The sequence below is a fragment of the Helianthus annuus genome, chromosome 14 (assembly GCF_002127325.2).
Source record: "Helianthus annuus cultivar XRQ/B chromosome 14, HanXRQr2.0-SUNRISE, whole genome shotgun sequence".
In the NCBI taxonomy this organism is placed as follows: domain Eukaryota; kingdom Viridiplantae; phylum Streptophyta; class Magnoliopsida; order Asterales; family Asteraceae; genus Helianthus; species Helianthus annuus.
The window spans coordinates 79,237,015-79,309,103 of record NC_035446.2 but is presented as its reverse complement, the minus strand read 5'-3'; the positions used below and the strand labels follow the sequence as shown (position 1 = coordinate 79,309,103).

At 36.0% G+C, this 72,089-nt stretch overlaps 2 protein-coding genes and 2 long non-coding RNA genes across 55 annotated transcripts; 2 read left to right on the top strand and 2 right to left on the bottom strand.

Annotated features, from left to right (window-relative positions):
• The first annotated feature begins 10,360 nt into the window (after nt 1-10,360).
• LOC110880578 (non-specific lipid-transfer protein-like protein At2g13820) lies at nt 10,361-12,281 on the top strand. The gene is made up of 3 exons (XM_022129074.2): nt 10,361-10,699; nt 11,852-11,949; nt 12,031-12,281. The coding sequence occupies exons 1-3, from the start codon at nt 10,375-10,377 to the stop codon at nt 12,049-12,051; spliced, it is 444 nt and encodes a 147-aa protein (XP_021984766.1). The 5' UTR covers nt 10,361-10,374; the 3' UTR covers nt 12,052-12,281.
• A 21,436-nt stretch (nt 12,282-33,717) lies between these two features.
• LOC110883810 lies at nt 33,718-39,500 on the bottom strand. 12 transcript variants are annotated; one of them, XR_002560676.2, is made up of 9 exons: nt 39,308-39,497; nt 38,373-38,518; nt 38,050-38,228; nt 37,901-37,955; nt 37,601-37,743; nt 37,109-37,204; nt 36,405-36,521; nt 34,213-34,465; nt 33,718-34,036 (listed from the first exon to the last, which is right to left on the bottom strand). It is a non-coding gene; the product is annotated as an uncharacterized LOC110883810 (long non-coding RNA). The 12 variants fall into 12 exon arrangements; XR_002560675.2 differs by lacking the exon at nt 33,718-34,036 and having other exon boundaries at nt 34,088-34,465; nt 36,614-37,204; nt 39,308-39,500; XR_004878839.1 differs by lacking the exon at nt 33,718-34,036 and having other exon boundaries at nt 34,088-34,465; nt 37,109-37,218; nt 39,308-39,498.
• A 9,731-nt stretch (nt 39,501-49,231) lies between these two features.
• Nucleotides 49,232-60,228, bottom strand: LOC110883812. 41 transcript variants are annotated; one of them, XR_004878817.1, is made up of 18 exons: nt 60,019-60,225; nt 59,902-59,939; nt 59,693-59,812; nt 57,610-58,512; nt 57,363-57,516; nt 57,179-57,274; nt 55,413-57,015; nt 55,071-55,166; nt 54,235-54,423; nt 53,111-53,828; nt 52,959-53,022; nt 51,968-52,144; nt 51,148-51,333; nt 50,902-50,984; nt 50,772-50,807; nt 50,572-50,684; nt 49,813-49,912; nt 49,232-49,680 (listed from the first exon to the last, which is right to left on the bottom strand). It is a non-coding gene; the product is annotated as an uncharacterized LOC110883812 (long non-coding RNA). The 41 variants fall into 41 exon arrangements; XR_004878825.1 differs by having other exon boundaries at nt 55,851-57,015; nt 60,019-60,224; XR_004878826.1 differs by having other exon boundaries at nt 56,894-57,015; nt 60,019-60,221.
• A 361-nt stretch (nt 60,229-60,589) lies between these two features.
• On the top strand, nt 60,590-61,426 carry LOC110883811 (22.0 kDa class IV heat shock protein). Its single transcript, XM_022131458.2, has one exon. The coding sequence runs from the start codon at nt 60,684-60,686 to the stop codon at nt 61,236-61,238; it is 555 nt and encodes a 184-aa protein (XP_021987150.1). The 5' UTR covers nt 60,590-60,683; the 3' UTR covers nt 61,239-61,426.
• The last annotated feature ends 10,663 nt before the right edge of the window (nt 61,427-72,089 follow it).

The window sequence follows — 72,089 nt, the reverse complement described above, 5'->3', positions numbered from 1 at the left end:
ATGGAGAAAAAAGCTTTTTGTCGAAAATCGAGAAACCAACTCCTCCAGAAGCGCAAGTTGATTTCATGCAGTATGTAAAAGAAAAGCCACATGGAAAGATACTCAGCTGGATGTTCGTGAAGGATATTCAATGTATAGCCATCAAGCGCGAACACGGCATCCAGTATTTCAATTCGTTGCTGAGTATCACATCTCTGCCATTCTATAACGCTGCTGCCTTAACGAAGTTGAAACTGATCAATCGCTCAAACTATGCTGGAGCAACTTTGTTCGAAAAGAGATTGAGGTTCAATCGTCGAAACGGGTGGAAAGATGAACTATACAAACTGCAGTTTCCGGTCTATCAACAGATCAAGTATACATTAGATCCAGAGACCAACACGGGTCGATACAAGCTAATCTATCAGCCGCCAAAAGTCATGGATAAAATTCCGCTGATGCCGATGAAACAAAATTTCTTGGAGAATATGCGGATATGGTGTTACGATTCGGATACGCATGAAGCGGTGATTGTATTTAAAGATCAGGAAAACTTCCGCATGCTAGATCCGATGTGGATTGTCAACATGTCTGCGACCGACATCAACAAATTGTTTCGGCATGATATCTTCTATGAAGACAAGTACGCTCAACAAGCTTTATTGTTCCAACGCGTCGTTTGTTTCTGCTTTTATTGTGGTATTCATGCCGTAAGCACCTGGTCCGCAAAACACTGAAGATTGAAGACTCAAAGAGCAAAGACCAAGCAACAGACAAGGGGGAGTTTGTTAGTGCATTTTTATGCCTGTAACTTGTCTTGTTTCGTTGTATGTTAAACGGTCTTTTGTTATCGAGTCTGTATGTTCCGTAATGTCTACCTAGTCGGATATCCTCCTATCCTACTTGGTATGACGTCTGTCTCTATTGTATGTTTAACATAATGCAAGTGTGCATTGATGTTGTGTCTTTACTTGTTATCATACTCACACTGTAAAACACTTGGAATATATTCTGCCTTGTTTGTGATTGACGAAGGTTAACCTTCGTCATGAACATACATGGCGAACTTTCAAGGTTCGTCAAGATAATGTGTGGGGAAGTTTAACCTTCGCCACTCATACCTTCGTCACATGAAGGTTCGTCTAAGAGGGCAGCATATATAACAAAGTTGTTTATCAGTTAGGGTATGAGAGCATAAAGAGAAACTGAGAGTTTATCGTCAAGCATTGTGTGTATGTGTTTGAAGTTTGTTCTCATCCTTTTAATACAAGTGAATCTTTGATTATCTGTTTGTGTTACTTGCTTTACGTTTGTTTGGTTTGCCCTTTACGGGGATTCCGTACCCGTGATAGTGTTTGTGATAAACAAGGATAGGTTACGTATTGGATCCTCCGGGAAAAACGGACCTACAAAAAATAATAACATACAAATTTTAACAAAAATCGGGCATGACCCGTTCGTAACGTAAGCAATTTCCTGCTTTTAAAAAAAATCACCATTCAAACTAAATTCTACATTTAGAACTAAATTCTACGACACGTTTCCAAAAGACATAAAAGTTGTAACCATTACATCATAATAAAAACATCCATTAACCAAAAGATACTATCACCCTTTAAAGAACTTGACGAGCGGAAGCAATTAAATGGCGCGATGTGTGTTCGTTCCCCCGGTTCAAGATTTTGCTCCAAAGGACTATTTACCTACAACATTCTTTTCAAGTCAACTAAATATGCAAAACAATAATCTAACATATTCAATCTTTTATTTCAACAATTATCATTCTCTTGTTTTTAATCATACATACTTTTCCATCTAACGGGTCTTTATGATCAAACCAAGTTCATAGACTAAGACTTGATCCAAGACCCGTCTAACTTTCTAACCTTCTCCATTAATTCGACCCGTTCACACGGTTCGACTACATGACTTTCCAACATACATTCCATTAGTACGACCCATTCATAACAAGTCTTTACATAAACCATTACGACATCATACTTTCCAAACATTTTGACCAACTTGAAGCGGGTCATTACACATCCATTACTATTGCATTTCCTATCCATTTTCCAATATTCAACATATCACAATTCTACCATGAACAATCATACAACGCTACACTAGGATTCATTTACCCAAACTAACATTCATAAATCTACATAAAGGGAGAATTAAGTTCATATGAACTTACCGTGATCTTGCGTTGCTTGTGACTTCAAATCTCGTGCTTTCTTCTTTCTTCGTGCCTATATGTCATAACTTCACACTTTTAGCTTTCGTATGCTTTGCATCACATATGCATTTTACTTATTCATCATGGCATTAAACGACTAAACATACATTCATTTTCATTTTCATTTCATAACATCATTTTATCAAGAATTCATGTCAAAACACAATGAAATCATTCTTAGGCATTTCATCGAACATATGGCGTGCATACTAACTACAAAGCATAAAGTACAAGTACCTAAAGCATATTCACCCAAGGATTAACCTACACTTTCACAATCAATATCATAACCATATACTTATGTTTTATATCAAATTTCTCATCTAAATGCCTTCTATAACATAGATTTAACATCCATATTACACAATTCATTCCATAAACTTTTCTTAACTCTATTTTTCCTACAACTACAAGTGGGTTTTACTCCAAGCTATCAATACAATCAAAATAGCACATAATACAACCTCTATGTGTTCATATCATCTAGCATTTATATTTGATTTCATACAAAATCATGAATTTCTCATAACCTACTTCATCATACTTCACAAAAACATGAAATTAGACTTACTTGATATCAAATATAGTTAGGAGACCTAAATTCCTAACTCATGCACCAAGAATTCAGCCCTAAAGCCTCTTGATTTTGATGATTTCTTTGTTAGGTTTTGAGGAGAAGAGTTTTCTCTTGGTCTCCCCCTCTCTCGATCGCACTCAGCCAGAACCAAACACTGGCCATTTTTTTATCAAACTCCATTCCACATTTACACATTTAGCCCCTTGTCTTTTAAAGTGTGTTCAAATTGTTATTTCCCATACTAACTTGCTCACTTTTCTTTTGGTTAAATGTTTTATTTTCACATTTTCATTTCCACCCCTTCATTCTTGTATAACATGCCACTTTCCTCATATCTACATACTAACCTAATTAACTTTCACGCATACATAAAATTTTAGATTTACTAAAATTTATAAAATTTTAAAAATGGTAAAAATCTATATTTACCATTTCTTTTCGTCAAAACATAGCGACTATAACATTATATTATGACATACGAAATTTGGGGTGTTATAGATTAACAATTGCAAGAATGTAATTAAAGGTTTAAACAAGGTAGAGAAAACAAGGCTCACACCCGATTCGGTAATTGCAATCCTAGGGTTCTTACACGTTTTAAATTTTATTCACTTGAATATGTTATTAACGGATTTCTATCAATGCATATCACGGACCACAATGCACTTCGTTACTTTGGACAAGTAAAACCTTTGGATGACAAGGCATAATTGCACAAACTTGTTTCGCAAAGTCAAATTTCATAACTCATTCGACAATTCACAAATATAGTTCAAATGCAAGACAATTATCAATCAATTCAAATACAATTCAAGTTATCACAAAATCAAACTAATAACATTGTTCAAACCCTAGACTTACAATAACCTACACGGGGGGTGAAACCTCCAAGAAATTAGCCGCTCATGGTGAACGAGACTTGATCAACGGATGCTTGAGACTTGAATTGGGTCATCTTGAAGCTTGAATATGGAGGAATTGGTGGTTAGGGTTTTGGGTAAGATGGTGATGATGGATGAATTGAAAGATGAATGTAATGGTGATGAACTAGGGTTCTAATTCCATTGATTCGGATGATGTGTGTAATGGATATGGATTGGTAGTGATGAGATGATGATTTAGGCTCCAAAGATGAGATTCAAAACCAAAACTCAAGTGTAACTCCCGTAATTATGACCCGATCCTTTTACAACTCGTTCCCAACAACCAATTTAGCAAATTCGCGTTTTGAGAAACCGAGGCCCGTCGCCGACGGCCTAAGACCCTATCGGCGACGCCCTCCCAAAGCTGCAAGTCTTCTCTGACGCGTTAAGTTGCTGGATACAAGGATTCCGGCCAACGGGACTTTCCACAGGGCGTCGCCGACGGCCTCCCCAATTCCCATTCTCCAATTTTCACATCTTGCACTCCCGTTTGATCCGAAATGCGTCCAGGTTGTCCGTTTTTCATCCCGGGGACCCGTAAAGCTCCCGAAAAGCTCCTTAAACTCCATCAAACATGCAAAACACATTTTTAATTAAAAGTAGGCTATTCAGAATTAAAACTTATGTAAAAACATTAAGTTACACGATTACGAACACCGGTTTTCAATCACGTATCATGTAATGAGTTTTCCAAATAAATGACTATGACTGTAATAGTGAAGTTAAAGGCTATCCGTTGCAATCCGCTACAAACATAAAGGACGAAAATCGTAATTTACCCTTTAAATAAAGAAAACACATTTATATATTAATTAAGAATTAAGAAGCAACTTGGTTGCTCTCATTATTCATGGTAGCCAACAATAGTGTGTAACGTGCTAGTCTCCATTTTTTTTTATTTTCTTTTAAGTCTTTTGTATTTTACTTTACACCCTTAACTTTGCTAATATACATGGTTCGTCCATATACTTTAATAAAGTTTTCTTCTTATTAGTTAACTTTGGTAGTGTACATGTTTAGTTCCCCTACTTTAGCTTTGGTAATAAACATGTTTAATCCATCTACTTTTGTTCCTTTAACATTTCACCTTTTAGGGATTTCTTTGCTCACGTGACAAACCAAACCGACTTATGCCGCAACACACTTCTCACTATACATTCTACCCACCAACAGGTTGCCACATAGCAACCTCCATTTTTTTCCTTTCATACTCTTTTGTGTTTTTTCGCTTACACCCATAACTTTGCTATACATGTTTAGTCCTTCTATTTTAACTTTCCTAATATACATGTGTAGTCCATTGACTTTAATATAACATTTTTCTTACTAGCTAACTTTGCTTATATATATGTTTAGGCCCTCTGCATTAACTTTGGTAATATACATATTTAGTCCTTCTACTTTTAATTCCTTTTAGTATTTTGACTTTTAGTGTTTTTTCTTGCTAACATGACGAACCAACCCGACTCCCGGCGCAACGTACAGGGTAAAATTACTAGTTTTCATTAACTTAAAAAATACATAACTAAAATAAAAACTACACAATTAAAGTTAAGATTCTAAGCATGGTTCCCAATCATGGATGGCTACGCAGAATTTATCATGCTGAAATGTGATTAATTGTCCAAGTCGCATACCGCCTTCGGTACTCACAATGGGTTAGCGCAATCCCTTGCTCCTTTGTTATGTCGCCACAACCATCTGTCACCTCGTTGTAGACTTGGTTAAATCTACGAGCCTTGACATTGATATCCAAAACTTGGAGTGAATTACATGTAACCTTCGATCGGTTTCACCCAAATGTTGACAGAATTATTCAAAATCAGTGGTCCCGAATGACATGGTTGTGCGCCGTTGCGTGTCCTTAGTGACACTCACCCAAGCCGTAGCCAAGACAAATGTCCTCTTCTTCAGTCCAAAAGAAACAATTTGGAAAGTTGTAGAGATTATAAAATCTTAGAGAGAGTAGATATATAGAAGAGAACAAAGGGTAGCGAGAGTTTTCCTAATTGGCATAACCATCTCAATATCTTCTTGATCGTCAAGTACAACAGAGCCTGAACGGACTAAACAAACTCGTTACACTCTACACATTTGATTAGGGATGTTCATCGGTTTGGTTTATGGTTTATTTGGTTCGGGTTATTCGGTTTTCAGAATTTTATACCTCAAACCAAAACCAAACCAAATTAGGAATATGCAAACCGAACCAAACCAAACCAAATTCAATTCGGTTTGGTTTCGGTTAGGAATCAAATAAACCAAATTTAACCAAATTGTACCAAAGTACTTTTTTCCTAAATAATATTTATGTTAGTGTTCTAGCTTCCGAACATCAAATCAACAACCAATTTGAACATAACAATATATAAATAAAAGACATAGGAAAATAAAACAGACATATCTATAAAATAGTCGTACACACAACGACAAAGTTCAAACTTTAAAACATAGATCATAGAAACTAAATAGTCAACAAGTCTATTGGCACAAAATATAAATAATCTTCAAACCACGGGGATACATACTTAGATATTAGACTTAGTATTTTGGGCTAATAAATTGTATATAGTTTATTAAAGAGAAAATTACCATTTTAGCCAAGAAAAAATTCAACTTACCATTTCAGCCAAGTCATGAGTCTTTGGAAAGACCATCTCTATTCCCAATGCGGCAGATGCCTCTTTTTCTTGCTTTTTTCTGTCAGCCAATCATCCATCGACACGTGTAACAGTAATGATTAGTTCCAGAGTTACTCAGCCAGACTCATCCAAAGCCTCTAACTAGAGGCAAGCCGGATGGCTTGCGTCTGGCTCAAGAGGTAACACATTATTTTATGCGTTTTTTCCAGACCCGTCGGATGAGTTTGTAACGCAACAAAAAGTCAGTTTCCGAGACGCATCAATTGAGTCGGCCGACGCAAGGCAGGCGTTTGGGTCAGAGCAATCACATCAGTCACATCACAGTCGCTGTCAAAACTTTTGTGGAGGATCTTGAGTGATTTGCGACGCTTGCCATGCGTCGCAAACGCATCAGTTTTGCTGTCACAAATAATGATCTTGAATGCAAGTTAATTTTTTTGCCGACGCTATCCATCCGTCGCTAACGAATGCAAGTTAAATTTTTTTTTTTAAGTATGCCGGTTCGCTATCCATCCGTCGCAAACGCATCAGTTTTGCTGTCACAAATAATTATCTTAAAGTTTTACTAACTTTACTTTGAACGGTCACCTTGATAATAAACGTTGATAATAAACGTTGATAATAAACGTTTATTGTAACGTTGTAAGCGTTAAAAAAATACAAACGTTCGGCGAAATAAAACAAAACAACATTAAAAAGTACTTAGATTTATAGTTAAACAACATTAACAAGATTGTCTCTACAGTAAAAGTACTATTGTTTTTATTTTGGCAAAAGTTTTATATAAATCGCCATATTAATGATAAAAAACTTTTACTGTAGAGACAATCTTGTTAATGTTGTTTAACTATAAATCTAAGTACTTTTTAATGTTGTTTTGTTTTATTTCGCCGAACGTTTGTATTTTTTTAACGCTTACAACGTTACAATAAACGTTTATTATCAACGTTTATTATCAACGTTTATTATCAAGGTGACCGTTCAAAGTAAAGTTAGTAAAACTTTAAGATAATTATTTGTGACAGCAAAACTGATGCGTTTGCGACGGATGGATAGCGAACCGGCATACTTAAAAAAAAAAAATTTAACTTGCATTCGTTAGCGACGGATGGATAGCGTCGGCAAAAAAATTAACTTGCATTCAAGATCATTATTTGTGACAGCAAAACTGATGCGTTTGCGACGCATGGCAAGCGTCGCAAATCACTCAAGATCCTCCACAAAAGTTTTGACAGCGACTGTGATGTGACTGATGTGATTGCTCTGACCCAAACGCCTGCCTTGCGTCGGCCGACTCAATTGATGCGTCTCGGAAACTGACTTTTTGTTGCGTTACAAACTCATCCGACGGGTCTGGAAAAAACGCATAAAATAATGTGTTACCTCTTGAGCCAGACGCAAGCCATCCGGCTTGCCTCTAGTTAGAGGCTTTGGATGAGTCTGGCTGAGTAACTCTGGAACTAATCATTACTGTTACACGTGTCGATGGATGATTGGCTGACAGAAAAAGCAAGAAAAAGAGGCATCTGCCGCATTGGGAATAGAGATGGTCTTTCCAAAGACTCATGACTTGGCTGAAATGGTAAGTTGACTTTTTTCTTGGCCAAAATGGTAATTTTCTCTTTATTAAACAATGTTATTTTTATTTAATAATTAAAAAATTAACGGTTTATTCAGTTATCCAAATAAACCGAATAAACCAAATTAAAAAAATGTGGATCAAAAAACCGAACCAAAAACCATATTCATAATTCGGTTTCGGTTAGAAACCAAACCAATAACCGAACCATTTTTTTTTTCTGAACACCCCTACACTTGACTACCATAGTTCTACTTAATACACCTACACTTATTTAATCATATTATTTAATCTTACCATATGCATGCAGGTGTATGTATCTCATTGTGTATAGTTGATGCTTTGCTTGTGATCAGTTTTTTTATGTACAACGTTTGCTACTTGCTTACACACACACACATCCATAGTCAAAAGTGTTCTAGGCGCGCTACTTGAATTTTTTAGCCAATGGAAGGAAAATTTTAACGTTTGGTTGTGAGATATAAGACTTAACCTGACCTGACCTAAAATTTTTATCAATTGATTGTGAGAAATTTTAACCACCGGAAAAGATGAACCCATTAAAAAAAACTTGGGTCTGCCACTCCTAGTTATGCCCTCAAACCTAACATTTCCTACCACTTTCATTTCCATGCCTTGTTATTAATATTGATGGCATTCTTCTGTTTGTGGTTTGTGATCATGTTAACGTGATCATTCTGGAATCATTTGTTGTTTGTGATCATATTAATGTTGATTGTATTCTTTCGTACAAGACGAGAATCAGAGAAGCTTTATTTCATTTCTTCAATGTATTGTAACCTTTTATGCTTTCATTTACCTGTATCAGATCAAACCGAACAAAATTGTTTTTTTCATAAATATATAGCTTTGTGAAAACTATTCAAGATGGTTTTCTTAGCAATACGGGTAGTATCACTACTAAACACATGAGTATATTGATGATTATTTGCCATTAATTACCCATTGAATGATTTTGACGGAATCCGTTAATTTTTTTTAAAAAGGTTTGTAACCGTCTAAATTTTGTCGGTTTTGTTGGGAACTTATTGCTGATGGAATATCCGCCCGGATATAATTTATAATAAAATTTACTAGTCCGGTTTTTTCAGGCATTTGTCGGTATGGGGCTGATTAGCGTTATCTGTAAATAACGTATACATGTAGGCAATCTGTCTTTAGATTACCCACAACCAAATTTATGACAAATTCTCATTGGTAACTCATTTCCCCATGGTTTTATGATCTTCCGTTGGTGATACTCATTTGTTTAGCATATGATCATGTGTTTTAACCATTAGTTAGAACACAATACATACCAAAATAAATTTAACCCTTCAGTGGGTTCTTTTTTGTTTTATCTTTCCGGCTTAGGGGAGGGGGGTGGTCACTAGTGACCATTTTTCCATCACTCACAATATCCAATTATGTTCCGCCATGTCAGCAACCATTTTTCCATCACTCACAACCTTTTTTAGTGGGGGTGGTCATCACTCACCACCACACCCAACAATTTCCCCCAACCAACAAATACCCTCACAAAATAAATCATCACGCGTTGAAAAGATAACGAAAACCGGATTTCGTGATACAATAACGCGTTAATGTTTATGGCGGCGGTGGGAATTGTTATTGTATAACGCGTTATCAAAATTCATCACGATAAATAACAGGACCGGCCCGTGTGGCCTTAGGGTTAGCATGCCTTAATATCTCATCTCTTTCTTAACAAAGTCTTTGATATTAGGTGACCTATCTAGTTGTAATAGTTTAGATAAAAAGCATTATTAAATGTCCTCTTTTAGCAAAATTTTCCTACCAGCGCCGCAACAGTACTCATTAGAATGATCTATGCAAACCGTTGAATATCTTCATGCACAACTTATAGGACATGACCTTTTAAGTTTTGGACAATTTTATTTTTATTATAATGTAGCACATATTAATTAATATATTATTTGAAATATAGTATATCGAAGTGTTCGGCTATTTCTACATATACAACGTGGATCTCACTTGCAGATAAAAATGTTATTAGGTAGATATATGTATTAGAGATCGATCAATGATACATAATAACTTATGATGTTTCCTTAATACATGTAAAAATCCGTATAGCAAGATTTGTACAACATGCTAGCATCGTCTATTATATGTCCGAATCGATATAATCAAATATATCTCACGATTATCAGTTATAAATGCTAGATAGGTTATTCTTTTATAGTTATGACATAAATGGACAGTTGGTAATTTATATATTATACAGCCTGATATGAAAGTACGTAATTATCTAGAAGACAGATAAAACCAAAAGGTCAAATTGTAGGCTACAATACTAATTTATTACCACCACAAATCAAATTGACAACGTTTGTGCCCTATAAATATGTTCATGTAGTTAAGAAAGTAAGTACACCATCCTGAGTTATATTGAAATGGCTAGTGGTAACATGAGCCATCTTGGGTTAGCATTTGTCCTGCTAACCCTGTGTTGGGGCGGGTCTATGGCTCAGTCAGGGTGTACCAGTGTTCTAATTGGAATGGCTCCGTGCCTAAACTATGTTACCGGAAGTTCCAAAACGCCATCGTCTTCCTGTTGTTCATCATTGGCTAATGTTGTTAAATCGCAGCCACAGTGCCTTTGCACTGCCCTCGATGGTAGCACGTTGGCTTCGCTTGGAATCAATATTAACAAAAGCACTGCATTAGGCCTTCCACGCGCTTGTAACGTGAAGACTCCACCTGTTAGTCGATGCAACGGTATAAATTTCAATACTCATATCAATATTAATTCATCAGTTTATAATATTTGCTACTATTATTTATTAGATGTGCCACAACGGTTAGTTTATGTGTATTTGAATCGTTTTCATTCAAACTGGTGGGACTGGATTTCAAATTTATATATCTGTTTTTATCCTTAAAATATATAATTACGTTAATTATCTATTTACTTACTTAATAATAGTTAATCTAATCTAATATCGTAAATCTATAAAAAAAAGTAAAGTTTTTAATATTTTATTTTAAGGTTAATAATATACTTTTATGTTTAATTCTTAGTTTTTTTTAAAATTACTTATAACACCATCCAATTTAAACTGGCCGGTCCAACTAGTGAACCAGTAGGGCTGTAAACGAACCGAACGTTCAGCAAACAGTTCGTGAACCGTTTGGCGGAAAGTTCGTTTATGTTCGTTCGATTAGCTTAACGAACGAACACGAACAAAAATTTTCGTTCGGTTAGCTTAGCGAAAGAACACGAACACAAGTCTCGTTCGTTCGACTGCGTTTGTGAACGTTCAGTAATATGTTCTTTTACGTTCGTTTGATTATATTAAAATAATAATAAATAATTAACCTTTTATATATTGAAAACTTGAAACTCTATTTTTTTCTAAGTTAGCTAAAATTCGGACATTTTAAGACATTTTTAGGAATGATAATGTTTAAGTTAGTTAAACTTGATTTATCGTTTGGTGGTGTAGTAGACTTCTTGTAGATTTCTTGTGTTTTGATTTATCATTTGATGTTTGTATTTAACTATTTATATCCAATGTTTTTATTTTTTATTTTCAAATTAAATGTTCGTTTGCGCTCGTTTTTATTTGCTTACATTCGTTTATGTTCGAGACCAATGTTCACGAACTGTTCGTGAACAACTGAATTTCCTTGATGAACGAACACGAACATAAACTTATGTTTGGTATGCATTTGTGAAAAGTTCGTGAACATGTTAATTTCCTTGACGAACGAACACGAACATGGCCTTGTTCGTGTTTGTTCGGTTCGTTTACAACCCTATGAACCAGTAAGACGGTCGATTTAACAACCGGTCACATTATTCAAACATTGGTCGTTTTATGTTCCCTCTCCCTTTAATTCTTACTTGTATATTTTCAATCGTTTAAGCTGGAAATAATGCACCTACGATGGCTCCAGCGGAATCACCAGCGAATTTAGATGATACATCCTCAAATGGACCTGCTCCAGCTAGCATATCTGTGCCGGTATGTATCATATATAGCATGAGTAACAAAATGGTAAAAACCCTAAATATTTGTCATAACTTCTTATTGTTGTATTAATAGGATCCAAACAAGTTGCCATAAATGATGAAACTTCTGATGATGCTGGTGGCAACAAAGGAGTGTTACGTCCTTCTATCGAGTGCTCTAGCTGTGATGGCTATGTTACCTCTACCAACTTTCAAGTAACTTATTATTACTATGTCAATAATAAATTGTGTGTTTGCAATTACTTGTTATTTAATGTTTTGATTTCATGTTTTCTAAAAATAATGTATTGTTGTGCCGAGTGTTGTAATCGCTTGTTATGTTTAAAATGCTTACTTTTTTGTTTAATTCTCTATAGCAATATACTCTTAGGTAGTCTTCGTTACATTCCAATTCAAATTCTATTTCCGATTCCAGTTTTATCACATTTCACGAAACGAACACTATCTTAGAATTGTTGAGACCAAATTGCATTTTACCTCTTTTAAGTTTCAGCAAAATTTTAAGCATTGTCCTTTAATTAACGAAATTACAGTGAATATTGTCCTTTATGTTCTAAATTTCCTTACAGAGTGTATGCTTTCTTCTTAAAAAGATTACAAAAATAAAGGACATCCGCTGTAAAGAAACTAAAACATAATAGGACACCGCTTGTAAGGAAATTAGAATATAAGGGACATCCGCTATAATTTCGTTAGTAAAAGAACAACGCCTGGAATTTTGCTAAAACTTAAAAGACGTAAATGCAATTTACCCTCAAAATTTTGTTAGAACCCATTGTAACTATAATGTCTAATCGAACAAAAGAATGCTAATAAGATTCATAGCCATCGATCTCTAATGGATGATAAGTGAAAAATACGCAATAAAATAATTAAAAGTGTCGTAAACCCATAAGACAATATGAACCGAACACCATCAGTTATCAAAAAGTATGTTAAAAGAAATTCGCCGTTCAAAAATTTTTATCAAAAGGTATGCATACCTTAGAAAGATGAACTCATTAATGAGAGGTTGAGGATCCTGAATGATCTTACTGGGACGAAATAACTTTCAAATTTTATTTGAACAACAAGCAACAGAACCATTCATACACCTCAAGAAACCGTCACACAACAAGAAGCTGAGATGACATCATTATAATCAAGAAATCAAGCAAAACATACATCAAGCAAACATAATCGGACTAAAAAATACTGCAAAAATCTTACTCCAAAACATAGAAACTTCTCCACTCATTCCAAGTTAACCCTTGTATCCTTGATTCTTAATTTCCTCTACTGTCTTATTCGGGTCCTTTGAGACATTGTTGAACACATTATTATTTCTATTATTCCATAAGTTCCAGGTAGTTGAGAGGTAGAAGGCGTGGATTACCTTTCTTTTCTTTCGTGGCCAATGGCCAATGATGACTGTCGTAAGGTGTAGGTCCCTGTTTCAGGATCCAATCCGTGATTTTCATGTTCATGTTCAAAGATGGAAGAGATAAGAGAGGATAAAGATAACAAACTTTGTATTAATCCGGTGGTAAACATTACAAGTCGGCCCGATTACATGATAACCGAACTAATACCAAAGAAGTATACATCCAGGGAGAAATCAAGTGGTGATTTCTCCCGGTGAGGACTCAAACCTCCATTCACTCTCTAGCACACACTTGTGCTCTCACTCTTATGTTTTACAAGACAAGGTGTTGGTATTTATACCAAACACAGGTTGCACAGTCGAAGGATAACACTGACTGGTCGATAGATCATCTGTCGACCATCCAGCTTTCGAAAGATACACACATGCCTCGAAGGATACCATATCCTTCGAGGTCCATCTTCAACCTTCGATGGATATCTTTCGAGCTCATCGAAGGATATCAACAATCCTTCGATGCCCTATCCTTCGACACCAACATAAGCAACCATAACTTGTCTAGCAAACACACACGGTCAACCGAATAACCCTCTCGTTTGACCACTTCAAACGAGCGGGTCTATACACGTTCGATAGACCGTTTCACTAACTATTACAAATTCAGCGTAAAATAATAACTAATCTATTCGACAAGCATCGGACACAAAATCTGCATCAACAAATTCCCCCTTGTCCGTTGCTGTCGAATGCTGAACATGCAACTGCAATCGATCTTCAGTCAAGTATTCATCTTCTCTGTGTTAACCAATTCCCCCTTGACCGATGATCCAGGTAAGTAGTATCTTGATGCTCCTTGTATAATGTTTCCCCCTTAAAGTACGCGTATCCGTGTTGAGTGTTGTGCAATTTCCTCAAGAGGCTCAATTGACCGATCTTCCGCTGATCTTCCAATACTCCAACCGGCATTTGATAAGGGTTCCATTCTTTAAAAGCTGCATCAAGTCTTGATCTTCAAGCATACTACATTGATAGAGATTTCTGGTGAACTGTCTTCTGTAAACCGTCTTTGTGAAATCGACCAAGTAATGCACTTTAATCTTCAGCATCAACACTCAGGAAAGTCAGCTTGACCAAGTGTATCCCTTGCAAGCTCAACCAAACGGCACGCTTAGTTGAACTACATCCAGATCTCATTGTCTCGCCTTTGTGAAGTCGACCACGTAATGCACTACGAATCTTCAGCATCAGTACTCAGGAAGTCAGCTTGACCAAGTACATCGTTTGCAAACTCAACGAATTGAGTTACCCCCAGATCCCTGTAAAATCCCAAAGAAACATCAAACCCAAAACCGAATCCTGCAGGTCTTCAGCCTTGAACTATCAACTTCCATAAAGATTCCCCCAGGTCTTCAGTAAACAGCGCTTTGAAACAACTGTCGACTTTAGATACCTGTATGTTTCCGTGCAAAACCCTTCACGCTAGCTGGAGAATTAATTAAAATCCTCAAATATGTGTCTGTGCAAAACATTCCACGCAGAACCGTATGTATCACCAGAAAATCACAAACTCTACCACCTGTGATTGCGTTTAGAAATTTACCGAAGAAATTCAACAAATGAAAATTTTTATCCCCCCATTTCTTTGGTAAAATCTCTAAACCTTAACAGATTCTTTCCACTTCAAAGAAACTGTCGTCAAATGTTCACCAATTCCCTCCACTGAGCGGAACTGTCATCAATCTTCATTGAATGTTCTCGGTTCCGAAAATTCACGAACATGACTTTCTTCTTTGCATAATCTAGTTGAATAAGAACGTCCCCTGGTACCCCGTAGGATCTGAATTGTATCCCTCCAAAGAATTTGTGAACTCGTTAGGACCGGTATTGACATTCTAGGTTCATTCATTCGTTACCAAATGCGAGAATATGACAATAAACAAAAAGATTTCTTCGTTGCATATTCTAGTTGATAAAGAAATTTCGCCTAGTACCCCGTAGGATCCGACTTGTATCCCTCCAAAGACTTTGTGAACTCGTTAGGATCGGTATAGACGTTCCAGGTTCATACGTTCGTCTTCAAATGCGAGAATATGACAATAAACAAAATCCTTTCGAACATTTCCGAATAACCGGTAACAATTATAAATACTGATGTGCGGAAGCGAACATACCGTGTTGTTTTTGGCCCATAATAGTCGCGTTACCATTTTTGACATTTGCATCGGTAACCGTGACTACCCCACAATTTTCAAACATCAAGCTTTCATCATCTTCTGTTTTCATCGTTCCGAATCATTCCGCGCGTTCCCAAAATCCATACAAATTTTGACCTTGATATTAGGAGCGCGATTCAGATCAACTCCGCAAAAACCCGACCCCACTTCACAAACTTGATAAAAGCCCAAAACCCATTCATTTGATTTATATACAGCCCAACAAAAAATAATTTCACAAATCGTTGCAATTTGTGAGAATTTATTTCAATCAGATGGGCTCTAAAAATAAATCAAAAGTTTGAAACCATTTGGGCTTGTTATCTTAGCCCATGAAAGAAAATATATTATCATTGTAAGCCCTCAGCCGACAACAACAACATTCTGGTCTTGTCCTTCTCCAAAGTCAAAAAGCATTCACCAACTCAAATAAAAAAAAAACATGTGAGTTCTTTTAATTTAAGTAGGCTCAATGGTCAACAACCCTCATATTGAAAACATCACAGCCGACAACCATCATGACATGTCTGTCCCCCTTTTTTTTTTATTATTATTTTTTTTTTTTAATCAACAACAGTAGCAGCAGCCATGATTCTTTCTCTCTCTCTTCGAAAGTCAACAACCCTAAATTAAGATCATCACCGCCCATGTGACCAATAAAGTTTGTTGTTTATTGTTTGGGTTTACTGCCCAAGGCACCGCCCCAAAAGGCCAATAACGTTTGTTGTTTATTGTTTGGGTTTACTGCCCAAGGCACCGCCCATGTGACCAATAAATCATGTCGAGATTTTCTAGCAGCTGCATTGCCTTCTCCTCTAGCAACTAAGGCATCCCACAATGCTTTCGTGGTCTTGCAATATGAGAACTGATGGTAGATGTCTTTGTTGAGTGCTTGAGTAAGTGTGGCAAAGGCCTTTTTCTCCAATTCATAAGCCTTCTTGTCATTTTCAAGCATATTTGCATAACCTTCTGAAGTTGACGCAGCAGTCTCAAGATTAGTATTGAACGCATTGATGAAACACGTCCAAAGATCAGTGCTTTGTCCCTGAACATATGTGTGAAAACGGTTTTTCCATGATGGAAAATCGTTCATATGGTTCAACTTAGGTGGACGATTGTTGCTGCCAGTTTCACTTTCACTAATCAGAAGGTTCTGAAGACTTTGACTTTGATTGGATACCAAAGCCCATTGACTTGGACTGATTGATGGCTGTGGTACCATACTTTTTGCCCAATCTGCAGCAGTCACTAACTCTTGATTGTTTCGTGAGTCCAAACTCCAATCCCATGGACTTGTACAGCTCATTTTGATCAAATAGAAATACCAAACCTACACACCACAAACTGTTAAGTGTAAAACAGATAAGGATTGAAAGGTCCAACCTGTTCGAAAGATCAATACTTGTTCGAATGATCAACAGGGTTCGAAAGATCCTTGTTGAGTTTCGAACAAAACTTCGAAGGATGACTTCGAAAGATTGATTTATACGAAGGATCCTTATCTTTCGAAAGATAATTTCGAAAGATTCTCCTTATGTTTCGAACACAGGTCTCGAAAGATGACACTTGTTCGAAGAATCAACAGTGTTCGAAGGATCACTGTTGATGGCTCGAACAATAACCTCGAAAGATAACCTTGAAAGATTCACCCAACACGAAGGATCCTTATCTTTCGTAATGAACAGTGACTCGAAGGATGTATCTATCGAAAAGATTCCTTGACTCGAAGGATAACACACTGACTTCGAAGGATGTTCGAAGGATGGTTATCTTTCGAATCTCCTTGATCGAAGGATGATCCTTCGAGCTCGAAAGTTATCTTTCGACGTCTGACACACTGCCGAAAGTACTGATGGGTTGGTGAGAAAAGTGACAGGTTGGTGTACCAACTTTCGGCAGAAGGATGTTCTGCCACCAACTTTTCACCAAACAATTTGACTTTCAAAAAGTTTACCCAAAATGGCAACCTTATCCCCAAGAGCAGTCACCGGAGACAAACCGGAAGAATGGCCGGAGAAATCAAAGTTTCACAAAACAAATTTTATGATTACCCAAACCGACCCTGAACACTCCCGAAGGTTTAGAAACCGTTTTTCAGTTTAAACAAGCAAGAAAACCACCAAAAACGGGTGCTAAACCAAGTGTTCAAACACACCAAGAACTTGAACAAACCGGTTTTAAACAAGGCAAAGAGCGAGGCTCTGATACCACTTGTAGGTCCCTTTTTCTCGGAGGATCGAGAACAACCTAAACCTTGTTATACTAACCCACTAGCGAGTGCGGAATCCAAGCTAGTAGGCAAACCGGGATGAAGCAAGAACAAACACAAGAACACACAAAGTTCACCGATTAACACCACTGTATTAATACGTATGAAGGTTACGGTTACAAGCACAATGTTTACAAAACCAAAGATGTAAACTCTCAAGTGTGTGTGTGTGTGTTTCCAGCAGAATGCTCTCAAGCTCTCTATCTCTTGTCTGTGTGCTCTCTGTCTAACACTAACACACTGCATGGGTATTTATACCCATACATAGCAGATCTGGTCGAAGGACTCGATAGATGGTCCGAAGGATCATCTATCGATGACAGGGAGCTCGAACGATCAGCATGGACATCGAAGGATCATCCTTCGATGTCTAATGGTTGAACCATGGTCGAACCATATCTTTCGAGCACCTCGAAGGATCAGTTGTATCCTTCGAGGCTATCCTTCGATCCAGACAACATCATGTTGTCCAAGTCAAACTAGGAGGATAGTTGACTTGGTCAACTTACAGACTGACTTAGGACATCGTTTTCATACAGACCGAACACAGACAAAGTACAGACACAAGTGCACCAACAAACTCCCCCTTGGCTGTAGCTTTGTCTTTATCTTCTATAGTTGCAGACTCGTCTTGAATTTCGACGGTCTTTGGTCTTCGAGTTACCAATACTCTGATGTCCTTTCAAGTCTTCAATGTCGGAGGATCTTCAAAGTCTTCACGTCTTGAAAGCAGAGAGTGTATCAACAAACTACCCGTATCATGTAGGAAGTGTGTTGACAAACTCCCCCTTAACATAAGCTCCCCCTTGAGTTATGCTCGTGAAATACCTTAACTTTATGAAGTGAGATCCTGGTGGTGTTGATGATGGCCAGCGGCAACTCGATCATCTTCATCTTTTGAGCGCCTTCTCGTCGTGTCTTCATTCCAAAGCTAGTCATCGACCATGTTCTCCTAGCCTTTAGAATCTGCACATGCAAGAAATCTAAACGCGTAATGAGAACAACTGCTTGGAACATAGTATAAGCAAATGACACACGAATGACCATGTCACAATCAAACACCGTCCGACAGTTTGAAAGTTTAATAAATTTGTCAATTTAAGTCTTTAACTTTCAAAACCATGCAAATTTCGACCGTTTATGAAGATTTAGTCAGTTCGGTTTTCAGTCAGGTTTCAGGTAACGAAGACTCGAGCTCCAACATCGTACGATCGAAAATAAAGTAGAAATAAAATCTTTTTGGCTTTTATAAAGTTTATATTAAAACACACCTAAAATCTTTTTGGTATTTTTGAAAGTAAAAGACAACAATTTAAAATCCTTTGAGTGTTATCAAACGACATCACCGCTAATGTCGTGCTGATATGCACCAAACGACGAAACTGTTTTAAAAGAAAATAATACAAGTTAAGCAGTAAATAAATAAATATATACAAACATTCTTTTTGCGAGTTTCGAGGGTAAGAGAATCATATCAGTGTACGGTCATGCCAAAACACTCTTGTTGTTCAGTTAGTTAACATTAAGATGAGCATCCTATAACAATTATCGGTATTGTTGTCCACTTAAGCTCAACTTATCAGATGTAATCATGGCGAGGGGATACGTTAAGGTATGATTTATACTTACCGACCGGTGTTCATCCACATCACGACACATTCCCGTATCAAGGCATGCACGAGAGTTCATCTTACCGGTGAGTATACCGATTATCATCTGTTTGACCGTATAAATTGTGAGATACTCACTTATTTTGAATTGAAAACAAGTCCTTTGTGATATAATCACTTATTGATGAGGAACTTGATTTTCGTATGCATGAGGGCACAGGTGCAAGTCCGTGAACAGGTCAGTACTTCCGTACAGCAGAGAGACGAACTTGACACCCGGATAAATGTGATATTTTATCACTTATTTGATTTGGACATGTGATTGTTTATCACTTATTGAGGACGAATGCAGTATGTAAATTGTACACGTATGTATAGTATCATGGAAGATCTAGACTTGCGTCCCCGTTATTTTTCGGTAAAAGATACAACCATGATACCCAGATGATAAGCAGCATAAAGACCGAATATCTCAGAACCTCGGCAATCTCTCAAACGAAATTTCGGTACTAAGACCATATGCCAATGAATGGTTCCCACCTGGTCTTCAGTCGATTAAGATTTATATCACCCTGCACGCTTTAAAATGATTGTGAGCCTGCCGATACATCTTATATAGAGCTGCTTATCGTTTTTCATTTAAGGTTTAAAGAGGTTAGGATAGACCACTGACGTACTATCATTTTCTCTTTTGCTCGCCAGGAAACTCATTTTTGATTTTCTATTGTTTTTGTGTTTTTTGAAATTTTTCGATGTTTTTGGATTTTCAGATTTTTGGATTTACTCCCCCTAAAATCAATAAACGAAGATAAATTTAAAACACACAAAGATATTTACAAAAATGATTTTCCGATGTTGGTTTACTCTTGCTTGACCTTAATGCCGTTTACCAATAATAAAAAGTCAAATCTAGATTTGTCAAAAGCTTTGGTAAATAAGTCGGCACGTTGGTCATCGGTGTGGACCTTAACAACATCGATTAGCCTTTTCTCAAAGCAATCACGTATGAAGTGATATTTGATTTCGATGTGTTTGGTCTTTGAATGCTGCACAGGATTTCTAGTGATATCTAAAGCAGCAGAATTATCAACGTATATAGGAGTAGTTAGGAATTCAAAACCGTAGTCCCGCAATTGTTGCTGGATCCAAAGAACTTGTGAGCAACAACTTGAGGCAGCAATGTATTCAGCTTCGCATGTTGATGTAGCTACACACGTCTGCTTCTTGCACTGCCATGTGACTAGGCGATTTCCTAAAAACTGACATCCAGCCGTTGTGGATTTCCCGTCGATTTTACATCCGCCAAAATCAGAATCACTGAATGCGACCAAGTCAAAGTTATTATCCCTAGGATACCACAGACCGGTGTCGGGGTAAGCCTTCAAATAACGAAAAATCCTTTTGACAGCTGCAAGATGTGAGGCCTTCGGGTTAACTTGATATCTGGCAAGCAGGCACGTTGGGTACATTATATCTGGCCTTGATGCTGTGAGGTACATAAGGGATCCGATCATCGCGCGATAGTATGAAGGACTAACAGGTTCACCCTTCAAGTCAGGAGTTATTCCGTGATTAGTCGGCAGTGGGGTACCAATGGGCGTTGCATCGGACATCTGGAACCGGCTCAAGATGTCTCCAACATATTTAGTCTGATGGATAAATATCCCAGACTCCGTTTGTTGCACTTGAAGGCCCAAAAAGAAATTCATTTCCCCCATAGCACTCATCTCGAACTTATCCTGCATGATGCGCTCGAAATTCCTACACAAAACATCATTAGTAGAACCAAAAATAATATCATCAACATATACCTGAACCAGAAGAAGATCTCCATCTTGTTCTTTGATGAAGAGAGTACAATCGATAAGACCTCTTCGAAAACCGTTCTCCAGCAGATATGTAGATAAGGTTGCATACCAAGCTCGTGGCGCTTGATGAAGACCATAGAGAGCTTTGTTGAGCAACCAAACCCTATCAGGATGGACAGGATCTTCAAAACCTGGAGGCTGTTCGACATATACCTCTTCTTCAACCACACCATGTAAAAATGCACTTTTGACGTCCATCTGGTAAACCTTGAATCCTTTGAATGAGGCATAAGCCAGAAAGATCCGAATAGCTTCCAGACGTGCAACTGGTGCATAGACTTCGTTGTAGTCGATCCCTTCTATCTGACGAAAACCTTGAACGACTAAACGAGCTTTGTTTCGAATAACCACTCCACGGTCGTCTTTCTTGCATTTGAAGACCCATCGAGTGCCAATCTTCTTGTAGTTCTCAGGCTTTTCAACAAGCTTCCAAACACCAAGCTTGTGAAATTGCTGTAATTCTTCTTGCATGGCTTCAACCCAAGCACTGTCTTTCAATGCTTCTTTCCACGACTTTGGTTCTTCTTGTGACACGTAACACGCGAAGGACCAGTCATTTTGTTGACCAGATTCTCTTATAGCTGAATACAAACTAGCATTCCGGTTGTTTCTCAGCTGATTACGCGTCTGCACACCGCGATGGACATCTCCTATGATATTCTGCTGGGGATGGGTATCGTGAATCCTCATTTCAGGATTATCCGGTACACGAGCATTGATACCCAAATTGTTCAGATTAAGATCAACAACCAACTCCACACCAGGAATGTGAGTAGAGGTGGATGCATTTCCTTCAGCAGTATCTACATTCTGCGTATGAGGTGTATCTACAGAAGCACCTTGAACAGGAGCAGCTGGAGCTGAAGATCCTTCAGCTGCATCATGATATTCATCATCTTCAGAAGAGTCATTATAATCAGCAGCATCTTCATAAACCTCATTTTGAACCATATTGTTGACAGACGTAGAAGCTTGAGGGTCAACAACAATAGGTCTAACCAATGGCGAGACAGTAGCGTTGTCACTTTCCAACAACATCCGAGCCGCTGCTGATTCTTCATCAAAGGTTGGCAGATTGAAGGAGTCAAATAGTCCATCATAATCGAACATCCACGGATCACCCGGAGCCCTAACAGGACTCGTGTACCTTTGAACCCTAACTTCGCTCCATAGCTCAATCTTTTTAGTAGCTAGATTCCAAACACGAAAATTCGGAGTAGCATATCCAAGGAAGAAACCCTCGATAGCTTTTGCACCAAACTTTCCATCCGGCTCAATCATAGTACAAGGAGCACCAAACGGTTCAAGGTAAGAAAGATCCGGTTTCCTTCTCTGAAGGAGTTCGAAACAAGTCTTGCCATGTCTCTTTACTGTAAGAACTCTGTTCAACGTGTAGCAAGCAGCCGATACAGCCTCTCCCCAGAATTGAATAGGGAGTTCCGACTCTACTAACATTGTTCTTGCAGTTTCAATAATAGTCCGATTCTTCCTCTCAGCGACACCATTTTGTTGTGGAGTATAACGAGAACTGTACTCATGAAGAATGCCTTTAGAAGTACAAAACTCATCCATAACTTGATTCTTGAATTCGGTTCCATTGTCGCTTCGGATCCTTTTTACTTTCAACGTATAGAGATTTTCCAACATTGTAAGAAGATCCTTGAGGATGCCAGGAGTTTCACTCTTGTGTGCCATAAAAGATACCCAAGAAAATCTAGAGTAGTCATCAGTAACTACTAAACAATAAGCATCACCAAACGTTGTCTTATGCTTCATAGGTCCAAAAAGGTCCATATGAAGACGTTCGAGAGGCATGCTGACAGTGTTGATTTTCTTCAAAGGGTGAGACTTCTTCGTTTGCTTCCCCTTTTGGCACGAGACACAGATATCTTGCAAATGAAAACTTCTTACAGGCACACCATTCACAAGATTATTTTTCACCAAATGGTTCATCTTCCTCAAGTGAATGTGTCCCATTCTTCTGTGCCAAGATATAGACTCCTTTTCTGTGGCTTTTGAGACAAAACAAGTAACTTGTGCAGATGTTGTAATCGCCTGGCTCATGTCGAGAATATAAAGATCATTAACTCTCGGAGCCGATAAGAGAATCCATTCTTGTGGAATTTTGAATCCAGGTTTCAGCACATAGCAGCCAGCGTCATCAAAAATCACTGAGAACTTTTTATCGCAGATTTGCGACACACTCAGAAGATTGTGATCAATTTGCTTCACATAATTGATCTTGTCAAAACACACGATGCCATTGGAGATACTTCCTTCTCCAGTGATGTACCCTCCTTTATCACCCGCAAAGGCAACATACCCTCCTCTTATATTTCTCACGTCATACAGGAGCCGTAAGTCGCCAGTCATGTGCCTGGATGCTCCACTATCAACAATCCAATGACTATTAATAGTTCCTCCTAGAACATCCTGCACATGTCAATTAAACACATCAGTTGAGAATGGGGACCCAAGCCTTAGTGGTCTTGGGTCGTCCCTTGGCATCACGATACGTAAGCTCTATCTCTTGATGGTTTTCAAGAACAACTGCTCCCCCTGAATTGTCACCCGACTTAGGTAACCAAGTTTGTCTGTGTCCACCAGTTTTTGAAGATTCTGGTTTTACAGGTTGTGACACTCTTGGTTCCTTTTGTACTGTTTTAACTTCAGATTTTAAAGCTTTTTCAACAGTTTTTATGTTCTTACGTCGTTGTTTAGTTTCTTGTTCTTTTACAGTTCGTTTGTCTTGTTTAGGTGAAACTGACCGACGTTGAGGGTGAACTGTTTCAGGTGGAGTTTTCTCAACAACTTTCTTCTTTGGAGCATTTGGGCAATTTCTAATAATGTGCCCAATTTCTCCACATTTGAAACAAGTTCTCCTTTCAACAGACTTAGGAGAACTTGATCGACTACCAGATGTTGAGCCTGTAGAACCTGAGGTACTTGCTCTTTCATCACACCCGTTTGTGTGTTGGGTGTAATTGTTATCACTGTTTCTTTTCAAAATCTTGACTTGTTGTACAAAATCAGTGTTTGATTTGTTTTCAAAAGTCTCGATTTTATCTGTACCTTTTGATGCTACAAACTTAACATCTTTTACTTTCTTCACGTAACGAGCTCCTTTTGATTCAACCTTAGCCTTTGGCTTTGGAGCTCGTTGAGGTTGTTTACCTTTAGAAGCAGTCGGTTGTTGAGTGGTTGGAGATTTTTGATTACCAAACTGTTTTCTAATCTCAGCCTTAGGAATTGGATCACATTGTGTTACCACAATTCCCTGAAGTGTTTTTCCCAAAAATTTGTTTGTATTGTCTTCAAAGACTTTGTCAATCAAAGATTTATTTACATTTTTAATTGGAAAAACATGATCTGAGTAGATTTTATTGTCTCCAACCAAAGTGTACAACACATTACTGCTTTTAACAGTAGACACACCTGTCTTATCAACCTTGACAGGATCAATCACTTGCTTCTCAACAGATGGAAGCTCAGGAGTATCAGGATCACAGAGAATGTGATTCTCTCGTGGAATATCTACTCCTTTCATCTTGCCAAGTGATTTATCCTGATCACTTACAGCCACTTCTGATTCATCATCCGATGTCTCATAGTCCTCGATAATTGGAGGACTTTGCTTCATGGATGGTGAAGCTTCTTGTTCGTTAGAGGCTGTGTTTGAAGAATTGTCCGGTTTGAACCCAAGGCCAGTAGTAAACTCCTCAACATCAAGAGGCACACTGGGTTCATACCGAGGCATTTCTTCCTCATCAGGCATCTTGGTATAGTTGTTCATCAGGGGGGGCGGACATTTGTTATACCCTATGCCTTTCTGGTTTCCTTTTAGTTGTTGAACATCGATGATGTGATCAAGCACAAATCGGGAGTTAGAATAACTATCCAATTTCTGTTTGATCGCATCATGTTCGCATTGGGCAATGGCTAATTGCTTTTTAGTTTCTTCCACAGTGTTAATATATTCATTTATACTTACTTGCTTGTGGTAAACTACTTTGTTAACCTCGGACACATTTTTCTTTAAAGTCTCTATTACAGATTTAAATTCTTTTTCATTCCGGGTTAAAGCCATGTTTGCCTCTTTGCATTTCGATAGTTCAATAACCAAATTCTGGTTATGACTATGAAGCTTTTCTGATTCAAGCTTCATCTCTGCACATGATTTACAAATAATAGGAGCAGGAGGTTCAGAAGTTACCTGACTAGTAGAGGCTGAGCCGTTTGCCATAAAGGCAGATTGAAAAGAAAAAGCTCCATCTTCAGAAAATAGCTTTTCCATTTCCTTTGATGTAGCAGCAGCCTTCCTGATCAGAATTGATTTCTGACATTTAAGCTCATCAGCTTCATTCAGTAGCTCCTGAATATCATCATCTCCTTCTTCATTCACATCAGGCTCTGAGTGATTATCCCCAGAAACAGAGCCTTCTTCATCTGAACTGCCAGAATAACCAGAACTGTCATCGCTTCCAGAAGATTCTTCTTTTTGAACCTGCTCGATGACCTTAGCATACAGTGCAGTTCCACTTCCCTGATCACCTTCACCAAACTGAACTGACCAGTCACATCCTTCATCAGCTTGAACTGCCAAAGCCCGATTGTGATTGGTAGTTCCAGGCTGTCCCTGATTGTTATTCACTGCCACCATCCTCCGTTCACGGTTTTCTTGTTGGGCATTCACATTTGTCTGGTTTCTGAAAGGGTTGTGATTGCCGTGTTTTGTTGGTCGAGTGCACTCACGTTTAAAGTGCCCTTTCTCGCCACAATTAAAGCACGTGACGGCATTAATATCAAACCCATACTTCGTGTTTTTCTTTCCTTCCAACGAAGTTCTTCCAGTTCGTGCCATGAAATCTTTTGCCCTTCTAACCGCACTAGCAAAAGCCCATTTAATATCCATCAACTCCATTTCTTCCTTGTCGATCTGATCATAATCTTCATTGGTCATGTTGATGTTTCCAAGCTGACCTGCTACCAAACCACAGTATGCACTGACCATGGTGTTGATAATTTCCATATGTTCCTTAGCAACTTCAATACTAAGGTGTGAAAGATTTGAGTTGTCGACTCGGATTGTGTGATGACTTTGAGGTTGAGGTTGAGGATTGCTTGTATAGTGAGCTTGCTGTTGTTGTTGAGGTTGTGGTTGTGACTGTGTTGGAACAGGAATGTAGGACCTCGGATCGAATTGAGGTTGTGGTGGAGCAGCTGTTGATTGTGAAAACGGAAAGGAACTTGAAGTTGTATTGGACACAAATGCAGTCTGCAGCTTAGGTTGCTGTTGCTGAGCTGCAGCAGATCTTGCCAAAACATCGAATCCTGGAAGATACATTTCCGTATTCTGAGGAGCTGGAGCACGCCTTGCTTTCCTAATTTCTTCATCATTTTTATGTTCCAGCTTTTGAATGAACTCATAGATGTTGACTTGATCTAGAGTTCCAGTATGCTTCAACAGTTCAATGAAGGAACTCCACTTTGGAGGTAAGGCGTCAGCAAATCTACTCACCATTTCTTGCTGAGTAGCGACAACTCCATAAGCACACATCTCACTAATCAAATGATAGAAACGTGTGATCATATCATTCAGAGTCTCGTTTTCCAAAAACTGAAAAGACTCAAACTCTTTCTTTAACAAATCATGTCGAGATTTTCTAGCAGCTGCATTGCCTTCTCCTCTAGCAACTAAGGCATCCCACAATGCTTTCGTGGTCTTGCAATATGAGAACTGATGGTAGATGTCTTTGTTGAGTGCTTGAGTAAGTGTGGCAAAGGCCTTTTTCTCCAATTCATAAGCCTTCTTGTCATTTTCAAGCATATTTGCATAACCTTCTGAAGTTGACGCAGCAGTCTCAAGATTAGTATTGAACGCATTGATGAAACACGTCCAAAGATCAGTGCTTTGTCCCTGAACATATGTGTGAAAACGGTTTTTCCATGATGGAAAATCGTTCATATGGTTCAACTTAGGTGGACGATTGTTGCTGCCAGTTTCACTTTCACTAATCAGAAGGTTCTGAAGACTTTGACTTTGATTGGATACCAAAGCCCATTGACTTGGACTGATTGATGGCTGTGGTACCATACTTTTTGCCCAATCTGCAGCAGTCACTAACTCTTGATTGTTTCGTGAGTCCAAACTCCAATCCCATGGACTTGTACAGCTCATTTTGATCAAATAGAAATACCAAACCTACACACCACAAACTGTTAAGTGTAAAACAGATAAGGATTGAAAGGTCCAACCTGTTCGAAAGATCAATACTTGTTCGAATGATCAACAGGGTTCGAAAGATCCTTGTTGAGTTTCGAACAAAACTTCGAAGGATGACTTCGAAAGATTGATTTATACGAAGGATCCTTATCTTTCGAAAGATAATTTCGAAAGATTCTCCTTATGTTTCGAACACAGGTCTCGAAAGATGACACTTGTTCGAAGAATCAACAGTGTTCGAAGGATCACTGTTGATGGCTCGAACAATAACCTCGAAAGATAACCTTGAAAGATTCACCCAACACGAAGGATCCTTATCTTTCGTAATGAACAGTGACTCGAAGGATGTATCTATCGAAAAGATTCCTTGACTCGAAGGATAACACACTGACTTCGAAGGATGTTCGAAGGATGGTTATCTTTCGAATCTCCTTGATCGAAGGATGATCCTTCGAGCTCGAAAGTTATCTTTCGACGTCTGACACACTGCCGAAAGTACTGATGGGTTGGTGAGAAAAGTGACAGGTTGGTGTACCAACTTTCGGCAGAAGGATGTTCTGCCACCAACTTTTCACCAAACAATTTGACTTTCAAAAAGTTTACCCAAAATGGCAACCTTATCCCCAAGAGCAGTCACCGGAGACAAACCGGAAGAATGGCCGGAGAAATCAAAGTTTCACAAAACAAATTTTATGATTACCCAAACCGACCCTGAACACTCCCGAAGGTTTAGAAACCGTTTTTCAGTTTAAACAAGCAAGAAAACCACCAAAAACGGGTGCTAAACCAAGTGTTCAAACACACCAAGAACTTGAACAAACCGGTTTTAAACAAGGCAAAGAGCGAGGCTCTGATACCACTTGTAGGTCCCTTTTTCTCGGAGGATCGAGAACAACCTAAACCTTGTTATACTAACCCACTAGCGAGTGCGGAATCCAAGCTAGTAGGCAAACCGGGATGAAGCAAGAACAAACACAAGAACACACAAAGTTCACCGATTAACACCACTGTATTAATACGTATGAAGGTTACGGTTACAAGCACAATGTTTACAAAACCAAAGATGTAAACTCTCAAGTGTGTGTGTGTGTGTTTCCAGCAGAATGCTCTCAAGCTCTCTATCTCTTGTCTGTGTGCTCTCTGTCTAACACTAACACACTGCATGGGTATTTATACCCATACATAGCAGATCTGGTCGAAGGACTCGATAGATGGTCCGAAGGATCATCTATCGATGACAGGGAGCTCGAACGATCAGCATGGACATCGAAGGATCATCCTTCGATGTCTAATGGTTGAACCATGGTCGAACCATATCTTTCGAGCACCTCGAAGGATCAGTTGTATCCTTCGAGGCTATCCTTCGATCCAGACAACATCATGTTGTCCAAGTCAAACTAGGAGGATAGTTGACTTGGTCAACTTACAGACTGACTTAGGACATCGTTTTCATACAGACCGAACACAGACAAAGTACAGACACAAGTGCACCAACATAAGGGTCAATCAAAAACCTAATTAAACTACGTAGATATCGTAAGTAGGGTATCGTATCATGAGGAATTTGTCAGTGTTAAAGAAATTAATTAAAAACTGCTATCTAATTCAGGGGTTTGTTTGTTTGATTGCAAAGAGAACACAATTTGTCACGAAAAGTGTTATCCAAACGCCATTCAAGAATGCTCGTGTGCGATAAATGCAATACACAACCAGCATTTGTTAGACGTGTTGAGGAAAAGCTTTCACTCTGTCAAAATTGTGATTGGGAGGGTCACACGGTGATGGTGTGGTGGTGGTGTCGATGGTGGTGGGGGATACATGTGGTCTAGAGAGAGAAAGAAAGATGAGAGAGATGAATGTGCAGAATGTTTAAAGATAGAGAGTAAAAGATAAGGGGGGAGAGAGATATATAAGAGAGAGAGAGAAAAAAAATCTAATAACAATTTATTTTTTTATTTTTAAATTATAAAGGTATTTTGGTCATTTAACAATACTTAACCAACAAATTCTAACAGTGTTAGAAATTTGGACTCAAATGGTTAATTAGAAAAGTGACTGACTATAGGGACTCAGAGTGTAACGCCCTGCTTTTTCATACTTTCCATATTTAGAAACCGTTGCTTGTATTTCTATTTTTGGAAACTTTGTATTCTTGTATTCGTCGTTTCATTATAATCGTTGTAAAATCCGAGACTTGGATCATAATGAAATTCGCATTTTCGTTACATTTATGTTATATACACTTCATACATGTTTATACGTTTAAAACATTAAACATGTGATACTTTGTTCATCCTATGTGCTAATTATCTCAACTTGCAAGCATATGCCCCATAAACTCAATTTATGTGAAATACGACACTTATTCTCGACAATTATACACGTTTATACTTGTTTTATATTTGGTTTATGATTATTTGCATAACATACCCTTGGTTATGATTATTGTGCTTAAAACATCCAAAATACACCTTAAAACATCAAATTATGAAGTCTAGGGGTGAAAAATGTCAAAATATCAAACTTGAACCCAACCCAAACTCCCTGGCGGCCCGCGAGCCCGTCTGGTCGAGATCAGACTTAATCAGGCTCGTTTCTTTGGCGGGTTTTGGTGATTTGTTTGAATTTAAGCTTGTTTTTCACATTAATTACTCAACTACAACCTAACACTTCCCTATAAAAACCAACTATCCTCCACACATTTTTCACTTTACAACATTCACAAAACACTCTCAAATCTATCTCAAATTTGTTGTTAATCAGAAGTACAATCAGAATCATATCAAGACACTTATGTGAGCATAACTCACTCATTTCTTATTCTTTTTCATTGATTCTTTTTCTCAATCACTTGAAACAACCTAAGGGATGATTCCTCAGGTTTTCCATGGAAAACAAGGTCTGGAACATCACCAAAACATGCTCCAAAGTGAACAAACTTTCTGTTTTGATTTAAACTTTGTTAAACTAGCTTGAACTTGAGGTTTCTCATACACATTCCTATGTCCTTATGCTCATAATCAATTGAATGGTTAGTTGGGATTAAAAACAAGGTTGTGACACTTAATATCAGAGGTTAAAACCTCATAAACTTTCTGTTTTGATTAGGGTTTAACCCACAAGTAATGAACAAGCTTCAAGCTTGATATTTGTGTGATTATAGGACTAGCTTGAGCTATCCTAATTAAAAATCCACACATTACTTGGTGATTTCCTTAGATTAGTTGTACTTATTCATTCTTTATTTGTATGTTCATGACCCTCCTTGATTGTTTATGACATCAAGTGTAGTGGTGAACACCTAAGAGGTACCTAAATGGAAGACTTGTTCTTCCTACCTCATGCATGACTTGTATGAATTATACAAGAGGTTCTTAAATGGAGGATTCATCCTTCTACTTCATGCTTGACCTATATGATATTCTAACATCTATATGTAACTTATATACCATTCAAATAACCAAACTCTTGACGATGAACAAGTGGTCATTCGTCAAGATAGTAGGTTACATCATCTTAGACTTTGACAACTTGTCACGATTCTAATGGGCTTTTGTCCCATGAAAACATTTAAACTCTTCTGAGTTTCATAGTGTCAAGAACAAGTATCATGAGTGCTAGATGATTATTTTCCCATATGTTATTTTCGTATGATTTAAACCCCGAATCTTTAATCTTCCGTTAAACTCTCCATACTCACACACCTATGTTTCTTTGTGTAGAAGGACAAGGTGCTCCAATCTAATCTACCATCAAACACTCGCGGGATATCAAGTAGGAAGCTTGCAAAACCGTGAGTATACTCGATCCCGTTTTACCTTTTATCACTTTTGGGTGCAACATGTATGTTATACAAAATCACATGACACTTAAACTATTTTGATCACACTCTATTCATGCTTTAACATGAAACTATATGATGCTTGTTAGACTTGTATGCTGTGTAAACTATTTGTGTCGATATATGTTTCATTAACTTTGCTAGCCTACCTTAACAATTATAGCGCTATAGGATTAATGCACCTCCCACGAAACTTGGGGTATTGTTAAGTTAAACATGTTAACCTCCCGTTATTCTTTGGGATAGGCTATATTAACGCGTTGGATTCTTGGGTTTGAACATATAGTACACCGTTTCAGCATGCTAGTAGACTTGCATATCGTGATTCATGTTGGATATGGGACTTCAAACGATTTTATTCTATATTATGCTATGTAACAAAACTTGTTTACTCGCCAACTTTTTGTTGATATATTTTAATACATGTTGCAAGTTAATTGATGAGATGATGTTGAGAAGAAATGCAATTTAGGTGGACTTAGATACACACCTAGATTAATTTATCATTTGGATATTATATTTGTTTTGAAACAATTATTGTCTTTTATTGAATTTTGTATGACAATTTAGTATTGAAATGAAATTTGAATTTAATTTATGAAGTTTTGAGCAACTTGTTCGTCTCATCCCGATGTTTCCGCCATCGGTTGAGGTGTGACACAGAGCGTTAAACATTTTGATTTTGAACTCATGTGGTTAAAACATCTAAAACACAGAAACTTAAAAAGTAATACCCTTACATAATGCTTTTTTAATTTAAGTGTGATGTTTTTTAAATTAATGAAATGGTTTTTTATTTTTTAAAGTTTGAAATTAATTATAAAAAATTTAAAAAATAATAATTGACTAATGATGAGGTAGGGGCTTTATGACTACACCCTCTTGTAATACAAAACCCCACAAAGTCCCTCTATAACGCGTTTCGGCACTTGTCTCATAACGCCTTCAAAGAGTCTTTATGACTACACATCGTCTAACGAGTGTGAAGCGCATTCACTCTACTCAAGCCACTTCTCTATTTTGAGGCTTGTGAATTTATTAGGAGCTAAAGAAAAAGTGTCCCACTTTCTCTTATTTAGCCAATCATATTTTTACACATCTTTTTAGTTTAAGTAATTCTTGTATTATTTTAATGGATAATGATTAGTGAAAAGTTGTGACTTGTGAAACCATTACACACGAATGATCCAAGATTCTTTTTCAACTTTTTTTATTTCATCAACTAGGTTAGAACGCTGTGTATTATACGGGTTGAATAAATGTAATTTTATATATTAAATAATAAATAGTTATATATTTATGAACCACGTATATTGTATGGGTTAAATAAATGTAATTTTATATATCAAAATAATAAAAAATAGTTATATCTTTAAAAACCATGTGTATTACACAGATTAAATAAATGTAATTTTGTATACTAAATACTAAAAACGTCGTATCTTTTAAAAAACCCATGTATAATCGGGTTGAATAAATCTACCAAATAATAAAAATATTACATCCTTAAAAACCCCGTATGTTACACGTGTTGAATAGATCTAAAAAAGAGTTATATCTTTAAAAACCATGTGCATTACACATCTTAAATAAATGTAATTTTGTATATTAAATACTAAAAACGTCGTATCTTTAAAAAAACCCGTGTATAGTGGGGTTAAAAAACCTACCAAATAATAAAAAATTGTATCCCTAAAAACCTCGTGTATTACACATGTTGAATAAATCTAATTTTACATAGCAAATGATAAAAAGTTATATCTTTAAAAACTTCATGTATTACACGTGTTATATAAATGTAACTTTGTATAGTAAATAATAAAAAAAGTTATATTTTTAAAAACCCTACGTTTTACACGAGTTTAATAAATATAATTTTGTATACCAATTAATAAAAAAAGTTATATTTTTAATAAATTAGGATAACTGTTAATATTAATTTATTATTTATATATTTAATATAAGATAAATAGGAAAGAGACATATTTGTTTTAAAAATATATCAAATTAACAATTTAGATTTGAGGATAATATTTTATTAAAGTATGATAAGATTTAATATAAATTTATTATTTATTTATTTAGTTAATATAAGATAAGTATAGATTTGATGATAACTTCTATGAATGACACATGTCCAAAACTTGGTTTCTTTTATTATAGTAGACTAGTAGTAAGACCCGTGTGCAAACACAGGTCGTTTTTCGAAAACCATGCCGAATACATTAAACAACGAATCACTATATATATTTTTTTTAAGGGAACTACTTTCCCGAATGTTCATATCTGTTGGAAATGTGCTTATTAAACTTCGATATAGAAGCTGTAAAACATCAAATGAATATACTAACAAACTTAAAATCTTTACTTTGAAAAAATCAATACATGAAATACAACTTGACTTTCAACAAACATTAACTACGATCAAACAGCCTAATAAACTCCTAACATCTGCTATTAGCCTAAGCACTGTTACATTGTTAACCTCTGTTGAGCAAGCATCTGTTGAATATCATCTGTTGGTCTTTAACATCTGTTGAGCCATAGCAGACCTTTGCTTCTTCAGATTTTGTCTTCATCAGCAGAGTTTCACTTTGGCAGACCTTTGGATCAGCAGACTTTATCTTCAAGCAGATGTTCTCTTTTGGCAGACTTTAGCTTTGTCAGACCTTTGGAGTAGCAGATGTTGAGTCTTTGTCATTAGGAGGAGCAGATTCATAAATATATGTGCAAACAAGGGTCGTTTCTTAGAAAACCATGCATACCATATTGTATAAAACGACGAATGACTATACATTTTTAAGGTTTAATTAAAAATAGATTATAAAAAAACAGAACGTCTTTTAAATAACAAATAAAAGGGAACACCTTTTAAATAACAATCGAGCAAACATTGTTCTATATTCCGTGATCGTAAACCTTGAAACATCTCTTGATGCAAGATCCTTCATTGTTGGGTATAACTCATGCCTCGTTACATGCCTTTTTGCCTCGGCTTCAACTCTAAAACGCGCCCTTATCTTTTCCTCTCGGTATTCCATGATGCTTTTCAAAATACTCAAACCGAAACCGCGGATTACATTCACTATTTCGATATAAATCCATGTTCTTCACAAATCATCTGCAATAGAAAAGAGAGGAACTATGAGTCTATGATCACCTTTGGCTCATCAACTTGTTTGAGGAAATGACTTTTTCAAATCAAAGCCTCATCATGAACTAAACTGTTATACACCACTTTTAAAAATGTTAACCAAAAACAAATTATGAACATCTTGAATTGACAAAAATCGAATATATAAAGTTTTGGCATGGCGGTTTTTTTTACTTTTCTTAGTCAATGAACCAGGTGAACATGGGGTCCAAAAGTGCATTTACTGGAGTCATTCCCATTTTCTCTTCTAACTTCTTACTATCTTGGGTAAATTACACTTTTCGTCCTTTATGTTTGTATTGAATTGCAATAGATGACCTTTAAGTTTAATAATTACAGTCACAATTCTTTATTTGTAAAACTTATTACACCATAGGTCCTTTAACACTAACGTGGTTAAAATTTTAAGTTAAATTTGATAATGTGCTTTGCACATAAGGGTAGAATAGTAATTTTACTTATTTGTTAAAAAAATTAAAATTATATATAAATACACATCAAACCCTAACTCTTTCTTTTAGGTATTTCTCTCTCCCTCTTTCTCACTATCTTCAACCAACCTGCACAACCACTAAAACCAGCTATCACCACCATATCCCAGCCACCAGCACTACCGCATCCAGTAACCACCGCCACCAAATCCGTCCACCAAACCCCACCACCTCCACCCGGGTTTGAATAGATGAGAAAATGGGTAGGATGAGGCTCAAAGCTTCGAAAAAGCTTTCCAGCCACCGATAGATCTGAAGTGCTGTTGTTGATGACGGTTTTTTAATCGCATATAAGTAGTGTCGTTGCTGATAACAGTTTCGTTGTTGACGGTGGCGCCGTTTTTGTCCTGTTAGATCTGAAGATGAGTTTTAAATCTAAGCAACACTTTAATCTCAGATTTAGCCCACATTGTTCAAAGTGTAAAAGGGTTTATGATTTACAGAATTCAAAACCCATAAATGGGTTGAAAGTTGAAGGGATTGATTCAGAAATTAGCAGCAAGATTGTGAGATTGGATGAATTAGTTGTGGGCGATTTGAAGATTCATGAAATTATTGATTTTGAGGGGTGATTACTAGTATTTCAAATGCTGAATTTGTTTAGCAGACGATTTGAAGAAGAGTTGTTTTCTCATTTAATTTTAAATCTACATGAAAGTAATAAGTGTAATTTAACTAAAATATAATGATGATATAGAAAAAGAAAAATTCCAAGAACAGATGTTTATTGCGTTATTTGGTGAGCTTTCATGTGGACTTTAGAAACTCAGATCTGATTATAGTGAAAGTGGTGGTAGATGGAGTGCAGGGTTTGGAACTTTGGATGGTTGGAGAGAGGAAGGGGGAAGGAGGTTTATGTTTTTTTTATATATATATTTTTTTAAATCTGATTTGTTTTATTATTTAAATTTATTTTAGATAACTAAATGAGTAGAATTACCAATCTGCCCTCATGTGCAAGGCACATACTATATTTAACTGAAAATTTTAACCAAGTTAAGAGCAAAGGACGTAGAGTGTAATAAGTTTTACAAATAAAGGATTGTGACTGTAATTATTGAACTTAAAGGTTATCCATTGCAATTCAATACAAACATAAAGGACGAAAAATGTAATTTATCCTCCTATCTTAAACCACTGTTTGCAAAAAATGTCTGTTTGACCAAAGTCAAACCACTGTTTGTAAAATATGATTCTTAGTGGTTCAAAAGTTTGTTGACCAAAGTCAAACCACTGTTTTAACCCAATAGTGGTTTCGAACATCTGTTTTCATCCATCCGTTGACCAAAGTCAACAGATGTATCAACCACTGTATCAACATATGTATCAACAGATGTATCGACAACAGTGGTTTTAAATTGATGAGCATTAGTTATGAAAAAAAATACAAAATCATATTGAAGAAATGCACTTACTTTGGCATATCGGGATCATCGACGTCTCCATCGTTATAACCACCATCACCTTGATGCTTAACCATTTGTAGTTTATCATTTTTCTTCTTTCTCAAGTTCCCTTGTTGAAACTTTCACCTGTTTGAAGAGAATAGCAATATGACTCCATAAATAAATTAAACGAAACATGGAACTGAACATGCAGCATGATTTGGAAGAAAGGTGCATACATCTTCAACTGGAATCACATCCTTAACGCTTTCATTTTCTTCTTTTTTCTAAAAAAACAGTTTAGTATTGTATTTTTGGTGCTGAAAAAATGGTTTGCAATTCATTTTTTTATAGGCAGTAATATTTGTTGGTAAAAAAATCTAGTCTAATCAGCAATAAAACTAACAAATGGAAAAAAGAAAACAAATAATTCCCCATTAAAACCCCTAAATCGAATCTAGACTCCATTGATATAGTCCTGGTGGTCTCTAATCCTGATCGCTGGCAGGCCTTTCACCAATGAGTGACTGAGATCTAGCAGCATATAACGTTAAGCTCTACATAAATCAAAGGATAAGACGATAAATGGAAATGACAAACGAACAAAAAAGTCACGGCAGGCCTTTCAGCGATGAGTGACTAAGTTATTACCAAAATACCTTTTGCAACAAAGTCTCAAACATGCAGAATTCAAAAGTGAGCACGAACTGAAAAAGAGAAGTTTAAACCATTACTTGATGAGAGAAGCTTCGATTTTGTTTCAAATTTATCGTTGCCCTCTTGCCCTCTGAATCCAATAGCAAAACGTTCTTTTCTAAAGGACAAGATTCCTGCACACAAGAAGCTTCAAACATTAATACATCTGAGTGAGATTGAATCTGGAATCCATTTGCTCTATCTTTCGAAAACAAACAATATAAAATTAATTGTCATTTAGGTGGGTTGAATCAACTATTTCAGGAAGCTTCCAAGTTTTGGTCTTGTCAGAACCATCCACAGTTTAGGTTTAGTATCCAAATATATTTCCACTTCGGTTAGGTTATTTGAAAACACTCCACATTTGTGTTCAGTTGCTTAAGTTATATGAAAAAAATCCAAAAAAAAGTGTAAGAGTTATATATTATTGTTTTTTTTTAATTTTTATGAAAGATGCCAAGTTTCAAAATCTTAATATGTCGAATAGGCGACTACTATCATTAGGAAACGGATTATAACACATTACATACCTGAATCTGACTTCATACTCAGAAAAAGATGGCAGCTTCATTTTATTCGGTGCTGCACACAAGATGGGCCCTTCTTCATATTGTCAATCAGCCTTTCTGCCGGTGACCACTCCGGTTTTCTCATCTAGAGTTGCAAAGTTTTACTGAGCGATTGTCAGCAAAATGAAAATCGACATCAAATGTGATCGAGAACCATGAAATAAGCTACAAAAGTTATATTTATCGTGCATTTGATCAACTAATACTCAACTTCTACAACTAATAATATCATTTTTGTTTACAAAACACTTGTGGACAGACCTTTTCCTTTCACCAATGAGTGTGACTGAGAGCTAGCAGCATATAATGTTGAGCTCTACATAAATCAAAGAATAAGATGATAAATGGAAATGAGAAATGAACAAAAAAGTCACGGCAGTCCTTTCAGCGATGAGTGACTAAGTTATTACCAAAATGCCTTTTGCAACAAAGTCTCAAACATGCAGAATTCAAAAGTGAGCACGAACTGAAAAAGAGAAGTTTAAACCGTTAATTGATGAGAGAAGCTTTGATTTTGTTTCAAATTTATCGTTGCCCTCTTGCCCTCTGAATCCAATAGCAAAACGTTCTTTTCTAAAGGACAAGATTCCTGCACACAAGAAGCTTAAAAAAGTGTAAGAGCTATATATTATTGCATTTTTTTAATTTTATGATAGATGCCAAGTTTCAAAATCTTAATATGTCGAATAGGCGACTACTATCATTAGGAAACGGATTATAAAACATTACATACTTGAATCTGACTTCATACTCAGAAAAAGATGGCAACTTCAATTTATTCGGTGCTGCACGCAAGATGGGCCCTTCTTCATATTGTCGATCAGCCCTTCTGTTTCTTTCTAATACTCAAACATATCATAAATCCCCACATTCTCTAATCTATGCAACAATAAATCAAAATTAACCACCAGGGTCTTAAACTTAAAATATCCTGTATTGTAACCATAACCCAACCCTATCTGTTTCTTTCTAATACTCAAACATATCATATCAGTTAGACAACATAAATAAACATAGTTCCTTGTATTTATCTTTTTTTCTCAATCCAATACCAAAACAAATCAATACACCAATCACCTTACCAATTTACCATACAATCATAAATTCATGATCTTATCAATCCATCAACTTAAACCAATATTAATCACTTAACATAACATAAGTTATTAGTAAACTGTATATACAACTCAAAGATTTCAACCAACATATGTGACCAACTAACTAGACACCACTTGATTAACAAAAAAAATAAAATAATAATTCATATACAGAATAGGTCGTTGAAATCTTGTAATGTTTTCTTTTAAGATTAGAAAATCCAAATAATCCCCAAACTAAAACGAAGTAAATAAAAGTTTAAACAAAAAATAGCAACAAATCCTCACTTTAAATGGAACAGAATAATAGTTTAAGAAAAAAACAGAGAAGCCCAAAAATTAAATATGTGCAAACTATCATGAACTAATCAACATTTTCCTTTTTACATTTAATATTAATTTAAAATAACGATATGAACGTAGATCCAATATGTTAACTTCAACTTTTTCAATCACAGATTCATAGACATATACAACCTACTCCATTAGAATCATCCAACCAACTGATTTGCCCTTGTGAATGAAATATATTATTTTCAGATTAAAACAAAAAACTTAAACTAAAACATACCTGAAGGGCTGAACGGCTCCGAACTCTTCGACGGCGGCGACTGACCGGGGACGGCGAGTATCTCCGGCGGTAAGATGAGGGCACTCTGAATTTGAGAGAGAGAGAGAGAGAGACAGGATTGAAATTATAGTTTAAATTTTGAAAATGGAGTCAGAACTATATTTGAGAGAGAGAATGGGGGGTTTGAATTTTGAAAATTGAGCCAAAACTTATGTAATGTATTATTGAGGGTATGTTTGGCATGAAGCTTTTAGAAGCTTTTAGAAGCTTCTAGCTTTAAACTTTTAAGAAAAAGCTCATACTCAATAAAAAGCCTTGTTTGGTTGAAGAAGCTTTAAGCTTTTAGGTTAGAAGCTTGAAGCTTTTGGTTGAACGCTACTACTAGTAGCGTTTAGAAGGAGCTACAAGCTTTTAGGGAAAAATGACTATTTTAACCACTAAAAATAAGGAAATTTTTAATGCACAAACTTTCTAAATTTTTAGTTATGTCCATTTTGGTCATTCTATACATTTTATTAAAAGCTCCAGCTACTCTACCAAACACCAAATATATCTAAAAAGCTACAGCTACTAGCTACCAGCTACAGCTACCAGCTTCCAACCACCAGCTACCAGCTTCCAGCTTTCAGCTACCAGCCACCAGCTACTTTTGCCAAACATACCCTGAATATTTTGATGGCAGTGGGTTGGATTTTAAAGTGGGCCAGACCTTTGAGAGAAAGAAGAGGGGTTTGAATTTTGAAAATAGAGTCAAAACTTATGTATTATTGAATATGGGCAGTGGTTTTGATGGCAATGGTTTGGATTTTAAAGTGGGCCAGACCTTTGAAATTTTAATGTAGGGCAGTGGTTTGTATTTTAAAGTGATTTCAAATTAGGCTTTATGATGTAATAATGACATAAGAAAAGCCTTGTTGGACAGTCTCTCATGCTGACACATCAGCTTTTCTTATGTGATTGTGATTTCTCCTTTTATAGAAAGTATAGATAGATTCATATATAATTTTTAAATTAAAATAAATTATTATAATAAAACCAAATATACATTAAATCCTCAATACTAATAATTTAATATTTTATTTATTAAACCTGTGTTATATACGAGTTTGTTTTTATAGGTGGACAGGGTGCAACCCATCTGTACCCGCACCCAATCATTGATGTATGTTGAATTGAACTCGTCGAACCACGTCCACTGGCGATGATGTTTTGACTGCTACCCGAAGACTTGTGTCGTTTTCCACTAACAAACACACACAAGCAAAAATTCTTTCTTTGGTGACTCAAACCTGTGAAGGGTACCCGTCAAACCTACCTGCAAGGGTGGCGACGATATTACCAATCTACAACCATTACCTGGGCAGGGGTACCCGAGGATGCCCGTCCACCCTAACTTACTATGATATACAAGAAAAGTATTTCTTTGATTTGAACGGTGGAATCAACATTAGACAAATCAATGTTACCCGCTAAAATAGAATATAATTTTCTCAAGCAAATACAAATCGATCGTGCTTTCGTTTTGAAAGTACTTGTATAATTATTTTTTGTTTAGAATAAATAATTATTTTAGATTAGGGTTTTCTATTCAGAAAAGGATGGCGGCGCAATTTGTTGCTCGTCTACTTGCTATCCTTATGTAATTTGCCCTGATGATTGGAATGAAAATTTAATTAAAATGTGAATAAATAATACAAATTGTTTTTTTAGTTTATCAAACATAAAATTCAAAACGCTACAAGAATAAATAATATAAAATTTCTTTTTAATTTATCAAACATAAAACTCAAAACGCTACAAACTTAAAACAAAATCTTCTCAGTTCTCAACGTGTAAGGGGTAGGGGAGCTCTAGTGATGGAGTTCCATCACTCACAACATCCAATTAAGTTCCGCCACGTCATCGGACTTTATTCCATCACTAGTGATGGATTTTAATGGAAATGCTCATCATTCACCACACACTCATCTCCATCATCGAACATGTGAAGCATCTTCAATTTTTCACGTGTGATCATGGCAACGCGTGGCAATGTCAATGCCTTATAAGACATGTTGGTGGTGGTGTATCACGAAGAACGCATGGCCAACACTTCATAATGGGGCGCCCATCTCCTTAAAAAAAGACATAAATTCACTAGTACAAAAGTTGTTTTTAGAAGCTGTGGAAATTATTTTTGGAAGCGTTTATGGAGCGCTTCAAAAGTTAGCGCCTCAAAAAATAGGATGTCTTTTGCAGCGTTGTCAAGGTTATTTTAGAAGCGTTTAATTCAAAAATAAATTGAAATAAAAAATAATAACTTTAGCAGCGGTTTTGTCATAAGCTAAAAACAAAATAAATAATATATGATATTAAGAAAACGCTGCAAAATAACCAATGTATTTTTTATTGTATTTCCAGCCAAAATCAATTTTGCTAAAACATCAGTACACCAATTCAAGAAGTTACGAATTCAAATTAAATAACATTAATTTGATAACACTGATTTTGCTAAAACATCAGACAATAAAGAGTACTTGTTGTGAAACAACGACCTAATAGCAACAATGTATAAAGTATAAACATATGAATTAGGATTATAGAGATTATGGAGACAAAGAGGAAATAGAGAATGTAAGAAACTTATTCTTATTGATGTAAAATATGGATCACATATGCCGCTATTTATAGGCTTACAAGATGAGAGTTAAGTACTTAAAGAGATAAGAGTTAAGTACATGAAGAGTCATGATATAATGATAAACATAAATGGATAGTCACACAATAAATAAATATTAATTCATAATACTCCCCCTTGACTATCCACTTGACAAAACTATCCACATGATGATATACCATTCTTTAATACGCTTGGTGATGCTGCCTCGTTAAAAACCTTGCTAGGAAAACCCAGTGGGACAAAACCTCAGCTAAGGGAAAAAGAGTGCAGCGCGTATTGTCTCCCCCTAATACTTCTGGATCAGGTATGTTGCCTCATTAAAAACCTTACTAAGAAAACCTAGTGGGATAAAACTTAGTCAAGGGAAAAAGAGTGCAACTTGAATAAGTCTCCCCCTCATTTTAACATGTATTCTTTAAGTGACGTGTGTACATCTTCCTTGAAAGTCGAATAAAGCTTTTGTAGTGAATGATTTGTCGTTTGATCCCTTAATGTGCAAACCTTTATGTTAAGATATGTTGTATAATCTTCTAACGAGACTTTAGGTGCCTCCTTCCAAAAATTATCATATCCACGACTGTGTTTCGTTACATTCCTGCATCTACAAGACTAACCAAACTTGTTTTGATGGGTTAGTAAAATATAATCAAATATCATTTATACCTGAAATGTTTCTTTGAACTCATTCCAATGTCTCTTCACTTGACAAATGTTATGACAATAAGCTCAAGTGAAAGATATTATAACCATACATAGCTAGCAAAACATATTAACGCACTTATGCATTCAACGATGGTACTTCTAGAATGAGAATATCTACTTTGATAAGAGATGATAATAGGCATTTCTTATAACAAATGACTTAACAACCTTTAACATACATTAAGGTTCAACTATGCCCATACTAAAATATCCAAACATCATCTTCTAGTTGCACTTGGTGGGTTAGTAAAATATAATCAAATATCATTTATACCTGAAATGTTTCTTTGAACTCATTCCAATGTCTCTTCACTTGACAAATGTTATGACAATAAGCTCAAGTGAAAGATATTATAACCATACATAGCTAGCAAAACATATTAACGCACTTATGCATTCAACGATGGTACTTCTAGAATGAGAATATCTACTTTGATAAGAGATGATAATAGGCATTTCTTATAACAAATGACTTAACAACCTTTAACATACATTAAGGTTCAACTATGCCCATACTAAAATATCCAAACATCATCTTCTAGTTGCACTTGGTGGATTGGTAAAATATAATTACATATATACTCGAACTGCAGTACGAGTAATAGTTAGACCGTGCCAAGGTCATTCAAAAATTCTCCCTCTAAAAGTTCGACAATTTCTCTCGATGATGCCTAGACATCATCACTGTAAACTGCGATTATAGTAAACTTTTAAAAGTAGAAGGTCGATAAAACATGGCTAATTTAATCAAACTTATATCCCTCTTTAGGCAAATATCTCGAGTTGTATAACACTCGATCTAACTATTTTAGTCCATACATATTCTATGAACTCGATATAGTACGTTTTTGAGGTTTTGACATCATTAATGCTTCTAGCATTATCAATCCATGAGGGAATTCTTTCCATCTTATCCAAATATGCATGTGCATTCACTCTTTAGAAGTTTTGCTACATAAATTTTCGCATTTAACACATTGATATCTATATCATATGAAAAAATGCCATAAACACTTGCTTTTATCTCCAAAATCCATATTGTACCATGTATGTACACTGTGTACATTGAGTTTCCATAATAACCAAGTACACATTTTCTATGTATGTTTATTGGAGTATTGGTGCACTATAATTACATCCATAAGGTGTTTCAATTAACCTCTTAAGCACTCAAATGCTTTAGAATACTCATGGGGAGTTCCAATTATATTCAATTCAATAACATATACAACATGTATATGTATTCAGATCTGAATTTATATAATAATCATAATATTCTCGAGAACTTATTTTATATGACTTAGTATCAAGTGATACATAACTTTCCTAAGACGCATGTCAATTCTCTTTTATATATTACCAGACTAATAAGATATTGGAAAGTCAATGCATCCACTGGAGAATACGTTTTCTCATAATCAATCATAGGTTTTTGTGAAAATTCTTGTGCCACCAATTTTGACTTATATCACTTAATTTGATTTTCACATGATTTACGTAAAAGACACTTTTGTATCCAACATATTTTACAACTTCAGTTGTATGAACTGTTGGTCCAGAAACTTTCCATTTCATTAGAGAACTAAACTCTGCCTTATTTGCGTCTTTCTATTTTGGCCAATCATTTCTTAATATGTATTCATAGGCAGATCTTAAATCTTGATCCTCATCATTTAATCTTTTTAAGCGCTACAATATATATAAAAGTATAACGACGTCGATTTTTATTTCGATTCCATACATATCTTAGACATGATACAACTTAGTGAGATCTTTTTATTTTCAGGTACCTGAGGTTCTTCTTGAACCATCATGTCAATTGTATCTTTAGAAGATCTTATTACTATAACCTCGACTTGACCATCTTAATTACTTGCTCCAATTTTCGAGGAATTTTATTATTGGAATCAACTAGTCTACCACGCTTTGGGCGTGCAATAAACTCATTACAAAAATGTGGTTGTCCTCTAGGGACACAAATATAACTGGAGCGTAAGCAGTTGATTATGTGACTTACTTAGTCACTCTATTTAGGTCAGTGAACTGGTCAGACATGATAATTCATTTCACTTTTCACTTTCCATCTGCTTGTTATCTCCCCCTAATGTTGGGAACATTCATTCACTAAAGTGAAAAACCAATGAGCCATAAACGGATTTCTCACTAATGGCTTTAAGTATTTAATCATAGGCGATTATTTATACCCAACATATTCTCAAACTTTTTAGAAGTCCCATCTTTGTGCGGTGTGGTGGATGAGTTTCAATATATGTCGCACAACTAAAATCGTTGATGAGACATATTTAGTTCCTGACCAAAAACCAACTGTATGGGGAGAACTATAACTTATTGGCTTGATGTGAATTCATGGTACTATATATAAAATTACATGTACCTAAATGAACTTTTGCTCATCTCATGATTACTAGCTTTGTAACCAATAGTAGACGTTTATTGATCACAATAACACTTATTCCAATGATCATTAATAACTTTGGAATCAAATTCACGATTATCAAATAAATATACTAATCCGGATTAATATGCTTGCTATCACATTAGCTAAGCCACAATCACACAAACTTCAGGTTGTGGATTTGATAACCATTTAGACGATGCATCGATTTAAAAAAAAAAACTAAATGGTATCGTTTTGGGATATGCATATCCTTTAATCGCTTCCATAATATTTAGGTATACACACCCTCGTTTATTTTGTAAATATATAATTTCCCTTGAGAGCAAACATTACATGCTAATTATTATCTTGAAGAATCTTCTAGTTCTTCATTATGTTTCACATCATCATTGACTCGGTGTGGTCTAACCGGTCATACCAACTAATTAAATAATTATGATCCATAAACTCCTGGTTTACGATCGTATGTGTATTACTTGCTCGTATGTAATACAAAACGTATGATATGAGAGAATATACTATAACTTCAAAGTTAAAACCATCTCATTATGCAATCACTCCTTAGTTTGCCACTTTTGGTGGTCCATCTCATTATTACAAGTTTCTCAATTAGGTCCATCATTACATATACAATGATTAATATATAATCACATTCACTTTTGGGAATGGAGTAGGACCAAAACAAGCTTCATAGTTTTTCATTATTTACTCGGTCACATGAGTATAAAAGCATTTCATTTTCCATGAATCTTATAATGATATTGCTACTTTAGGAGCATATGTCTCAAATGTGACAATCAATTTTTCCTTGTAAATAATGTTCTCTTTGCTTACCATCAACAACTGAAAAGTAGTTGAGTCGTATAATATTTATCAATCTTATATCTTACGACCTTTATAACGATCATTGTATAGTCATCACATTATTAACATGGTTGATCTCATTACATGAGCATCATAACAATTTTCTGAATTACCATGATTACAAACTTTACACCAATTATTATATCATCACATTCAGTTTAAGGAATGGATTATAACTAAACAATGATCATGGTGACATCATTACAATTTTCTTAGTTGTTATATACATGATCGCGACCTTACATTGGTCATTATATCATCACATTCACTTCATGAATGGATTAGAATCACACAACTTTCATGGTGGTCGTTTCAAACCTTACATATTCTTTAACAATCTTGCTTCTTCAAGAGCATATTTGAGGTTTGACATTGGAACTTGTTTTATTCCACATGTATAACTAATCTTTTCACCACATAATATCAATTATATGACCGAATCATTAAGATTTATCAGTCCAAAATCTTACAAGTATCAATCAATTTACAATAAGCTTTAGTGAGTTTGAAACTTCGAATGTCATATTATAAATGAATCTTGATCACTATTCAATTATGTTTATGACGTGTGATCATATACACAACTTTAATTCTGCTTCATTGAAGACTGTTTATATACATAAACAATGGCATATTAAATATAATGTACAAAATAAAATTGTACAATATATAATTGATATAAGATGCCTTCTCATCAAATACAATATAATAAAATACATATAATTAATTTGACTTACTGTCATGATTGAATATTAAAATATATCAAGAACACTATTAAAAAGGTTTATGGTAATATGTAAAAGTGATGATTATACAATGCATCACTTTATATTATGTCACTATGAGCAATAACTTATTATGTCTTTTTACTAGCTACTAATTTGTAGCAATTATCTGTCATCAGTGGGAGTAAAAATAATGTGATAAATTGTCATGTAATATCATATAGCGCACCAAAGCATAGACCTATCATATAGTACTTTTAATAGAATTATAATATAATAAGCAAATAATAAACAATATATGAGGCAATAATACCATGGATCAATTGATATGTATCGTACATGCACAAAATTACATGTATAATTCTAGCAAAATAACCAATAATTTTATGTCTTACAAGGTGAAATAGATATACATCCCATTGATACAATATAACGCTTAATGATTTAATAAAAAAAATAAATTTAATTATTCACAATATGAATTACTATAGCTACAAATATAGAATAAACCCGAGCTCCTACGCAATAAAATAATAACAAAAATTATACAAATATGTATCATATAGTCATAAGGAGAATATCTCTTATTTCAAATTGCTATGAAATTAGGATGCAATTTTTGAATAATCTTAATTGTTAGCATAATCCATATCATATATAATTTCAAAATTTAAAAATTATTGATAGAAATAAAGAAATATTGAAAATTCAAAAAATAATCCATGCCAACTGAAGATTATCAAACAAAGTCCTTATTTATTTTTATTTCTAAAATAATAAATAATCTTTTAGATCAACAAGCAAGCCAAATTTTTCTAAAAGGAGGTAATGTAAAAGAACGTTACAATCATGCTTTCTTAACTCTTTTTTTTAGTAAAACATATATTTTCAACACACACTTTAAAAGATTTAAATCTTATATAATTCATAAATAAAGTTAAAATATAAACATTTATATAAGACTCCTTTAGAGATAATCAATGTATATACTTAGTTTCTTTTATACCATAATCAATTAATTTATAACATTATATGATTTGATTTCATATTTCAAACATAAATAACATATCTAGAATCAAGAGAATGCTCGTAACACATTAAAACCAAACTATGTATATATTTTACCATATTAGTTTTTTTTATTTATCTATCATTTAAATTGTAATATAATTCAACATATTTAACACTAAAAAGAAATCATAATATATCATCTTATTATTACATTAATATCGAACATTAGTAAATTGATTATCACTATATATAACCATGAATCACATACACACACAAAAATTATAGCAAAAAGTTTCGATTGAAATTTTGTTTATGAACAAGATTATGACATATTCAAAATTTCGAGATCTTTCTATTAAAATATGTACCACTCTAAATTTTGAAGAAAAAAAAACTTTTGTACAGTCCAAAACAATAAGTTACTGGGTAATATGTTTACAAACTATGAACATAAAACTAATATTATTTAATACTCTAATATGCTCAGTCATTATCTTTCATCATGCTCAATGTAAAGCAATTTATTATTAATATTGTTTTTAATTCACTTATATATTATCATGATTTCTAAGCAAATCGATAAATTATGAGAATGGTATTTAGGAAAAGGATATAATAATGGTTACCTTGCATTGTGTATGTACCAGAATAGCCACAGAGACCGAGATCCAATAGATTTCGGGAAAGAATATCCAAAGTTTTGTGAGGCTGATGTTTTAGCAATTGTATACAACCTCTCACGTTGAAAATCACAAGAAAACAATGAATATGATTAGGATTTTGATGAGAGCACTTTCGTGCTGATAACGTGTTGTGAAACAACGACCTAATAGCAACAATGTATAAAGTATAAACATATGAATTAGGATTATAGAGATTATGGAGACAAAGAGGAAATAGAGAATGTAAGAAACTTATTCTTATTGATGTAAAATATGGATCACATATGCCTCTATTTATAGGCTTACAAGATGAGAGTTAAGTACTTAAAGAGATAAGAGTTAAGTACATGAAGAGTCATGATATAATGATAAACATAAATGGATAGTTACACAATAAATAAATATTAATTCATGATAGTACTAGCATTGATTTAACAATTCCTGACAAAACAAAAGTTTAAAGAGTTTAAACAAAAGGGATATGTGGGTCTTGTATTAAATAATTTAACTATAATAGAATTTTTGAGCTTTTTAGAAGCGTTTTGATATAAAAATATTACTAGCCTAAGATCCCGCGAGTTTCGCGGGTGGCTTAACACAAACATACAATATCTACCGGCATTGAAGCCCATGTAGATCATCATTTTTTTTCTAGGCCTTTCCAAACTTAGGCTTCACGTCGTCTAAGGGTTAAAAGTTAACAGGTCCCAAACAGACAATATACGACCCTAATTAATGCACTTTGGTTGTTCTTTTCACGTGCTACGCAATGTAACTTGGACATTATGTCTTCGGCTTATCGGGTTTGTTTTTTAACCCGTTACACGACCATGCCCGTTCGCCACAGAACGGTCTATAGGCTGTCAAAGTTAACAACCAACAAACTAATTGAATACATCATATCACAAATTTATATAAATAAACAATTTTTAGCTTTTTTTTTTACATAGCAAAGTCCTTAGGGTGTAAGGGATGCATGCCTAAAGGGATTAGACGAAGTTCCCCCCACCCAATCATGTTGTGCCATGTATTTTGCCTATCATTTTTGCCTAGTGCCCAAAAAACATAAGGGATGCATGCCTAAACTGAGATTAGGCAACCTAATTTAAAAAAAAAACGGATGATTGGTTGATATAACTATAGGCCCCACCACTTCCCTCTTCTTTGCCGCAAGCGGCAAGCGTTCCCCGAAAAGAACCCTCCATCATCTTTGCCGTGCTGCATATTTTCTTGAGCAGTGGACTCCGTGATCGGCAAAGGGTATGCCGATTACCTTTGCCTAACCCACCTACTGCTCGTCTCGTTGCTCTAACTCCATTTACCAGCTCCTCCTGTGATTATAAAAATAAGCACTTGCTATAATTAAGTAACAAAGGAAAACATATAAGCTCCTTCTAATATCAAGTTAAACACGGATTTAAAAAAAAGAGCAATTAGAATGAAATGAAGGGAAGCAAAATCACCCTTGCTCAGCAAACTTCACTGTTAGTCGTGTCATCCCCCATGGGAAGCCCAACAACAGTCCCATGAGCCCTTACCAATCTCTATTTATCAGTGGGCACCCTGTTGCAAAAGAAATATGTCAAAGGATAGTCAACACACTTGATTACTAATGGGTCAAAACATGTAAAAATTGTTCTTCAAAATGAAACCAGTCGTTTTAGCATAAAAAATGTTCAGTTCACTTGTTTAGCCTTTCTAATAACTAATTATTTGGTCACATCATCAAGTAGACCCGAAAAAGCTTGATGTGTTTTTTGAAATGTCCAGAATTTTACAGGCCACATGTGAGGAGTAGAAGCAATAAGTTCAAGATCACTTGATATGATTGTTTCAAACCTAGACTAAAATAAAACAACTTATACACCATAGATGTACATGCACTGATCAATCTTCAATTGAATACAAAATTACAAACCAAAATGAACATTCTAACCTTACTATGACATTAATTCAAATTAACTACTTATGGCACATTTTGACCCGGTCCATAACGGAAACCTAAAACACGTACACATTTACACACTCAAAAGATGATTAAAACCGTAACTATATACTTATAAATGTTCCTAACTTGTACCACACAACATGCTCTAATTATGTATGTCCATGTCCTTTGTTCAGATGATCATTTATGTAGTAGATTATAAAATCAAATAAAGTGTCAATTTTTGCATGTGTTCAAGAATACTCATTTTATATATGTGGTGTCAAAAACAAACCTTGCACAAGCTAAATGTGGTATCACAGATCCAAATAGAAAAAAAAGTACAGTTAAATGCCACTCCTATTGCTTTCCAGTAAGGTCCTAGTAATCCATCAAAAACCTAAACCACTGCAAATTTCAAGAAAATATGGTTTTCAAACAAACATAGTATGGTTTTCTTAAGTGGATTAATAGCAAAAGATATAATTAACCTACCTTGTGAATGACCATAAAATGCTTCAACCAATCAACCTCTCATCACAAAAATATAAAGAACACCATAAAATCATTATTTTAAAGTAGAACAACCCATGTCATGAATTAGGTTATAAACTGGTTGTCATACCTAGTTGAGTGTGGCAGTGGTACACCATATGAATGATTATGGCCTATAACTTGTCGACCTTCTCTTGAAGCCAATCATCAACCCTAATGCACAGCCCATATTGCTAATAAGTAGCATTTAAATTAAAATATCTAGAATTGAGTTATAAGATTTTTATTATCTTATCTATTGTTGTTTAAAAAATAATAACATACAAAATATTATCTATAGTTATTTGTAGGAATTTTTTACTACCAAACGCCTGACCTATGTGACGCTCTCGCCTCGCGCCTAGCGCTTCGCATCTCAGCTTTCAGGGCCTAATCTCCTTGGAGCGCCTCATGATTTTTAAACCAAACTTATATTTAGGCTCACATGTCTTTGTCTTTGATGTTGCAAGATGCCAATGGCCCAAGACATGATGTAGCACCGCAACACGAGGCAAAAAAAAAGCTAAAAAAATAATTAAACAGAGATGTTTCAGTATAGATGGTAATGTTGACCCATTTTACTAATGAATAGGACAGCTTGGGCGGGTTGTGTTCAGTTCTCTATCAAATTTTTATAAATTCAAAACGATAGTATTACTAAAGACTTGCAATTAAAACAACTGAACGACAAAAAGCGATTTTAAGTCAATTTCCCAGCTTTTATTTTTGTCAAATTTTTATAACAACCGGATGATTGTAATAATTTAATACAATTTCCCAGCTTTTATTTTGATGTCAATAGAGAGACACAAGCTCTCTTTTTTTCTAACAATAGATTTAACAAACAGCTTAAACATAGCATCTATCTATCCATCACTAAAACAAAATAATTTGATTTGTCTCGGCTTTTATGCGATGCGCTCGCATAGAGCAACACGCATCGCGCATCAGATTTTTTGACCGAACACATCGGAGCGTATCACGCAATTTAAAACCAAGATAAGCATTTGGTAAAAAAATGTTAGAATACTTTTGACACGTTTAACCTGGTTTGACTCATTTTTCTCGTTTCATTGGTAGCTAATTTTCTACATCAGACCCAATTGACCCGCGATTTTATTTATTGACAGGTTTGCATATATAGGGGATGAATGTACCTCTTCGTCTTGCATATTGCCATATGAACTACCGCAAAATGTGATGTCTATATTGGACATGTCATTAAAGTCACTACCTCCATAAACAATAAACTTTTTCATCTTCTGGATTCCAAATGTATCGACTCATAAAATAAATGGTTCAAGTGCTTCAGCAGCAGATGATATGCATGTGGCCTGCAGAATGACATAAAGAAAACCTCTTATCATAATAGTATCCGGATAAAAAAGAATTTATTATTTCATATAATAGTATAGGGAACTGAATGAAAGATGAAATCACCATCTGCCTTGAAAGTGTTTCCAAGTGAATATTAGAATTAAAATGGGTGTGTCTTTTACCTGGTTATAGGATATAAAAGAACATATAACGGATTTAACATCACCTCCAACAACAAAATTGAGACATTTGATCAAACACTTAGAGTGCATGGCTAAATATAAAAAAAATACTCGTTATTATGAAATCGCTACCAAATCCAAAACGATAAACGAACAATAAAAACTATAAGACCTCAATTCCAAGCAACATTACTTATTGAAATCATCGAAAATAAGAGACCATAAACAATAATACACTCTTCTTCAATTTAAGGACTAAATCAATATACAAAAACCTAATCAAATCACTTAATCTAATACTCAAAACTATATCACCTTGAAAGTTGAATAAGATTTACCTAAAATCTCCAATGTATATGTGAATCATCTTATGCTCTTTATTTAATTGTCACCACAAAAAGACACCGTGTCCCCACAAAAATAAAGAAAATAATAAATAAGGTACGATGATGCAAAAAATCTTATAAACCATCTACCCACATGCACATGATTCTTCTATAGTTATACACTTTTACTTACATTTGACCAAAATGATTCGCTTTTTAATTCTTTCAGTGTCTATTACTTGAATTATCAACTAACAGTCTAACATCATTGGAGTACTACGTTCTATGCATAATGTACAACTTGTTGGTGTTAATTTTCTTACCAGTTTATGATGGATTTTTAGCTTAGCCCATGTTCCAATATTTCTTCAATAGTGCCATAACCGCCTAAGAAAATTCACCAACAGAGTATAATTAATTTTTAAGATTATTTTCAAGACTTTGAATCTTTAAGAAACAATACAAGAATATATACCTGAAAGACCAATAAAGGAGCCAGCTTGGCGAGCCATCTCAGCTTTTCTTTCGTGCATTCTGCCACCGCTTTCACTTTACCAATTGTTTCACCGGTTATCTATAAATCGCAAATCTTTTAAACTCAGTATATTACATATAAAAAATCGGTTATCTGTAGATCATGGCTGCTCTGATTTAAGACCACCACACCATTAAAGCCCTTCATCGCACGCTATAGTCGCTCGAGTTGACGGCTGCTCTCACCGATATCAACACCACCGCCCATCCTTTAACCAAACCGACACCACCAAAGGTGTCCTTGTTCTCCAATTTGCAACCTTATATAGTTCACGCGTCGGAGTATGTAGCATCGCCGTAGCGTACGATGGCTAACCAACACCAGAAGGTTCAGTCTCACTGGATCATCTTTATGTCATAGACATGTGTGCGATGGAGTTTCTTGCGAACAAACAAAAAGTGAAATAAAAGAGATATGGATCATCATCATCAGACACACAACTGACAACAAAAAAAAAGTTATAAAAAGGTCAAATTGCGCAGATATGCCTTTGGATTCAAGCAGTCCAACTCAATTGCTTTCTTTGTATCAGAACAGGGTTAAATCAAATAAGGATTCAAAATAGGGGGAAACCACAATTTAGCAAATAAAACAGGGTTCCTGACCAATTCAGATTTATACGGATCCGTCGTATGAACCAGAAAGCCACAATCCATACCTGCAAAATAAAAAAAATAGACATACACATCAATATATTGACATTAGAACAATGTTATCTTCTACAAAGCATAACTAAAACTTAGTTTTATTAAAATTTTCAATTCTATACTAAGATGCTAACCTAAATCTATCTCTATTATTAACAAAACGCGATTAGGGTTTATGATCTAATGAATGAAAAGGAAAAGAAAAAAAACAGGATTAAGCTGACAGAGAAACAAATATATTAGGGTGTATAATAACATCCAAAAACACACAAATTATATACAATGAACTGATAAAAACCGAATATAAACAACAATTAACGACCTAATCAAGACCAACAACATAACAAATCATACAACCAGATTAGGGTTTTCTTATAACAACTACAAAATCACAAACAGAGATGAAATCCAACTTACAGATGCTTCAGTTTCGATGGATGATCAAGATAAAACAAAACAGGCGACTCGAATGGTCCTTGAATCCTCCGATTAAAAGCCATAAACTGTATATAGGCGGTAAAATTGGAAACGCTTCCATATTTTCGCAAAAGATCTTCCACTAATTGATGATTTTTTTCAACTTTCCATATATAATCAAAGTAGAGTCTGAAAGTCGAATGAAGGAATTGGGAGGCGGTATATGAATTGAATGAGAATTGAGAGAATATAGATAAATGGCGCTCAAATAAGAATTCTCTGGCCAAAGACATACTAGTGCTAATACCCGCGAACTTCGCGGTTTGGAAAAAATAATATGTTTTCGAGGTGTTTATGATGATCAGAACGAAATTATTTTAGAACTCTCAGGTTCATAAAGTAAATAAAACAACCAATGTATTATTTATATAAATAAAACGAAAAGATTAATAAGTGATGAAATTACGTTTCTGCAGTTCGAAATATCAATAGAAAACCTATTAATCTAATACTTTTGCTTTTTAAAGCTTCGTAACCACTAATCTCGCATTCTTTCGTTGACTACTATCTTATAGCAATATGCAACCTTTACCAAGTTCTTTCGTTACCACTATCTTGTAGCTACTATCACTAACATTAGCACATTTGACTAAGCAGTCAAAGTATCAAAATTCCTTTCTTAAAATAATGTGAGGCACATTATCCGATGAAAGAAAATAATAAATAACTATTTTGAAGGTCAATAATAAGGTGACTTTCAATAATGATGTTCTAGAGTTGATGTTTTGTTCCATAACAATATAACATAGTTATCTTTGTGCCAATTATAAGAATACAGTACGCCAGGAGTGCCTCCAAACTACCAAATCTCCCAAGATCCCACAACGTTAAACAACTTGTTGCTGCAAGCGATCTAATGTTGTCTATTGAACCTGCATTAACCCCCAGAATATCAAACACTTTCATTTAATTAGAGGACCCATGTTTCTTTAATGGGTCCCCATTTTTAAAAATTCAACCACAATACCTTCACATATAATCCAATCAAAAATCGAATAACAGTAAACACCCATATTCTTGAACTCCAAAATAGAGTTGTTTGTTACAGTAAACACCCATATTCTTGAACTCCAAAATAGAGTTGTTTGTTACAGTTATTAAAAATGAACAAATCCTACCATATTTGTGGAAACTGTAGAAGAGAGTTTTCAGCTCCCTGGATTTGACCAGATGGTATATTCCAATTCAATGTTTTTAAAACCGGTTCAAACCGGCCAGTTGTACCAGTTGAACTGGTTAAATCGCCCCATACACCCGATTGAACCGTCCGATACGCCCAACGTTTCTAAGCCAAATCTGGTACGATATACCAGATTTTAAAACATTGTTCCAGTTCATTAACCAAAAAAACTCATAAAGATCTTTATCTTTAGGACAATTCATTATTTTTTACTTAATTTTTTGTTTATCTTTATTGTCATTCTAATATAATCCGTGAGCTGAATACTTGAACCCTAATATTGTCTATTAAGAAAAGACTTCTTATTGAATTAAAAAGATCATAAATCAAGAACTATAATATAAATGGATAACATAAGGGTGTAAGGGGTGGTTACCTCTTGGAGAGAGGTAAAGTCTCCACCCATACAATGGTTTCTTGTTGTGTCAACTCCCCTCTTGCCCTTAAATCACAAGGGTGGTTCACACAAACCATTTTTTAAAAAAGAGGAAAAATGTGTGATTGGTTGGAAGAGAGTAGGGCCCACTATGCACCTCTCTCTCTCTCTTTTTCCCTCATCTCCCCTTGTGCGGTGATTAATCACCGAAATCCAACTCGCGTGGGTGATATGGGTGTCGGCGGCGGTGTTCCCTAGCGGTAAACTCATTCACTGCATCATTCCCCGCACCCACCCCATATACCCTAATAATTAAAACTACAAAACCCAAACAATAATAACCAAACATGCTAACTGTGTTGGCTTGCTTATGGCGCTAACCTGTTTAGCCCTAACACTAACCCTTTTATTAGAACAAACATTTCCTTTTTAGCGAATTATGTATTTACCCGTTTGACCCATTAAAAAGAAAATAAAACGTAAGTGAACCCATTGATAAGTGAATCAATTATAATTGCTTGGATACCCCTTGCATTAGCTAACTTATATATTTACATGTTTGAGGCAAAGTGTAGACATTTAAGCATGAGATGTATTGAATATAGTTATGCCTATTCTACATGAATATATATAACTGTGTATGATTTATTTCAACCTATGTTAGAAAATAAAATATTTAAATCATACCATATAAAAATTTATATTTTATGATCCTAAAATAAAATATTAGAGCTATTACATGTGGTCATCTCAACCCTTTTACTTATGAATGGGTTGATTTGGGTGATGTGTTACCTTAAACGGGTCAATATAAGAAAAATTGATAGAAGAGGACGGGTCAAATGAGTTTAAAGCTAAACAAAGTCCAGCATTAGGCGCCTTATGCTATAAAAACACACTTTGGATAACTTTTGACCCGTTCTAACCACTTGACGTGTCTCACTTCCACTTAATAAACATTTTAAATGAATTGACTCGATAAAATGCAAATGCGCTATAATAGTATGCATGTTTCTCAATATAATATTTATTTGCTCAGGTACCTGGATTATGCACTGCCACTTAAACATACACATTAGTTCGGGTCTGGCTTCAGTGTTTAGTGTTTATTGTGGAGGATGGACCTTGGCCAATTCAAAACTGGAGCAACAACCACTGGATTTACCTGTGTTGATATTAATATCATTCATCATTATATTAAATATTAAAATAGATAGCATCTTGTTGTCTAGAATTATAACTTTTAATTTTTTTTCTTATAAACATATTGTACTTTATAATCAGTAATCAAACACAACCATTTGTTTCCAAAGCAATGAAAAGAATACCGATGACACCTCGTTGAACTTCAAACCTACATTTCCCTCGTGGAAACGATTGTAATTCTATCAGTGACATCCCATATTGCATATACCCTATTAATTCTGTAATACGAAAACCAATAAAGTTGTAGCTTTTATATCGCGACTGTAAGGCCAAATTTATATACAAAATAAAAAAAAACTGGCCTACGCTTGAATAGAAGATCCAACAGCATAGCTGGACTTTTTGTTGCCCTCTTTGCACTGAAAGTCTCTACAACCTCACTTTGGATTTAGACAACAATAGTAACCTATATGTTGTTGAAGAATCTAGAAGAGCCATAACAAATGCAATCACCCTACAACTAAAAGGATATACATATTACATCGGTGAGAAAATCCTTAAAAGAAGAATGAGTGCAAAGGTAACAAATAATAGGGTTACTTGAATAATTTACCTCCGTCCGTTGACAGATTGTTTTGGTTGGAATGCGTGAGCGTTGTAATCATATAGAGATGCATACCACGGTGCATATTTAGCATCCGATATAGAAAGAACCGTTACATATTTAGGTAACTGAAGATTCTTAGATCTACTTAATAGATAAATCAAATACATCACTTGCCAAGTAATTCTCCTTCGCAATTTCTACTACTGCATTTAGTGTTACAGCCATGACCGCCACCAATCTGTTTAGAAAAGGAACATGGAGGTACCGCCTTTACTGGTGTCCTCTGAGATTCAGTCCCTAACCGAAGAAGTCAAACTAAAGCAACGAAGCTTCTTGGACGAATGAGGAGATGCAAAATTTGGGGACGAATCTACTTGATTCCTTTAACCATATGTAAACACATTCAATTTAAATAACAGATTTTTATATTCATGTATTTTAAAAGCTTAATCGCAATTCAGATCAGATAATACACAGGCATAAACACTAAGATAATTTGATGAGCTTAGCAGATGTCGTAGTGTGTACTTCTGCATTATCGTCACGAAGCATCCTCATGTATGCAAGAACCATATATGTCCTATTTTGTGGTGCAATCAAAATCATATTAGTATAAAAACTAATAACTAATGAAGATAAAAAGATTACTGAATGATCTTATTTAGCAATTGACTTTCAAAAATAAGAACATTAAGATATATAGGACAAACATAGTTGGTAGGTTTCAGTCACACAGCTTCACATAGCTCATAAAACTGATTTTCAACCATATAACAATTCTTGTTTTTCATATTCTTGTGATGTTTTCATCACGTAATCGTGAATCTTTTTTCCCATTCTTCATGAACAAAATGCAGCAGCTGCATACACTCCTTCAATGTGGCTTCTACACATCAGAAGATCTACATCCTTCATTCAACACACCTCTCATATGGAGTTAAAGCTCTTTTAAATATTTAGCTAAATAGTTAAAAATAAATAAAAAAAATCAAATTGTGAGACACTAAGTCAGGGATTATGTTTATATTTTTTACAAACCCTAACTTACAAAAACCGTACTGAAGGGGTATGGTCCCAGATCTCGCGTCAGCATCGACCGCGAGTGACCATTACCCTTATCAAAACCCCCACTAGCTAACAACCTACTTGTGCCCATGCGGGAACGCGTCGACACAAGGGTTGAATCCAATCTATCTAGTAACAAAGGAGGACTTACATGGAACATGAGAACGGTAGAGTGATGCGACATAGCATCATCACATCTGGTGTATGAAAACGGAAGTATTCATAGCGATGCGGCATCGCACCGCATCCAGTGAACACTTCTATCAATACAGGAAAGCCTTACCTTAGGCATAGAAGAAGATGAACGTAGCGGTACGGCTGACACCGCACCATACGGACATTTTCGTCGCGACAAGGGATGCAGGCAAGACGACGATGCGGCTAGCACCGCATCTCGCGTATTCCTTGATCACAAGTAGGAGACGCGGTAACTTCAGATGTTACCGCACGTAGCGATGCGGCTTGCACCGCATCCTATACACTCAAGCAAGTGGTACTAACACCACAGTGCAAGTGGCACCAATGGCAGTTACCTGTCAGAGCTACGTAAGCAATGGACTGACGTGGCGTAACCTCCATAACCGACGAGCCTGACACACCTGAAAAGGTGCAGCACGTCGTCAGTCCATCCATCATCATCCTCCTTCACTCCTCGGCTATAAATACCAACCCCAAACCAGGTTTGAGGTATCTTCTCACAACTCTCTCACTACTACTACTATCTTACTTTGCTTCCCAAGCAAACTACTGATTCTCACGCCGGAGAGTGGTAACAAGGAGCACCCCCCACCCCATCCTCCTTGTTACGAGTCATGGCTTGTTTCCTTGTGCAGGAGATCAACCACCGGTGATCCAGCCAGCGATCCTCGAGAGGAAGGGATTAACCCTTCTTGACGAGATTGTTTCATCACGTACCAATCATGAAATCAAAACAAAGAATAGTGAAATAGACACACTAATGATAAAAGAAACTTATATAAATCCTAATTTTAGAAGATGCACAAATCAGAACACATAAAATTACCATTGCAGATGAACTTCTCTTCAAGTCGATTGCTAACAAAAAATCAAACCTTTTGCTCCGATAATGAGGCTGGATCGAAGAGAATCGACCTGGATTGGTCATGTGTCTGTTGATGAAAACCTAAATCAATAGAGCATAATGTAAATCAAGTAAATCAATTATAGAATAGGGTGTTGATAAATCAAAGGATACATAAATCGCAATCATACCTTGATGTAGTTGTAAACAGATCGATTGTTATGAAACCCTAGAAAAAACGAATGAATGTGAAAATCAGATCTTGCAGGAAAACATAGATCTACAGATTGGATTTATAAAATCATGACCTTTATCAGAAATATGGAGTATCTAACTTTGAAGCAGATGGATTATACGCAGATCTATCAGATGATTTTTTTCAACTTTCCATATATAATCAAAGTAGAGTCTGAAAGTCGAATGAAAGAATTGGGAGGCGGTATATGAATTGAATGAGAATTGAGAGAATACAGATAAATGGCGCTCAAATAAGAATTCTCTGGCCAAAACATATGCCACATCATGGTCAAATGGTCAAAGACATTTTGCTTTAGTATAATAGATAGATTTAAAATAGAATTACTTTTAGGTAAATACGAATTTTTACATTAGCAGCGGTTATATTAGGGTTATAATAATAATTTAATTCTTTTTCTCCTTTTGTAGTAGTGTATATAATATTGACAATCCTTGTGTTTGTGGGTCTTATAATGACGTGGCGTAGAACTTACAGCCTCGAAGCTTCAAGATCGCGTGTTCCTGCAATCTCTAGAAACTCATCGATCCTTCTTCAATTCATCCCGAATACTCCAGAAATCTCCTCCTATCAAACAACTCACATATATATAAACACACCAATCTCCTCATTAACACCAAGAGTGAATTCATACATTACCTACATACATAAACACATTAACTCTTGTTTGCCAATTTACTATTACTATAATTCAACTAACCAATCATCAGCAGAACAATGGCGATCATGTCGAAGACACAAACAATCACTTTCATGATGCTAACAACAACGTTGCTCATGATGATCAGTTTTTCGACAAAATCAAACGCTCTAAGTCTAATCCCATACAACAGACCACTATGGGACATGATGATTCCATCCGAAGACCCGTTCAAGATCCTCGAACAAAACCCACTCAATACCCTCGAAGCCATCAACCTGGCACGTGCCGACTGGAAAGAAACCTCAACTCATCACGTGATCTCTCTGGATGTGCCCGGAATGAAGAGAGCGGATATAAAGATCGAGGTGGAGGAGAACCGGGTGCTGAAAGTGAGCGGAGAGAGGAAGGCGGAGGAGGAGGAGGAAGGAGAAGGATACAAGTGGCACAGGGCGGAGAGGACAAGTGGCAAGTTCTGGAGGCAGTTCCGGTTGCCAGGGAATGCTGACGTGGATAATATAATGGCGCGTCTTGAAGATGGTGTGTTGAAGATTAAGGTGCCGAAGTTGGATGAGGTGAAGAAACAGTCTAAGATTATTGACATCATGTCACATGATGAGCTCCGGCGGTGAAGACATTATTGTTGACTTCATGTACATGCTGGAGTTTATGTTTATCTCATGATGTTATGACGTATGTGTTCCGATTGTCTATGTTGCATTGGAGAACGATAATACATAAAAATATGCGATTATGATTGTAAATCATCCTTGAATTTTAATCATAAAATATTATTTAATAAACATTATACAATCACAAAGTTTAGATTCCGAATCTTTAGTAAATTGCCAAAATGTTCCTAAGGTTTTTTGAACATGTTTCTCAATTTCACCAAAAACAACTTTTTTTATAATATAGTCCTTCATTTTTGGGATTTTTTAACATTTTCATTCAAACATCTAATTTGCTTTATTTTTTCTATCAAACATTTGGATGAAAATGACAAAAAAATTCTCAAATCTCAAGGACATTTTTGACAAAAAAAAAAAAAAAAAAGTTAGACGTTTGAATAAAAAATGACAAAAAGTCCTAAAAATGAAGGACTATGCTGTAAAAAAATGTTTTGGATGAAAAAGACAAATATGCCCAAACTTCACGGAGGATTTTGGCAATTTACTCTACGAATAAAAGTAATACTTATATGTAAGATAATTTATGTTAACGTTTATAAATAAATTTATGCATTTATTAATTTATATAATTATATCACACACACCGGTACCTCTGATACTATATGTTAAACTGAAAATGATACATTAGAATAAGATTTACGATCTTCTTAATGATCTTAAAATATCAAGATTTGTATATGATGTTTTTAATGGACTTGAAATATCAAGATTGCCTTAGTATTGCTATTGTGTGACATTGATCAACAAATGGTTTATGCATCGATACAAGACTAAAAATTACTAAACTTTCTATGTGCATTATTAAAGCTAAAATAATATCAGGAGGAAATAAAGGTACAAAAATATATATTTCACAAATTAGTTTGATACCTTATGACAAGAAGATTTCATTCGAGTTTCAACGACATCAATTTCCATTATTTGTATGTTTCGTAATGACAATAAACAAAAGATAAGGACAACTGCTATTTAGAGTTGGGTTGTATTTTAAATACTCAGGTTTCACTCATAACCATCTGTATGTGGCATTGTTAACAGTAAAAAAACAGAGAGGTGTTAAGTTACTAATATTAATTAAATAGTGATGACAATGTGGCAAAAGATAAGTACAAGCGCTATTTAGAGTTGGGTTGCATTTATACCCAGTTTTCACTCATGGCTAACTATATGTGGCACTGTCAAAAGTAAAAAAGCAAAGTTGTTAAGTTACAAATATTAAATAGCGATGGGAATATTACAAATTAAACATCAAATGTTATATACGAGAAAATATTTAGAGATTTAAACTATTTCTGTATTTTTGTTTGGTATGCACATATATATTTACGCTAAATTAGTATACCAGTTAATTATAAGTTAAAGCTTCATGAGATGATTACTTTTAAAACCTTGTGTAACATGAGCTATAACCCAGTCTACTAATAAATAAATAAAAATAGGAGTACATTTAGTTGTCCATCAGCCTCCTCCTTTTATTTTAGGCTATTTAGGTGTCTCTAATTCGTTGACATATGGCAAACTTACACGTGGCAAACTTATGTTAACACCGCCTTTGCCTCTGCTTTGTAGTGACTGATGACATCGCCTCTACCTCCAAAAAACTGATAACACTGCTGCGATAAACCCTAACTTTGCAGTGACTGATAACATCGCCTCTTTTCATTCAATTTAACCATACATCTCCTAAGTCTTAATATCTTCAATCCCATTCAACCGTAATCAGAGGCTTTGGAGCGTCGCTGCCAAATTTGTGGATCAGATGTTATGGAGCGCCACTGCCTAATTCCTTGAATGTTAAGGTAATATTATTAACACTCAACTATTTTAGTTCAAAATCTTCAGATTGTATGTGATTCAGTTTGTGTTCAATCTTGAGTATCGTGATACTATGTATTGTATGTGATTTAGATTGAAATTGAGATTTGTTTTTAATTTTACCAAAACCAACACTACTTATAACTGGACCATATACATTGATTATGGGTCTGCATATTGGCACACCAATTTGGCTATTTGCACATCAAACCCTACCTGTACCTACGCTGTGTACAGACCTATACGCATCGTAGGTACATGGTACGTACACGACCAGTCAGTCAACCTCGTACACTGTCAAATCATGCATATATACGCTGCGTATAGAGCCATACGAAGCCAGTATACGAGACACCTATATGCTGCATATAGAGCTATACGCAGCGTATCTACAGGGTAGGTACACGACCAGTCAGTCAACCTTGTACAATATCAAATCATGCAGATATATGCTGCGTATAGAGCTGATGTGCTTAAAATACATCATATAAATTATATCAAATACGGCGTAAAATCAACCTTTTTTCAGTACTAATGTTGGAAAAGGTCGTTTCTTTGTTCCTTTTTAATTAACAGGGTCAAAAGAGCTTAAATGAAAAAAAGGAGCAAAATAACAGCAAAAGCCAACATAAAATACAATGAAGAAGGATTGACGCAACTCGCCAAGCCCCCGTCCACATCTAAACCAATGAAATAGCAAAATTAGAAGCTCTGGCACGGGGCCGTGCTCACCTAGCACGGGCCGTGCCCAGTGGGAATTCTCTACAGTAGAAAAAGACAACAATAAAAGACAAATTCAAAGCTAAACGCGGGTCCTATGCTAAGGCAACACGGGGAGTGGTCAACTCTAAAATTTCCAGAATCTGAGGTAGTACAACAAGTACATTGGCCACAGGCCGTGCCATTGACACACGGGGCCGTGTTAGTACGAAGTCTGACACTGCAGTTAAAGAAGATGAGAGAGACTGATGGCCATGGGGCCGTGCCAGGCGGGCACGGGCCGTGGTGGACGTTCTGTTTTCAGCTATAAATAAGAGTGTTTGGTTTCATTCCAATCCATCCCTTGGCAAACCACTTCTTTCTCACTTGCCAGCGCTCCACCACCACTACAACACCATCATCCACCACCATCATCCATTTTTCATCATTTAGAGTGTGTGTAGTAGTCTCGGGATCCAAGATCGATAGTAAGAGTCTTTGTCAAAAAAAGGTCATGCTTGGCTAAACTCTTGCATCACTTGGTGAAGACAAATCTTTTATGTATTTTCTTTTATGATTTCCAATCTTTGGCAACTTTTTAATTGGGTATGTATTAATAACTTTAATAACTAGTTTTTTTATATTGAAGGCAAATTTATCTAATCATTCTTCATACGTTGTTGATTCAGATATTCGTGTCTTTACAATCTATATAAAGCGCGTTAATTGCTTGGAAGGGGGTTAGAAGGGTGGTTGGGTAAATTTTATGTCTCGTTCAGTGTATAGATTTTGCGAGAACCTGGTTCAAGCTTAGTAACACTTCACGAGTCGGAGCGGGTATTACCCACCACGGGAGAAGTGCAAAACGCTTGAACCCCTTACTTATAAACTACTATTAAAACTTTAAACCAACGCTGTGAGGACTGTATCCATGTTGACTTAGACCAAAGGGTTGAGGGTGATCACTGCCTGGAAGGGGGCCCACCACTTTTCGCATTAATAACTTAATTATCTTTCAAAAATTCGACCTAGTGTGATTGTATCCTTACTGACTCAGACCACTAGGTTGAGGGTAACGTCGCCTTCAGAAGAGGGCCTACTACTATAACTAAGTTAATCTTTTAAAATGCCCAAAGTGCGGAAATCATCAAAAGGATACATGAAAGATAAGTCAAAACCAAGTGATTCTTTCTTGTCTATCTGTTTTTATTTTTTTATTTTTGCTTTATAGTTTATCTTTTTATAGTTTTAAAATCTTTTCTTCAAAAGTTTGGTTCGATTAGACGTTGACGATAAGCCGGTATTAAAGCTCTTGTGTCCTTGGACGACCTCGATATCTTGCCATCACTATACTACGTCCGCGATGGGTGCACTTGCCCTAGCGTGTGTGTAGAGTGATAGTGGAATATCGTGTTTTATAAATTTAAAACTTGAATTGGCAAGTAAAAAGAGCTAAAAATATACTAAAAAATACACTCACACCGACACACGTCAAGTTTTTGGCGCCGTTACCGGGGACACAAGGATTTTAAGAAAGCTTAAAAGTAGCGGCCTAATCAAATTCTAACATTTTTTTTTCATAACTGCGCGCTCGTTTTTAAAATTTTTCTGTTTACAGTAGGTTTAACATGGGGTTGTGTTACTGGGACACGCCCCTCGTGCTGCAAATTTTTCTTAAAAACTTTTTAAACGACCAGATACAGAACTACCCACGGGGCCGTGCCGGTTCAGCACGGGGTCGTGGGCAACACTCTATTAAATTTTTAAATTATGTTTCTGATCCCGAGGCTCGTTGTTCTTCTAGGTATCTTCCAATACAATGAATTACTACTCAGAAGACTACTCCTACTATATTGCGGATGATTATGAGGAAACTTATTTTACCATTTGCGGAGAACTCCACTCGGTACAACGTTATTACCTTTTTAAACCATCAACCTCATACACCACATCAAGTTCTTCATACACTACTTATGAAGAACCAAGGTTTAAGCTTCCAAAGTCAAACTTTGACTAGGATGCCAATCCGTTTGAAACCTATGACACAACACCAACAATCACTCCCGAAGCCGAAAGAGTCATACAAGGTCTTAAAAATCTAGAACTCTTAATTAATAGATCTCGAGAAAAAGAAGAGGCTATTTGTAGTAAAGAGGTAATAATCGAAGAGGTAATAATCGAAAAGGTAAAAATAGAAGAACAAAATGAAAAACTCATGCATGAACCAAACCAAGAAGAAGGTAAGTCTAAAACTAACGATTTTAAACTAGATCAGACTTTTTTTTCAGAAATTCACGTTTTACAACCTTCTTTTGAAAATCATTGTTTGGTTTCTCCACATGCTAAGTTTTTAAAAGAGTTAAACACTTCTACTAAAATCGAAGAATTAGTAAGCGTCACGTTAACAAATTATCAAACTTCGCTAATAAAAGATGAATATCATGAAATGAACATAAAACCGGTACCATTTTTCTTTCAAAACATCTTTGTTAGTAATGTGTTAATTGATAAAGATCTTTGCGTTAACATAATGCCAAACTATACTTTCGAAAAATTGGGTACTAGTGATTTTTCTCCTCTTAAAATTCCCATTTTTCTCTCAAATCGCAAAACGATTAATACCACGGGAATAATTGGAGATGTCTTAATTCAAAGGAGCCAAGCGGTAGTCCCAACCGACTTTGTCATCTTAGATGATGCCCCCTTGTGTTGGGACAACCATTTCTAAAATCCCATCAAGCCTTGACCCAATGGAAACAAAACAACCTACCACTTCAATTAGGTGCCGACAAAAGGTACGTCAATCTTGACCAATCAATGAAATATCCAATTCATGATGACGACCCCCTAATTGAAGATGAAGCGGAACCACCTAGGTGGGTAGTTGGTATATCTTAATGGATCATCAGGTTGTACGGTTATTACTAAAAATTGTCCCTAATCATTATTCAAATTTATCAATTCCAAGGCCATGTCTATGTGGTGTTTAAATTATTGAAACAGGGTTTTGTGTTAAACTTGCAATCGAGATTCTGGGTGGGGGTTACTTCTTCTTAATTTGGTAACTCTTTTCTTAGTTAATTAATTAGGTAATCTAGCTAAACACTAACCACATAGTCCCTATGGAGACGACCTTACTTACCTGTACTAGTATTGGTATTTAAGTTAAAATAAATACTTTTGATTAGCTCACGACAGCTACATCAACTACCAAACACTATGCTATGTAGCAACCGATGAAAACAGAAAACCTGAAACACCGTGCTAAGTAGCAACTGAACGACGACCAAATCCAGAAAGAAGTTCAAAAATTACAAAATAAAAAACTAAATTTATTTAACTCATCACATGCGAAACACTTGGTATATATCTTTTTATTAATAAGGATATAAATTTTTAGTAATGTGTTTTTGTGAATAGGAAGACTTGAACGACTCAAAGAGTCCTATGTGAGTCCTAAGTAATGTGTTATACAAGTCATATGGCCATATACGAGTCAAAAATAAAGAGCTATACAACTAATACAGTACTATACGTGTAACGCCCCACTTTTTCGTAACTTTGCTAAGTTAGAAACTGTGACTTGTGAATCATATTTAGCTTTACCATTCTAAACCCGAAGCCCTAATCGTGCAAAAATCTATCATTTTATGTCGAAATTTTACCTTCGCCTATCCATTATACTTGTACGTTTATAATCCATTAAACGTTGTCACATTATTCGCGACACACCCTAATCATGTTAAACTCGTCATGCTTATCCAACTTACGCGAATACGACACATATTCTCGACAACGATACTTGATTATACTTGTTTGATACTTGCTTTCATGATTTAAATACATAACATGCCTTAATATATGATTCTTCATCCTTAAAACACCTAAAAACATCTTAAAACAAGCAAATATGAACTACAAGGACTTTAATGTAACTTATGAAACTTGAATTTAGAAAGAAAGAATAAAATCAATTTGTAATTAAATAGTTAAGGGACTGTTGTTGCAAATACTCGAAACTTAAATGTTGAGGTTCTGTTATATACAACATTACAATAGAATTCCTTTTAAAACATTTGCCGCCAAGACAGTACAGCTCCTGTTTCCCTTCTTTTATCGTCGATTTTTCGGGAACATCAAATGATCACACGGTTTTCCTATTTTGCTCCGATCAATCACACTTATAAATCTCCTATTTCTCCATTCTTAAAGAACTCGGAACTTTTCTTTCTTTCTTGAACCGACTCGAACCACCACGGCAACCACCACCTCTCATGACCGTTCTGGACACTCGCACTCCCCCTCGATAACACATCACCCTCGCCAACCACAATACGTCGGACACGTACTGTCACACCCCAACTGATGGCGGAATCATTAGGGCGCGGCACTAGGCGAATCAGATTGCTCAAGGGAATCCATAACAACTAAATTGCGACAGTATTTAATGCGTTCATTATCCCATACTAACAAACAATACATTCACATAAGTTATCACAGATTTCTTGTCCTCTCGAACAATATAAATCCGGCAACATAAATTTTAGGTGAGTTTCTAGACTTCCTAGCTTGATTTGATGTAGGCTGCGACTAAACCTACAACATACGTTAAAATAATGTCAATACAAAAGTATTGGCGAGCATACAGGTTTGATATGTAATAGTGTAATAGATAAAAGCTGCGAATTTCCACATACATAAACGTAATACACGACATATATACTCTCAACACTGATACTACCAGCTAAGTCCTCGAGTTGCGATTGCGATTGCTAAACTAGACCCCGTCGGGCGCAATAGTACTATACTAGTCATGGTGGGACATCGCGAGTATAAGTCCTAGCACATATGTAACTAGCATCACGTATAACTATGCACGTAAGTCATTCGCAAGTGATAAGTAGTTTAAGCATTTGATGTAATTCGATTTGATAGCAACGTATGTTATACCCAAAAGTACAAAAGCAAAAAGGGTTCAAGTATACTCAGAGTCGGTGCTCAGCAAGCAAACACAACTTGGTTGGATTGAAGGGAGCGCGTCTGAGATTAACCTGATTACAGATTGATAACGTAAGCGATGAACGGCGCGTAAATCGGTGCAAGGTGTTAAAGGATCGGATGGTAAGCCGATCGGATGGCAATCCGATCGGGTGGCCGGTCGATCGGGTGATAATCCGTCCGGATGGTCATCCGATCGGGTGACCATTCGATTGGATTGCTACCTCGTTTGGGAAGGATGTGTTTTGTCACACCCCCAAAATCCACATGCGGAACACCACCGCTTTGGAGGCGTGACTGACCAGGATCCAGCCACTAATCATACTGAGCATTGATTTAATATTAGAAATATTTACTATCCAAAGTAGTTAGCAACATTGCAGTTTAAGTTCGATGATTAGTTTAACAAAACAGCGGAAGCATAAACCAAAGAGTTTTAAAGATAGTTCTTAGTTCAAGATAATTAAACCCAACACACGGGTTTTGACGAACACTACACATCCCCAAGCAGCAGCTCCTGAGTCACTGGTTACCTGCAAAGCATGCAGTAAGGGGTCAACAATAATGCTGAGTGAGTTCACTAGTTGTCCAGTTTTAGTTTACCAAAAACTTAAGTTGTTTAGATAAAGCATTTATAATCACGTTGTGGGGAGCTACCCCATCTGTAAGCTCACTAAACTGTAGTTACCGAAACTGTTGACGGAAAGTTGTTGTGCTTTCGTGCCCCGAGTCAATGTCTATCGTCATTGACCATGTTGCAAGGTCTACTAGTTCACGCCCGATCCCCCCGGTCACGGTGTGAGGTTGTCAAACCTAATAGCGCTATCAACTAATAACCCGTTCGCCCCCGGCGATTAATCGGTATTGTAAGCAGGGACTTAAAATGATAGAGTCTCGTTTAGCATGGCTAGTTGTGATTTATAAATAATATCCAAACGTATCTCCCCCGGAGATAGTAATTACCCATTCTGTTTTCCCCCGGAGTAATGGGTCAAAAGTGTTTTCCCAAAGTTGGTAGTTTGTTCGTGTCCCTCCGCGGGACGCATGCCTTTAGTGTGTGAACTCACCTTGGGTTGCTCGGCAGATTAGGTTACTTTGTCAAACACGTTGGTCACCACGTCCTAACATGGTTACCAGTACAGGTCAGGTTTGGTGTACAAGCATTCACGTACAAACTTACACATAACTAACACGTATTATGCATACCATCAGACAGTGGGTTATTGGGCCGGCCTTAACATTTACACACTCAAACAGTAACACACAGATCATTCAACAGGTAGCCCATATTAAACACATTATGGCCCAATAACCAAAGTGGACAGCCCAGTCGCAACCAGGTGGTCTCGAGTCGCAACCATGAGGTCTCGGCTTGTCATGCTGTGGTTGCGAGTCGCAACTGTGTGCTCTCGAGTTGTCACGCTGTGGTTGCGAGTCGCAACCGTGTGGTTTCGAGTTGTCATGCTATGGTTACGAGTCGCAACCGCTGTGGTTTCGAGTTATCACGCTGTGGTTGCGAGTCGCAACTGTGTGGTTGCGAGTCGTAATGCTGTCCTTTTCATGTTCACGTGCAGATTCAGATACATCAGTCCAATTTGTACTATGTAATCAGGCCCAAATCAGGAAACAACCAACAAGGTTTCACTAACAAGTTTTCCTAAACTGTCATTAATAAAAATAGATCAAACTTTGCCCTTTTTGAAATCTTCAAACCTTATTCAACAAGTTCATCACAAGTTCATAGTTTTCTAGGGTTTTTATCTTAACATAATCATACATTTCTATGAGCCAAAATCACATATTTTAGCAAGATCATCATGCAAGAACAAGAAAACATACACTTTGTGACTTTAAGCATAACTCGGTTGGCCCTAATCATTCTTAAACCACTATTCTTTAGCCACTTAAACATGTTATCAAGCTTTCATACATAAGGGTTTACACATATAGTCAAACTTCACAAATTATCCTAAAATCATGCATAACACTCTAAACAAGCACTTTCTAGTTCATTCAACACACATAAATCTTATGCACATAAAGATAACACTAACCGGTTATGAAAAGGAGCCGAAACAAAGGAAAGGAACCGAGAAAGTAGAGTGTCCGAATGATGAAGAGCTTGTCCGAGATTCCTTGACCGAGATCCTTGCTTGAACCGAAAGTTGGAAGAGATTGGGGTGTTGTTTGGGGTTTTCTAGTGAGAGAGAAATAGAAGGAGTGTGTGGATATGTTTGTGTAAAATGAAGGAAAGTGGGGAAGGTTAGGATTTTATATAAGGCTTCAAGGTAGGCTTAGGGGGTTTCGGCCCAAACCGGTTACGGCCCAAGAGGCCCACTCGAACCCGAGTGGCCCACTCGCAACCGAGTGGTTGCGAGTCATGGTTTCGACTCACATACATATATATATAATACATACATACAACACATATCATGCACAAAGATCACGTTTTCATTTAAACACATATATATATACAAAAATATTACAAGGTGCTCGTTCGGAAAAACCTAGAGTGTCACATTATCCCCAAGTTTTAAGAACTTTCGTCCCGAAAGTTAAGGCAGCCACTGCCAAGCTAGTGTGTTTCAACGGGGTGTCACATCATCCCCCCGTTAGTTTGGAATTTCGTCCCGAAATTCGGTTGTAGCTTCAGTGCTGGGGTTTTCGTTTGGGAACAACTGGGGATACTTGGACTTCATCTGGTCTTCCCGCTCCCAGGTAAACTCTGGGCCACGTCGTGAGTTCCAACGAACTCGCACGAGAGGTATCTGGCTACGTTTGAGGGTTTTGATCTCTCGATCCGTGATCTCAATCGGTTCCTCAGTAAAGTGTAGCTGTTCATCAATAGTGAGTTCCTTGAAAGGAATTATGAGTGTTTCATCTGACAGACACTTCTTCAGATTAGACACGTGAAAAACATTGTGCACTGCACTCAGCTCTGCAGGCAGGTTCAATCTATAAGCAACCTTACCGATTTTCTCGGTAATTTCGAATGGTCCAACATATCGCGGGTTCAGCTTGCCCCGTTTACCGAAACGAACCACACCCTTCCAGGGTGAGACTTTAAGTAGAACCCGGTCCCCGACCTGGAATTCTAGCGGTTTCCTACGCTTATCAGCGTAGCTTTTCTGACGGTCACGAGCTGCCGCCATGCGTTGCCTGATCTGGGCAATCTTTTCCGTGGTGTCTACCACCAGTTCTGGGCCTGTGAGTTGACTGTCACCGACTTCCGCCCAGCAAAGAGGTGATCGGCATTTACGACCGTACAATGCCTCAAAA

Excerpts from the sequence above, each read along its gene's own strand:
- LOC110880578 (XM_022129074.2), top strand. The coding sequence starts at position 10,375 with ATGGCTAGTGGTAACATGAGCCATCTTGGGTTAGCATTTGTCCTGCTA. Across the intron at positions 10,700-11,851 it reads ACCTGTTAGTCGATGCAACG|CTGGAAATAATGCACCTACG; the intron begins GTATAAATTTCA and ends CAATCGTTTAAG. Across the intron at positions 11,950-12,030 it reads CAGCTAGCATATCTGTGCCG|GATCCAAACAAGTTGCCATA; the intron begins GTATGTATCATA and ends TTGTATTAATAG.
- LOC110883811 (XM_022131458.2), top strand. The coding sequence starts at position 60,684 with ATGGCGATCATGTCGAAGACACAAACAATCACTTTCATGATGCTAACA.